At 34.4% G+C, this 72,089-nt stretch overlaps 1 protein-coding gene and 1 pseudogene across 3 annotated transcripts; both read left to right on the top strand.

Moving 5' to 3' along the window:
• The first annotated feature begins 25,057 nt into the window (after positions 1–25,057).
• LOC139706474 (UDP-glucuronosyltransferase 2B4-like) lies at positions 25,058–41,016 on the top strand (annotated as a pseudogene).
• A 4,399-nt stretch (positions 41,017–45,415) lies between these two features.
• Positions 45,416–65,757, top strand: LOC114080684 (UDP-glucuronosyltransferase 2B17-like). 3 transcript variants are annotated; one of them, XM_071614796.1, is made up of 6 exons: positions 45,416–45,887; positions 47,453–47,601; positions 57,343–57,474; positions 59,291–59,378; positions 60,275–60,494; positions 65,478–65,757. In XM_071614796.1, exons 1-6 carry the CDS (start codon positions 45,416–45,418, stop codon positions 65,755–65,757), a joined length of 1,341 nt encoding a protein of 446 aa, XP_071470897.1. The 3 variants fall into 3 exon arrangements, with proteins under 3 accessions (XP_071470897.1, XP_071470896.1, XP_071470898.1); XM_071614795.1 differs by having other exon boundaries at positions 45,416–46,139; XM_071614797.1 differs by lacking the exon at positions 60,275–60,494 and having other exon boundaries at positions 45,416–46,139; positions 65,478–65,497.
• Positions 65,758–72,089: the final 6,332 nt, after the last annotated feature.

Genomic DNA, 72,089 nt, shown 5'->3' with positions numbered 1-72,089 from the left:
AGGGAGATGGAGAATCTCAATGTACTATTGATTTGCATGTCCTTATGGCAAAATATGTTCAGGTAATTTGTTGTTGATTTGAACTTCTTTTTAGAAGTATCTGTTCAGATCTTTTGCACATTTGTTGTTTCTATGACCTGTTCTTTTGTTGAACACTTCTTTGACTTGTTTATATATTCTGTATATTAATTTTTCATCAGATGAATAGCTTAAAAAATTTTGTACTATTTTAAGGTGGCTCCTTTGCTCTCAATTGTTTCAATTGTTGTGCAGAAGCTTTCAGATTTGATGTAATCCAATTTGCCATTTCTTACATATACTTCCCAAGCTCTGTAGTTCTATTCAGAAAATTGTTGCCTGTATTCCTATGTTATGAAATGTTTCCACAATGTTTTCCACTAAGCTCCAAATTTTCAAGTCAAACATTAAATCACTTGATCAACTTTTTGGTAATTTTCTACAGAGTGAGAGAAGGAAATCTACAATTAATTGTCTACAAGTAGATATTCAGTTTTCCCAGTTTCCCAATTTTTGAATCTGTCTTTGCTCCAGTGTATATTTTTGGAACCTTGACCAGGAATCTGTTGATTTTAGATGTTCAAGTTTATTTCTGCATTTTCAATTATATTCCATTGACTACAGTCTGTTTTATACCAATATTATGCTATTTTGTTAACATGGCTCTCTAGTACATTTTTGATAAATTCAGCTTTGGCTCTTTGTCTCAGGATTTCCTTGGCCATACAGTCTTTCATATGCCTTACCTACTTCTGTGAAGAATATCATTGGCATGTTGATGGAGATTTCATTGAATCTTTGGATGTCTTTTGGTTATATGATCATTTTACCAATATTAGTTCTCCCAGTTAAGGAATATGGGCAGTCTTTCCAATCTCTGCGAACTTCTTCAATTTCTTTGTTTTACAACTTTTACTTCAGAGGCCTTTCGCAGATTTTGTTGGGTTAATTCCCAGATTTATTTTATTTTGAAGTTCTTGTGAATATGACTGCTCTGATTTCTTTCTAAATTAGTTCAACACAGGTTTATTTAAAAAGCTACTAGTTTTTTATGTTCATTTTATATCCACATACACTTCTAAGTTTATTATTTCTAAGAGTCTTATTGAAATGAGAAGTGTCTTCTAAGTATAGAATCAAATCATGTTAAGGAGAAATAATTGCTCTTGTACCTTTCCTATTTGTATACCCTCTCCTATTCCCAATAGCCTGAGTGACATGCCTCAATATTAAAGTACTATTCTGAATAAGAATGGTGACATTGGACAGCCATGATGTGTTCCTAATTTATAGAAAATACTTTCAGTTTTTCCTGATTTAGTATCTTGCTGGCTGTGGATTTAACACACCTAGCTTGTATTATGTTGAGATACAAGCATTCTATACCAACTTCCTACATGATTGTTTTAGGAAGAGATATCAAACTATGAAGGTTTTTTTTTTTTTTTTTTTGTATGAAGATGATCATTTGATTTTTGTCCTTAGTTGTACTCATGCGCTGTGTTACTTTTTTTGACTTGCATTTATTGAAGCATTCTTTCATTCCTTGATATGAAATGAAGCCAACTTGATCATGGTACATGATATTTTACTATGTTATTAGAGAGTTGGATCGGTGAGCATTTCATTGAGGATCTTACATCTATATTCAGGGAAGATTTTGGTTTATAATTTTCTCTGTATCATTATCAATTTTGATAGCAGCAAAATACGGATCTTTCAGAATGAGTTTGGAAGGATTTCTTCCCTATTTATTATGTGGAATGACCTCTTCAAATCTGGAAAAATTAGTAACAAATCTGTTCATTTTTAGGGATTTTTTTGTTGGCAAACGTTGTGGCTACTTTAGTCTCACTGCTCACTGTTGACTGCACAGAATTTGTAAGGCTTTGTCTCAAGAATGCTTGGTCATATGTGAGTCAGTATGTCCATTTATTTTACAATTTCCAATTGATTGGGATATAGTTTTTCAAATTATTCCCTAATGATCATCTGATTTTCAGTGGTTTGAGGTATAATATCCACCCTTTTGCATCTCATTTTACTCATGTGGCTCTTTCTCTTTCTTTGATCTCTTTATCAAATAACTCATCTCTCATCTTTTTGTTTCATTTTTCCACTTTCTACTGTTTGAATGTTTTCATAGTTCTAAGATCTTAAAAATGCATCTAATTAGATTTTGATCAGAACTGATTTTTTTAGCCTAGGCTCTCAAAGCTCAGATAGAATAGTATTTGCTCTTTTTTCACATTTTTTGTTACATTGTGTTTCTCTTTGCATTTAAATTGATATATACTTTTTTAAATACACCCTTGATTCCTTAATGATCCACAGTTGTACAATACTGTGTTGTTCAATCTCCATGCATTCATTCTCTCTCTCTCTCTCTCTCTCTCTCTCTCTCTCTCTCTCTCTCTCTCTCTTTCATTTTCTCTTGCTCTTGATTTTTACTTTGATTCCATTAAGGTCTGATAAATTAGAAAAAAAAGTTTCAAATTATTGAACAATTCATTCAATAATTTGCATTCTTTATGACCTAAATTCAACCAGTTTAGGGAAACATTTGACTGACTATATGTTACAAAGAATGTGTATTCTACAGCTAATGGATATAATACTCTATAGCTGTCTGTGAAGTTCAATTGGTCAATAGTGTGAATTAATTCTGAAGATTTTTATTTGCTTATTTGTGGGGTTATTGATCTATTGAAGAAAGAGAGGCTATGAAGGTGCCCACTACCCTTGTATTGGAGCCTATTTCTCCCTTTATGTCCTTCTAAGTTGCTTTAGTGCTGAATGTCCAGGGTGTAATGTTGAGCCCTCCTTAATCTCCAGTACTTGAGGCTGGGTCATGAACTAGAGGCCTTTTCATCTCCCCTGTTCCATAAGTGGAATTACCTGTCAGTGTTACAGCAGGACTAGAATACGACAGGAATAAATTTTTCTTGATATGGCTGTGCGCAATTTCACAGCAAGGTCTAAATCCAATGCCCTCATTTTGCTGGGAATGAACCCAAGCTCCAGCCAGAAAGAAGAAAACAAACCAGAGTAACAATCACAAAACAAAAAACAAACAAACAATAACAACAAAAAAAACAGATTTATAAATACATTATTAATGCAGTGAGAATGAAAACATGTCACAATGCAAATAAGGGAAAGGGCAGAAATATTGTAGAAAAAGCTAAATTTTAAAAATTTAAAAAAACAAAAATTTAAAAAAAGATTGGGAAATGAAAGAGTAAAATATATGTCTGCTGTGGAGTTCAGTTCATTTCCAGAATTAATACCCAGAACTACCATTAGTCCTGGTGAATTTCAGCATGATGTGTGCTGGGCAGATACTCAAGCAATGCAACTGGGGCTATTGCAAATTACCAAACTGTGGCATAGACCTGCATTGTGGGCAAAGCTAGGAGACCATTGAGTTCTTCACTCAAGGATAAAACATCACTGGGAACTAGTGATATGCCAATACTGGTCAGGATCCATTACGACCTGGTCCTTTAATATGAGTTTTTCATTGCTTAACAGTGAGAGTGGGGACACCAACCATAGTGATTTACACAGACCATGTTCCCCATTCATTAAATTCTCAGAACATTTGTAAAAAGATCCTCCCCTTTACCAAGACTGTCTCTTGTAACTGCCTCCCATCCTGTCATACAGCAAGTGTCCCCAGGGACCCAGTATTAGTAATGCTTCTTGTTTTCTGATCCAAGAGTAGTTACTTCATAACAATTGTGCCCTTTTAAAGATGGCTCCTGGTAACACCCTAAGAAATGATAAGATCTATATTAAAATCCTCTGTATAGCTAGTTTTTATGCAGAAAAAGGCATTTTCAAATCTAACTCTTGCATTGGATATAAAATTTATAAGAACTCTAAGTTTCCTCTGCAATTAGGATTACTAGATTGTGGTTATTATCTGTTTGCCTGCTATCTCCCAGTTTAACTGGTGCTTGCATGTCAGTTTTCCCTGCCCCTTCTTAGGAGCTGGGATTGCACTTGCAGATTGTTTTATACCTTTTTGTAAAATGCCTGCAGCTCCTAAGTGGTTGCTGTTTTCCCATCACAACTTCTTAGATTCCTGCTTGTCTCCTCATTATAGTCTCTCCTTTTGTTTATGTGAGTTTTCTCACTGATTGTCTTTACAAGTGAATATCTTATGAGGGCATCTGTGACATTATAAAAACTAAGTATTGTGTTTATAGTGTGGAAAACTCTGGCAAGGTAACTCACATCCTTAAAGATTAACATTCCAAAATAGAAGTTACGACTTTCCTGGCCTCCTCAGGGGAAAAACTTCTTATCTTGTGTACCTCTTAATCTAAAATTACTGGTTTCTATCATCATCATGATATTCATAGATATGTTTCAGATGCTACTACATTCTTTTGTATAAATCTCATTCTGGTACTCATGTCTTCTTGTTTCTCTCATAGAAGCACCCAACTCCCAGATGATTTTACAACCTATTCTTTCTTTTCTTTTTCTACCCTCCTCTTCGTCCTCCTCCTTCTCCTCCTCCTCTTCCTCCTCCTCCTCTACCTTCTCCTCCTCCTCCTCTTCTTCCTCCTCCTCCTCCTTATTATTTGGGTTCCACGGATTGAACTCAAGGGCACTCAACCCCTGAGCCACATCCCTAGCCCTATTTTGTATTTTATTAGAGACAGGGTCTCACTGAGTTGCTTAGCACTTCACTAAATTGCTGAGACTGGCTTTGAACTCGAAAACCTCCTGCCTCTGCCTCCCTGAATCACTGGGATTACAGATGTGCACCACCATGCCCAGCTAACAACCTGTTCTTTCTAAATTAGACTGTTACAGAAACCCAGCAACCTCCCTGAATCATTCCTAAAAGGGAAACCTGAACTTCTTGCCCCATGTTGCCTCTGAAAAGCCTGAAGCAGCCAGGGCAGTCATTGTCAATTTCCTGTTAAACCAGTAAGGGTTTCATTAATCAGACTGGGGGGAATGAAACAATGACAATGGGCAGATAGTGTAGATAATGTATGATTAGGTCAGGCAGATGAGGTTTAATTCAAAAGTAAACATAATGATGATATCTCCAGAACACTTCCCTCTCTTTACAACCTGTTCCCAAGAATACCTGGTCTCATAAGAATTGTTCCTCCCAGCAAGGAATTGTTAATGAATATCCCTGCCTCTGGTCATTTCCACCTTTTGGTCAACATATGGGCAAATTAAGAGGAAAAAGGGGCATGGGAAGGCAGAAAACCTAAAATCAACAAATGGGCAGAACACCCATACTCCATCTGGCACCAGTTCTGTCTGACCCCCCCCCCCCAAGGATCTCTCTCTCTCTCTCTCCCTCCCTCCCTCCCTCTCTTTCTTTGTCCCATTCTTTAAAGAAAACTTCTCCTTTCCTCGCCATTTCTCAGGTTTTTGATCTTTAACATGGGGGAACAAGAATGTGATCCTGATTTTTCAAGATTGGTTTCAAAAGCATGCAGTAAAAGGAAGCCATATTTTAAAGAAAAATTAAATCCCCCTTTAGCAGAAAACATAATCCTACATATAAAATGCTTTAGAAAATTTTGGAAAAAAACCTTGTTTAAAGAAGAAAAACAGCAAGTTTCCAGAATAAAGGATTACTACACAAAGACGAGTTATATTTTACCCTATTTGTAATGAAGAGTTTCACATGCATTTAAGGCAACCATCCCATTGAAAATACAACAGAAAGGAATAAAGTACTATCATGGTTTGTATGCAAGCTAGCCCCCAAAAGCTTACATGTGAGACAATATAAAAAGTTTCAGAGGAGAAATGATTGGGTTATAAGAGTCATAAACCAATCAATAAATTTATCCCCTGGTAGGGATTAACTTAATAGTAACTGAAGTTGCATGGTGTGGCTGGAGGAGGTGGGAGTAGGGGCATGGTTTTAGGTATGTATTTGTTTCTGTAGAGTAGAGACTCTCTGCCTTGTCATTATGATAAGAGCTTCTTCCCTTTGCCACACTCTGCCACCATGATGTTCAGCCTCACCTCAAGCCCCAAGAAATGGAGCCAGCCTTTTATGGACTTCTGAAAGTGTGAGCACTTAAATAAAGTTTTCCTCCTCTACAAATATTCTGGTCAGATCTTTTGAACTATGAAACTACAGAAATTAAGGGAGGTACAGTATGGATGTACAATAAGTAAGTATGGATGTACAATAGATTATAGAACCTAGAAACCACACAGATTTGGATTAAATGATTTTTAATTTGTTCTAATTATTTATACATGAGACTAGAATGCATTTTGACACATCATACATATGGTATATAATTTATCATTCTTCTGGTTGTACAATTTGTAGAATCATACTGCTTTTGTAATCATATATGTACACATGGTAGTAATATTGAGTTCATTATGCTATCTTTCTTATCCCCATGCCCCCTCTCACTCCTTTATTCCCCTCTGCCTATTCCAAAGTACCTCTATTTTTTTCCAAGCCCCCCCTATTGTGAATTAGCATCCACATAAGAAAGAAAACATTGCACATTTATTTGTTTGGTATTGGCTTATTGAAATTAGCACGATATTCTTCAGCTACATCCATTTATCTGTAAATGTCATAATTTCATTCTTCATTTAGGTTGAGTAATATTCCATTGTGCATCCATACCACATTTGCCTTAGCCATTCACTTGTTGAAGGACATCTAGCTGGGTTCCATATTTTGGCTATTGTGAATTGAGGTGCTAAAAATATTGATGCTACGGCATCTCTGTAGTATGCTGATTTTAGTTCCTTTGGGAATAGATCCAGAAGTGGGATAGCTGGGTCAAATGGTGATTCCATTCTAAGTTTTCTGAGTAAACGCCATACTGATTCCTATAATGGTTGCATCTATTTGCAGTCCCAATAGCAATATGTTAGGATATGCTTTCCCATATCCTTGCCAAAATTTATTGTTGCTTGGATTCTTTTTTTTTCTGCCTATGCTCTTTTTATTTATTTATTTTTAATTTGTTCAAATTAGTTATACATGACAATAGAATATTCTTTGATACATCATACATAAATGGAGTATAACTTCTCATTCTTCTGTTTGTGCATGCTGTGGAATCATACCAGTCATGTAGTCATATATGCACATAAGGTACTAATGTTTGATTCATTCTGCTCTCCTTTCTACTCCCACATCCCTTCCCTGCCCTTAACTCTTTCTGCCTAATATTAAAGGACACTATGAGATGAACAGAAAAATGAATAATATTTGCAAATCACACATTTGATAATGTATTTGCATCAAGAATACATAAAGTTAGCAACTAAAAATTAAGAATATCACTAAAGAAAAAAAAATGACCAAGTGATCTGAATAGACATAACTCCAAGAAAAATATTCAAATGGCCAATGGACACCTAAAAATAACATTGGAAGTATTAGAAGGAAATTCAGAACGGAACCATAATGAAGTATCTCCCTACACCACCAATAAAATGGTTATAATAAAAATAATAATAAAATGTTGGCAGCGATGTGAGATATTAAAATAGTCATGCAATGCTGGTTAGAATAGAAATTGGTTCAGTCACTAGAGTACAGTCATACATACTCTCAAAGGTAAAACATAAAATTTTCATAAGACCTCAAAATTTTACTTTGACCTATATACCAAATAAAAATGAAAACATATCCAAATAAAACTATTACATACATATTAATAAATACAATTAATTATAGTAGCCAAAGGCTGTGAAAAAACTAGTTTGCAAAAATTTAGGAATGAACAAACAAATGTAATATATTTTACTCCATGAATTGTTATTTGGCTTTGATAGAAAAAACACACAAATGTTAACATGAAGTTAAAGTAATAATTCTATGGAATAAGGCACTGGGCTGACTCCCACATGCTTTCTTTAAAAAAATAAATAATTACAACACTGCCTGGTTTAAATCAATACAGTATGTTACATTCCTCAGCAAAGAAGTTCTTATCTGCCAGAGAAATGCAAGCCCCAAAATGCCAATAATTGTACCAATTACTCTATGGGGAGTGACATGTTCTTTTATTTACCCTAAGAAAGACCTGATTACAAAACATAGGGAGATAAGGATATTTACCTGTAACCTGAAAATCTGTTTAGGAACAGGGTGTATTTAGAACAGGTCAACATGGTCCAAAGTGACCTAGAATTCCCTGGGAAGTTAAATTGCACAGTGAGAATTAAAAAGTCTGATATCATCCTGCTGTCTTTTAAAAGTCAAAGGTAGACCTGGGCAGACACTTCTGGAAAATTCCCTGGATGTCCTAAAAACTGGAGGGCAGGAAGGGCATGCTGTCTTTCTCTTGAAAGGACCACTCACTCCTTTGAGTGTGTCCTCTTTTCACTTTTCCAGTCCATTCAATTAAATCCTGCCTGCTACCTTAGCAACATGTCTAAAACACCCTGGCATTACCACAGAAATAGGATGAGAAGGACTTCTATGGCTGCCTCAGCTCAGTGGCATAGCTCATGCCTTGTCGCAGAATAAAAAGGAATGAAATCTTAACACATGCCACAATGTGGACGAACCTTTAAGACATAATTACAAGTATTGATATCAATCACCAAAACACATAACAATTATTTAAATGTGTTGAAATAAATCACAAAATCCAATATGTTATATAACAACTAATTTAAATGTCCCCAGCATAATCCTATCTTTAGAGAGAGGAAATTGATTAGAGATTAACTAGGAATGAGGGATGTGGAATGGTTACAGGTATAGGGAGAATTTGAATTGCTAAAATGCTTCAGCATGGAATATTAACTGAAGATTACAATTCTGAGATTCTCCTCTGAGATCAAACAATTGAAAGGTATACTTAAAATGGTGAGTACTTTCCTATGTGAATTATATGAAAACAAAAATTTTACTGAAAAAAAAAATCTGTTAAACCATGATACCTAAGAAATGTAGATACAACAATAATTTTACTTTAGTTCCAGTCAAGGACTCTATAGGCACAAATCACCTCACTTGCCATTGTTCCACACACTCTAAAATATGAATACACATGCAGAACTATCAATTCCTAACTTCAGGAAAGCATTTATGATCATGAAAGAATCATTACACATATGCAAAAATGAAATCACTTAACCTTTGATTTTTCTACTTGTCATCCAGATATCTGAACTGTTGACTTATGTATTTAATTTAATGTGTATAAGTTACATTTTAACTAACTAATGATTTCTTCTTGGACATCAGCAGAAGCAGAGATAATTCAATGTGAAAGGAAGAGTTGCATTTTACCAGGATGTCTACAAAAATGACTGTAGTTCTGCTGCTACAGCTGAGTACTCACTTTTGTTCTTGAAGTTGTGCAAAGGTGCTGGTGTGGGAAATGGAATACAGCCATTGAATCAACTTAAAGAGAATACTGGAGGAGTTCACACAGAGGAGGCATGTGGTAACTGTTTTGAAATCTTCAAAGTTCGTTTTTGTGGATGGTATAACTCATTTACCATTAAATCTGAGAGCTATCCATTATTGTCAAGAAAAGATGTAGAGAATCTTTACACTCAATTGCTTGATGTAGTGGTTTATAAATTGCCCCCCACACAAAATTTGAAAATATTACAAGAACCTGCAAGTCAACTTTCTGATTTTGTAGAGAATATATACAGAGATGTAGTTTTAACAAGAAACTATGAGAAAACTACAAGAATCAAAGTTTGGTATTGTCCTTACAGATGACATTTGTCCCTGTGGTGAGCTGCTGGCCCCAATTCTTCAGAAACTATTTGTGTACACTCTCCACTTCTCTCCTGGTTGCACATTAAAAATTACAGTTGGAGACTTCTCTTTTTTCTTTCCTATGTGCCCGTCTTATTTTCAGAATTAAGTGATCAAATGTCATTCATTGAGAGGGTAAAAAATATCTTTTATGTGTTTTGTTTTGATTTTTGGCTTGAATTGTTTAATACAAAAAATAGAATCAGTTTTACAGTGAGATCCTGGGTGAGTTATTTGTAGTATATAATCCTAACTTTCCTGAGCCTTTTTGAAGGTGATCTTACAAGAATATAAAGTCAGAGGAATGTCTTTTAATTATGTCATGTAATAAAAAAAAAAATCATCAATCAAACTCAGAGTACTATAGAAAAATGTACATTGAATTGTCAGAAATCTATAGCCATCACTTGTATAAACGTACCAGGAATGCGTATACTTTACACATAGAGCTCTAAGGACTTCTTTAGACAACTGCATACAGATTTTACCATTGCACTATTCATTTTATTTATATTTGAAAAATAAACTTAAACTTCACTAAATGTCTTGATGAACATAGAGAGACTGAGGACTTACATGTATATTTCTAGTACAACTATACATGTAACACTAAGAAAATTGTTTCCCTTTAGTTCAATTAGATTTCTCATTTAGAAGTCATCTTGTCATTTGCCTAATGAATTCCTTCTCAGTTGTATGACAGTGATTCCTTTACATATCAGGAGGCTCTTAATTGTGTTTTCTAACACTTTCACAGTCCTTTCACTACAGGTTTGCAATTCATTCCCTGGAATGCAAATTATTAGTCTCTTGTTTTAAACTATTCATCAATTTAAAAAAAAATGATTGAAAAAGAATTTAATTTCATATTTCAAACTACTTCCAGTTTGAAATGATTTATTTTGTTTTTACTTTTTTATTGATTTTTAAAAAAAATAAGTGACAGTGGAATGCATTACAATTCTTATTACACTTATACAGCACAATTTTTCTTATCTCTGGTTGTATATAAAGTATGCTGACACTAATTTGTGTCTTCACACATGGACTTTGGATAATTATCTCTATCAAATTCTACCATCCTTGCTAATCCCCTGCCCCCTCCCTTTCTCTCTCACTTCTCTACCCTATCTTGAATTCATCTATTCCTTCCATGCTCCCCCTCCTTATCCCACTATGAGTCAGCCTCCTTATATCAGAGAAAACATTTGGCATTAGTCTTTTGGGGATTGACTAACTTCACTTAGGATTACTTTCTCCAATGCCATGCATTTACCTGCAAATGCCATGATTTTATTCTCTTTTATTGCTGAGTAAATTTCCATTGTGTATATATGCCACACTATTTTTATCCATTCATCCATTGAAGGGCATCTAGGTTGGTTCCACAGTTTAGCTATTGTGAATTGTGCTGCTATAAACATTGATGTGGCTGTGTCCCTGTAGTATGCTGTTTTTAAGTTCTTTGGGTACAGTCCGAGGTGAAGGATAGTTGGGTCAAATAGTGGTTTCCTTCCCAGATTTCCAAGGAATCTCCATACTGCTTTCCATACTGGCTGTACCAGTTTACAATCCCACCAGCAATGTATGAGTGTACCTTTTTCCCCACATCCATGCCAACATTTATTGTTGGTTGTCCTAATAATAGCTGCCATTCTGACTGGAGTGAGATGATATCTTAGAGTAGTTCTGATTTGTATTTCTCTGATTGCTAGAGATGATGAGCATTTTTTCATATATTTGTTGACTGATTGTAAATCCTCTTCTGAGAAGTGACTGTTCATGTTCTTGGCCCATTTGTTGATTGAGTTGTTCATTTTTTAGGTGATTAGCTTTTTGAATTCTTTATACATCCTAGAGATTAGTGCTTTATCTGATATGTGAGGAGTGAAGATTTGCTCCCAAAATGTCTATTCACCTCACAGATTATTTCTTTTGATGAGAAGAAATTCTTAGCTTGATTTCATCCCATTTATTGATTCTTGGTTTTAATTCTTGTGCTATAGGGGTCTCATTTATGAAGATGGGGCCTAATTCCATATGATAAACATTAGGGCCTGCTTTTTCTTCTATTAGATGCAGGGTCTGTGTTTTAATTCCTATGTCCTTGATCCATTTTGAGTTGAGTTTTGTTAATGGTGAGAGATAGGAGTTTAATTTTAGTTTGTTTAATATGGATTTCTATTTGTTGAAGAGGTTATCTTTTCTCCAATGCATGTTTTTGGCACTTTTTTTGAATATAAGATAATTGTAATTTTATGGGTTGGTCTCTGTGTCCTCTATTCTGTAACATTGGTCTACCAGTCTGTTTGGTGGAAATCCCATGCTCTTTTTGTTACTATTGCTCTGTAGTACAGCCTTATATCTAGTATAGTGATGCCACCTGCTTTACTCTTCTTGCTAAGAACTGTTTTAGCTATTCTGAGTCTCTTATTTTTCCAGATATATTTCATGATTGCTTTTTCTATTTCTATGAGGAATGCTATGGGTTTTTTGATCAGAATTGCATTAAATCTGTGCAATTATTTGGTAGTATGGTCATTTTTATAATATTAGTTATGCCTATCCAAGAGCAAGATAGATCTTTCTAACTTCTAAGGTCTTCTTCGATTTTTCTCTTGAGGATTCTGTAGTTTTCCTTGTATACAACTTTCACCTCTTTTGTTAAGTTGATTCCCCAGTATCTTTTTTTTTTGTTGAGGTTATTGTGAATGGCATAGTTTTCCTCATTTCTTTCTCAGAGGCTTTGTCATTGATATATAGAAATGCCTTTGACTTATGGGTATTGATTTTATATCATGTCACTTTTCTGAATTCATTTACTAGTGCTAGAAATTTTCTGATTGAGCTTTTTGGGTCTTCTATGTCTAGAATTATATCATCACCAAATAGTTCTAATTTAAGTTCTTCCTTTCCTATTCATATCCATTTAATTTCTTTTGTCTGTGTAATTGCTCTGGCCAGTGTTTCAAAAACCATGTTGAATAGAAGTGGTGAAAGAGAGTATTCCTTTCTTGTTCCAGTTTCAACAGAGAATGTCTTTAATTTTTCTCCATTTAGAATGATGTTGGCCTGAGGCTTAGCGTAGGTAGCCTTTACAATTTTGAGATATCTTCCTGTTATCCTTAGTTTTTCTAGTGTTCTGAACATGAAAAGGAGTTGCATATTGTCAAATACTTTTTCTGCATCTACTTAGATGATCATATGATTCTTATCTTTGAGTTTTTGATGTGATTAATTATATATATTGATTTATGAATGTTGAACCAACCTTGCATGTCTGAGATGAATCCCACTTGATCATGGTGCATAATCTTCTGATATGTTTTTGTATTTGATTTGTGAGATTTTTATTGAGAATTTTTGCATCTATGTTTATTAGATATATTAGTCTGAAGGTTTCTTTCGTTGATGTGTCTTTGCATGGTTTGAGGATTAGGGTGATATTGGCAATAATAGAATGAGTTTGGAAGGATTACAGGACCCTAAATGTATAAAATTACAACAGACCCACAACAAGGTACATTACAATGAAAACGCCTAGCATACAGAATAAGGATTACATTTTAAAGGACACAACAAAAAAGTATCAGATTACATACAGGGGGAAACCAGTTTGGATCTTAGATGATTTCTCAACCCACATTCTCAAAGCTGGAAGGTGCTCAGTCAACATATATCAAGCTCTGAAAGAAAATGGATGCCAATCAAGAATTTTATAATCAGCAAAACTAAACTTTAGATTTGAAGATAAAGTAAAAACCTTATAAAATAAGAAATAATTAAAAGAATTCACAACTAGAAAGCCTGAACTACATTCTCAATAAAATGGGAAAGAAATTTAAAAAGTGAAAACCAGCAAAAGTAGGGACTACACCAAAAGGAAAGCCAATCAAAATTGAACAAAAGCTAAATTGAAACTAGAAATAATCCAAAATGAGTAAGAGTATACATCATATCTCAATGATAACACTGAATGTTAATGGATTAGTTGATTTTTATAAGTTTGACAAAACAAAGGGAAAGAATAGTCTTATTATGGAATAAATGTGGGTGCAAAAACTGATTATCCACTTGTAAATAAAACACAAATGGTTGGGATGTGGTTATAGCTAAGTGGTGTAGCACTTGCCTCCCACATATGAGGTATGGGGTTCAATCCTCAGCACTATATAAAAATAAATACAAAAATATTTTTTCCAGGGCTGGGATTGAGGCTCAGTGGTAGCATACTCATCTGGCATGTAGGAGGCACTGGGTTTGAGCCTCAGCACCACATCAAGATAAATTTTTAAAAAAGGTATTGTGTCCATCTACAATTAAAAAATGTTTTTTTAAAGCTATTGTTTCCATCTACAACTAAAAAATATTTTAAAATATATTTCCTTCTTCAACCTATGCCATGTATAAATATTAATAAGGTAGTTCAGAAATTTACATGAGAGAGGTTTTAGTATATAAGTGAATAACAAAAATGTATGAATATTTATGACCTTGAGGATGGTAACAGATTCTTATTTAGGGTACAAATGCATGGAAAAATTATAATGGAATAATTGAACTTCATCAAACTTAAAACATATCCTACATGAAAGAACACTGTCAGTAAAATCAAGAGGAAAAATTACAAATATTTGCAAATCACATATAAATGTTAATGGAATTATAGAAGGACTCTATAAAAAAGATAGGAACCAACTAATAAGAATAACACCAAATCAACAAAAGATCTTAAAAGACATAAAAGATCTTAATAGACATAATTGTTTTTTTTTTTTTTTAATTTTTATTGTGGGTTGTTCAAAACATTACAAATTTCTTGACATATCATATTCCACACTTTGATTCAAGTGGGTTATGAACTCCCACCTTCACCCCATACACAGATTGCAGAATCACATCAGTTACACATCCATTGATTTACAAATTGCCATACTAGTGTCTGTTGTGCTCCGCTGCCTTTCCCATCCTCCACCCTCCCCCCTCCCCACCTCTCCCCTCCCCTCCCCTCCTCTCTCTCTACCTCCTCCACAGTATAACCCTGAGGGTCTCCTTCCATTACCATGCAATTTCCCTTCTCTCTCCCTTTCCCTCCCACCTCTCATCCCTGTTTAATGTTAATCTTCTTCTCATGCTCTTCGACCCTACTCTGTTCTTAGTTACTCTCCTTATATCAAAGAAGACATTTGGCATTTGTTTTTTAGGGATTGGCTAGCTTCACTTAGAATAATCTGCTCTAATGCCATCCATTTCCCTGTAAATTCTATGATTTTGTCATTTTTTAATGCAGAGTAATACTCCATTGTGTATAAATGCCACATTTTTTTTATCCATTCGTCTATTGAAGGGCATCTAGGTTGGTTCCACAGTCTTGCTATTGTGAACTGTGCTGCTATGAACATCGATGTAGCAGTGTCCCTGTAGCATGCTCTTTTTAGGTCTTTAGGGAATAGACCAAGAAGGGGAATAGCTGGGTCAAATGGTGGCTCCATTCCCAGCTTTCCAAGAAATCTCCATACTGCTTTCCAAATTGGCTGCACCAATCTGCAGTCCCACCAGCAATGTACAAGTGTACCCTTTTCCCCACATCCTCGCCAGCACTTGTTGTTGTTTGACTTCCTAATGACTGCCAATCTAACTGGAGTGAGATGGTATCTTAGGGTGGTTTTGATTTGCATTTCTCTGACAGCTAGAGATGTTGAGCATTTTTTCATGTACTTGTTGATTGACTGTATGTCCTCCTCTGAGAAGTGTCTGTTCAGGTCCTTGGCCCATTTGTTGATTGGGTTGTTTGTTTTCTTATTGTCTAATTTTTTGAGTTCTTTGTATACTCTGGATATTAGGGCTCTATCTGAAGTGTGAGGAGTAAAGATTTGTTCCCAGGGTGTAGGCTCCCTATTTACCTCTCTTATTGTTTCTTTTGCTGAGAAAAAACTTTTTAGTTTGAGTAAGTCCCATTTGTTGATTCTAGTTATTAACTTTTGTGCTATGGGTGTCCTATTGAGGAATTTGGAGCCCGACCCCACAGTATGTAGATCGTAGCCAACTTTTTCTTCTATCAGACGCCGTGTCTCTGATTTGATATCAAGCTCCTTGATCCATTTTGAATTCACTTTTGTGCATGGCGAGAGAAAGGGATTCAGTTTCATTTTGTTGCATATGGATTTCCAGTTTTCCCAGCACCATTTGTTGAAGATGCTATCCTTCCTCCATTGCATGCTTTTAGACCCTTTATCAAATATAAGATAGTTGTAGTTTTGTGGATTGGTTTCTGTGTCCTCTATTCTGTACCATTGGTCCACCTGCCTGTTTTGGTACCAGTACCATGCTGTTTTTGTTACTATTGCTCTGTAGTATAGTTTGAAGTCTGGTATCGCTATACCGCCTGATTCACACTTCCTGCTTAGCATTGTTTTTGCTATTCTGGGTCTTTTATTTTTCCATATGAATTTCATGATTGCTTTCTCTATTTCTACAAGAAATGCCATTGGGATTTTGATTGGCATTGCATTAAACCTATAGAGAACTTTTGGTAATATCGCCATTTTGATGATGTTAGTTCTGCCTATCCATGAACAGGGTATATTTTTCCATCTTCTAAGATCTTCTTCTATTTCTCTCTTTAGGGTTCTGTAGTTTTCATTGTATAAGTCTTTCACCTCTTTTGTTAGGTTGATTCCCAAGTATTTTATTTTTTTTGAAGATATTTTGAATGGAGTGGTTGTCCTCATTTCCATTTCAGAGGATTTGTCGCTGATATACAGGAATGCCTTTGATTTATGCGTGTTGATTTTATATCCTGCCACTTTGCTGAATTCATTTATTAGCTCTAATAGTTTCTTTGTAGAGCCTTTTGGGTCTGCTAGGTATAGAATCATATCATCTGCAAATAGTGATAATTTAAGTTCTTCTTTTCCTATTTTTATGCCTTTAATTTCTTTCGTCTGTCTAATTGCTCTGGCCAGTGTTTCGAGAACTATGTTGAACAGAAGTGGTGAGAGAGGGCATCCCTGTCTTGTTCCAGATTTTAGAGGGAATGCCTTCAGTTTTTCTCCGTTCAGAATGATGCTAGCCTGAGGCTTAGCATAGATTGCTTTTACAATATTGAGGTATGTTCCTGTTATCCCTAGTTTTTCTAGAGTTTTGAACATAAAGGGATGCTGTACTTTGTCAAATGCTTTTTCCGCATCTATCGAGATGATCATATGGTTCTTATTTTTAAGTCTATTGATGTGGTGAATAACATTTATTGATTTCCGTATATTGAACCAGCCTTGCATCCCTGGGATGAATCCTACTTGATCATGGTGTACAATTTTTTTGATATGTTTTTGTATCCGATTCGCCAGAATTTTATTGAGGATTTTTGCATCTAGGTTCATTAGAGATATTGGTCTGTAGTTTTCTTTCTTTGAAGTGTCTTTGTCTGGTTTAGGTATCAGGGTGATGTTGGCCTCATAGAATGAATTTGGAAGTTCTCCCTCCTTTTCTATTTCCTGAAGTAGCTTGAAAAGTATTGGTATTAGTTCTTCTTTAAAGGTTTTGTAAAATTCTGCTGTATACCCATCTGGACCTGGGCTTTTCTTAGTTGGAAGTCTTTTTATGGTTTCTTCTATTTCCTCAATTGATATTGGTCTGTTTAGGTTTTCTATATCCTCCTGACTCAATCTGGGCAGATCATATGACTTAAGAAATTTATCTATGCCTTCACTATCTTCTAATTTGTTGGAGTATAAGGATTCAAAATAGTTTTTGATTATCTTCTGTATTTCTGAAGTGTCTGTTGTGATATTGCCTTTTTCATCCCGTATGCTAGTAATTTGAGTTCTCTCTCTTCTTCTCTTCGCTAGCATCGCTAAGGGTCTGTCGATTTTGTTTATTTTTTCAAAGAACCAACTTTTAGTTTTGTCAATTTTTTCAATTGTTTCTTTTGTTTCTATTTCATTAATTTCAGCTCTGATTTTAATTATTTCTTGCCTTCTACTTCTTTTGCTGTTGTTTTGCTCTTCTTTTTCAAGGATTTTGAGATGAAGTATGAGATCATTTATTTGTTGGTTTTTTCTTTTTTTAAGGAATGAACTCCAAGCAATGAATTTTCCTCTTAGAACTGCTTTCAATGTGTCCCATAGATTCCGATATGTTGTGTCTGTGTTTTCATTTATCTCTAAGAATTTTTTAATTTCCTTCTTGATGTCTTCTATAACCCATTGATCATTCAGTAACCTATTGTTCATTCTCCAAGTGATGTATGCTTTTTCCTTCCTTCTTTTATCGTTGATTTTCAGTTTCATTCCATTATGATCAGATAAGATGCATGGTATTATCTCTACTCCTTTATATTGTCTAAGAGTTGCCCTGTGACATAATATATGATCTATTTTTGAGAAGGATCCATGTGCTGCTGAGAAAAAAGTGTAACTGCTTGATGTTGGGTGGTATATTCTATATATGTCAATTAGGTCTAGGTTATTAATAGTGTTATTGAGTTCTATAGTTTCCTTATTCAACTTTTGTTTGGAAGATCTGTCCAGTGGCGAGAGAGGTGTGTTGAAGTCTCCCATGATTATGGTATGGTGATCTATTAGACTCTTGAACTTGAGAAGAGTTTGTTTGACGAACATAGCTGCACCATTGTTTGGGGCATAAATATTTATGATTGTTATGTCTTGTTGTTGTATGGTTCCCTTAAGCAGTATGTAGTGTCCCTCTTTATCTCTTTTGATTAACTTTGGCTTGAAATCTATTTTATTTGATATGAGTATGGACACTCCTGCTTGTTTCCGAAGTCCATATGAGTGATATGATTTTTCCCAACCTTTCACCTTCAGCCTATATATGTCTTTTCCTATCAAATGCGTCTCCTGCAGGCAGCATATTGTTGGGTCTTGTTTTGTGATCCATTCTACTAGCCTGTGTCTCTTAATTGGTGAGTTTAAGCCATTAACATTTAGGGTTATTATTGAGATATGGGTTGTTCTTCCAGCCATATTTGTTTATTTCTGTTACTAAACATGGTTTGTTTTCCTCTTTGATTATTCCCCCCCCCCTTTACTGTCCTACCTCCCACTGTTGGTTTTCATTGTTATTTTCCATTTCCTCTTCCTGTAATGCTTTGGCGAGGATGTTTTGAAGAGATGGTTTTCTAGCTGCAAATTCTTTTAACTTTTGTTTATCGTGGAAGGTTTTAATTTCATCCTCCATCCTGAAGCTTAATTTCGCTGGATACACAATTCTTGGTTGGAACCCATTTTCTTTCAGTGTTTGAAATATGTTATTCCAGGATCTTCTAGCTTTCAGAGTCTGTGTTGACAGATCAGCTGTTATCCTGATTGGCTTACCCCTAAATGTAATCTGCTTCCTTTCTCTTGTAGCTTTTAAAATTCTCTCCTTATTCTGTATGTTGGGCATCTTCATTATGATGTGTCTAGGTGTGGATCTCTTATGATTTTGCACATTCGGCGTCCTATAGGCTTCTAGGATTTGGGGTTCTGTCTCATTCTTCAAGTCTGGGAAGTTTTCTTGTATTATTTCATTGAATAGACTTCTCATTCCTTTGGTTTGGAGCTCTGTACCTTCCTGTATCCCAATGACTCTTAAGTTTGGTCTCTTAATGTTATCCCATATTTCTTGGATGTTCTGCTCATGGTTTCTTAACAGTCTTGCTGAGCTGTCTATGTTCTTTTCCAGTTGAAATACTTTGTCTTCATTGTCTGATGTTCTATCTTCTAAGTGTTCTACTCTGCTGGTAGTATTCTCCATTGAGTTTTTAAGTTGGTTTATTGCTTCCTGCATTTCTAGGATTTCTGTTTGTTTGTTTTTTATAACCTCTATCTCCCTGTATAGTTGATCCTTTGCTTCCTGGATTTGTTTGCGTAATTCGTTGTCGAAGTGATCTTTCATTGTCTGATTTTGCTGTTTAATGTCTTCCTTGATACTCCAGATCATCTGAAGCATGTAAATCCTGAATTCTTTATCTGACATTCCATCTGCTGCAGCTGTTACCTCTTCTAAAGTTGCGTTGACCTGCATTGCTTGTGGTCCTTTCTTTCCTTGTCTTTTCATACTGCTTGCGTATCTTTCCTGCAGGTGCGGGCGGCGGCTGTGCTCTCTCCTTATTCCAATTGGGGTGTCGTGGCTACCACGCCGGCAGGTCACTGGGCCTGTTCTGGGAGCTGGCGGCGGCTCTGTTCTGCCCCTACTCCAATTGGGGTGACGAGTGTACCACGCCGGCAGGCCACCGGGCCTGATCCGCCGGTCGGTTGCAGGTTTGCCTACCCTGCAGGCGCGGGAGGCGGCTCTACTCTGCCCCTACTGCAAATGGAGTGACGTGTCTGTCGTACCGGCAGGCCACTGGGCCTGTCCCGCTGGTCGGTCGCAGATCTGCCCACCTTTCGGGCACGGGTGGAGGCTCTGCTCTGCCCCTACTCCAATTAGGGTGTCATGGCTACCCCGCCTGCAGGACGCTGGGCCTGTTCCTGGCACGGGCAGCGACTCTGCTCTGCCACTACTCCAATTAGGGTGGTGTTTGTACCACGCCGGCAGGCTCCTGGGCCTGATCCGCCGGTCTGTTGTAGGTCTGCCTACCTTGGAGGCGCGGGCGGCGGATCTGCCCTGCCCCTCCTACCACGCCTGCGGACCCCTGGGCCTGATCTGCAGGTTGATCACTGATCTGCTCACCCTGCGGGCACGGGTGGCAGTTCCGCTCCGCCCCCACTCCAATTGGGGTCACGTGACCACCACACCGGCAGGGCCTGATCCGGGCGTGGGAGAAGGATCTGCTCTGCCCCTACTCCAGTTGGGGTGACGTGTGTACCACACTGGCAGGCCACTGGGCCTGACCCGCCAGGCTGACACAGGTCTGTTTACCTTGCAAGCGCGAACGGCGGCTCTGCCCTGCCCCTCCTACCACGCCCATGTACCACTGGGTCGCGGGTCTGCCCACCTTGCGGTTGCGGCTGGCGGCTCCGCTCCGCCCCCTCTCCAATTGGGGTCACGCGGTCACCACGCTGGCGAGCCGCTGGGCCTGCTCCGGGCGCTGGCGGCGGCCCGGCTCCTTCCCTCTGGCTCGACGACAAATTGAGGAGACTCGGGTGACTGTGCCTCACCCCCCCTACCAGGAGACCAACTGCTTATGTCACCACTGGTATTGATGAAGTTCCCTCCTCCGCCGCTTTCTGCAGACATCAGATCTCTGCCATGTTGGTATCCTATGCGAATGGCAGCATTTCGTTCCCCTTGCCGGGCAACCAAAGCACCGGGTGAGTCCTGACCGGCCCTCAGCAGGACCCGGACCGAGAAGCAGTTTCCGCGGGCTCCTAGCCCCGGGCCAGGGAAGTTCCGGGAGCCGGAACTCGGCCACTCCGTGCTCGGTGTAAGCTCCTATAAATGTAAGCTCCAAGAAGCAGTCCCCGCGGGCTCAGTTCCGGGAGCCGGAACTCGGCCGCCCCGCGCTCAGTATTCACTCTGATAAGATCAGGCTCAGATTGCGCTGAGCCCTAGCAATCTGTCTGCAAGCCGCAGGCGAATTGCAGCCTGAAATTACCTGTTCTATGGCTGAATGAGCTGCGGTCAGTCAAAAACAGGGGTGGTGACGTCAGTTTACCAACATGGTGGCTGCTGGCCTCCTCTGTGGTCTGACCGGTGTGGAGAACCGAGATGGACCGCTTCCTTCCCCCGTCTCGAACCCAGAATTCAGCCCTGAGTACGGTGCTTGCGCGGCTGGCAGAAACTGCAGCGCTGTAACCCTGCGTCTCTATCCCAGACTTTAGCCGCGGGGCGATTTGCTGAATAAGCAGTGATACCCTCCGTGCGACAAACCTCTCGCGTTTGAGTCCCCGTAGCCGATCCTCGTGCGATGGAAATCCTTCCTCCAGGTTCCGGAGTACCCCACTATTGCTGGAAATTCCTAACAAAATATCCTTTAGCCGTCCTGACTTGTCATACTCCCACACAGTGAAGCAGCACACGGGGACAATGCACTCCCCTCGCCGCCATCTTCCTCAAGATCAATAGACATAATTGTAAGAAAAATATGCAAATGGCCAATGGACAACTGAAAAAATAATTTTACAAATATGGAAAGGAAATTCAGAACAAAACCATATTGAGGTATCTCACTATATCACCAATGATGTTGTTATAATAAAAATAATAATACAGTGCTAGCAATGATTGAGATATTAATATTCTCAAGCAATGCTTATTAGATTAGAAAATTGCTTCAGTAAATAGAGTTAAGATTTATCCAGGTCCTCAATGTTAAATAGAGTTTTTGTAAGACCTAGAAATTTTATTTTTACTTATATGCCAAATAGAAATAAAAATATCCAAATAAAACTAGTACATAAACATTAATGATTAAGATTATTCCTAGTAGCCAAAGTTGGGAAAAACTAGTGTGCAAAAAACTTAGGAATGAATTAAAAAATGTGACCAAATGTGACCACCCTATCTGCCTTTGATAGGGAACACACAAATATTAAGAATGGGCACAAGAGGTTAAGGTAATAATTTTATAAAGTAGAACCACTTGTTATGGGCCAGGCTATATGGGCAATGACCAAATAGACTGCGTTTTACCCTGAGACTCCATATCAAGTAAGAAATACTTCTCCCATGAGAAAGTCCTACTTTTGAACCTATTAATAGTTGCCTAACATAATATACTTGGCAACACAAAATAGCAATATATAGTCAATACACAATGTAAAATTGTGCTCTTTGGTTTTCATTTTTCTTGGCAATGTACCTTGTCAGAGCTTGATTGCCTACACATTAGTAACAATTCTCTAACTTGTACTGAACTAGGGTCATTTTAATCCACTTTCCTTCTGCTTTCTTACTGCTATGCCAACTGAAAAATCTCATGGGAAATACTAATGTACCCATTGCACTGTCTCACTAACTGCCCAATTCAGCTTCTGTACATGCTTGCTTGCAGCTATGTCAACCCAGATATGGTTTTTGTGGTTTTTGCCTTTAAATATCCTATAATTCTCAGGCTTGGGGCTGTTCCTTGCAGAGACACTTATGAGTCCTGTGGGGAGCAGTCACTAGCCGGGCAGCTGAATAAAGACTCTTCAATTTGAACAAAACTGGGACTTGGTGTGTTTTTTGAGTGACCTGTGACCTGCCAAACAACACACTGAGCTGACTTACACAGGCTTTATTTTTATATAAAAATATTACTGCAGCCCTACCTGATTTAAATCAAAAGATTTTGTTACACTTCTTAGCAAAGAAGCTGTTATCTGCCACAGAAATGCAGACCCAAAATGCCAATAAAAATACAAGGTACCCTGAGGAGAGGGAGAGGAGGAATTTTATGACCCTTACAAAGACCTCCTTACAAAACAGGGATATAAGGATAAATAACCTTTCACCTTAAAATCTGTTTACCAATTAGAACAGGTCAGCATGGTACAAAGTGACCTAGAAGTTCCCTGGAAGTTACCATGCACAGTGGGAATTTAAAGATTGGATGGTAGCCTGCTGTTTTTCAAAAGTCAGAGGAACACCTGTGAAGACCCTCTGGAAAACTCCTTGGGTCCTCCCAAAAAAAAACTGGAGAGAAGGAAGGGCATGTCTTTCTCCTGAGTGAAACACTCCTTCTCTCAAAGTGTCCCCTTTTCCCTTATCCTGTACCTTCAATAAACATATGCCTGCTTCTCTTAGCAATGTGTCTGAAATACCTAATCAGAGGAGAAACCAAGTCATGTTAAATACCAAAAATAAACAAAAAAAGGCTGGGAATCCAAATCATGTCTTAATAATAACCCTGAATGTTAATGGCCTAAAGTCACCAATCAAAAGACATGGACTAGCAGATTGGATCAAAAAAGAGACCCAACAATATGTGGCCTCCAAGAGACTCATCTCATAGGAAAAGACATCCACAGGCTGAAGGTGAAGGGTTGGGAAAAGTCATACCACTTACATCGACTTTGGAAACAAGCAGGGGTTTTCATCCTTATATCAAATAAATAAGACTCCAAGGTCAAGTTAATAAAAAGGTATAAAGAAGGACACTACATACACCAACAAGACTTAACAATTATAAATATATATGCCCCAAACAATGGAGCATCTACGTTCATCAAACAAACTCTTCTAAAGTTCAAGAGTCAAATAGACCACAGCACAATAATTTTGGGTAATTTTAACACATCCCTTTCCCCACTGGATAGATCTTCAAAAAAAAAAAAAAAAAAAAAAAGCTGAACAAATAAATTATAGAACTCAATAATACAATCAATAACTTAGACTTAACTGACATATATAGAATATTTCATCCTTCTACAAGTGAGTACACTTTCTTTTCAGCAGCACAAGGGGCCTTCTCTAAAATTGACCATATATTGTGCCACAAAGCAACTCTTAAAAATATAAAAAAATATAGAGATACCACCCTGCATTCTATAAGATCAAAAATCAGGATGAGAAAGGATTTCCATGGCTGCCTTAGATCACTGACATAACTAATGCCCTGTCATAGCTTAAAGGAACGAAGGCCTGACACATACTACAACATTGATGAACCTTCAAGACATAATTGTATGTATTGATATCAATCACCAAAACCCATAACAATTATTTAAAAGTGTTGAAATCAATCACTAAATCCAATATATTATATAACAATTACTTGAAGTGTCTCCATAATAAACATATCTATAGAGAGATGAAATTGATTAGATATTACCTAGCAATGAGGCATATAGGATGATCAGAGGTACTAGGAGGGTTTGGATTTAAAACATTTCCACATTGAATATTAACGGAGGTTTCCAATTCTGAGATTCTTTTCTGAGATTGAACAACTAATATATACATTTAAAATGGTGGTTTGTATACTATATGAATTATATTCAAACAATTACTTTACTGCAAAAATATTTTAGATGATACCTAAAAAATGTTTTTTCAACTGTATATTTAGTTTAGTTGCAGTCAAGAAATCTATAAGCAAAAGTCACCTCATTTGCCATTGTTCCATCCATATTCTAAAAATCTGAACATAAGAGAGGTGATCACACATGCAGGATCATAAATTCTTAACTGTAGGAAAGCATTTATAATCATGAAAGAGTCATTAAAACACACAAGCATGAAGTCACCTAACCTTTGATTTTTCAACTTGGAATCTAGATATTCTAAATGTTCACTGTGTATTTACTTTGATGGATACAAGTTACCTTTTAACCAAATACTGATTTTTTTTCCTTAGATAGCAACAAGAATAGAGGGAATTCAATGTGAAAGGAAGCCTTGCATTTCCCCAGGATGTCTACGAAAATGACTGCAGTTCTGCTCCTGTTACTGCTGAGTATTCACTTTGGTTCTGCAAGTTGTGGAAAGGTGCTGGTGTGGGCAATGGAATACAACCATTGGATCAATATAAAGACAATATTGGAGGACTTCCCACAGAGGGGGGCATGAGGTGACTGTTTTGAAACCTTCAGGTTCCATTTTTGTGGATGGTTACAAATCATCTGCAATTAAATTTGAGAGCTATCCTTCATCATTGTAAAGAGGAGATATAGAGATTTTTCTTCTCAATCACTAAATGCATTGATTTATGAGATGCAATAAAAGATATTTTGGAAATATTATTTAAAATTTCATGAAATTTTGAGTCAATTTTCTGATTATGTAGAGAATGTATGTAGAGATGCAGTTTTGAACAAGAAACTCATGACAAAACTACAAGAGTCAAGGTTTGATGTCATTCTTTCAGATGCCATTTGTCCCTGTGGTGAGCTGCTGGCTGAAATTCTTCAAAAACCATTTGTGTACACTCTCTGTTTCTCTCCTGGTTACATAGTGGAAAAGTGTACTGGGGGACTTCTCTTTTTTCTTCCCATGTGCCTATAATATTTTCAGGATTAAGTGATGAAATGACATTCAATGAAATGAAAGATACTCTGTAATTCATTATTTTGATTTTTGGTTTGAATCATTTAATTTGAAGAGATGGAATCAGTTTTACAGTGAAATATTAGGTAAGTGACTTGTACCATAAGGTCCTAACTTTTCTGGACCTTTATAATTGTGAAATTATAACAATAGAAAATCAGAAAATTATTTTAGAAGTTTCATGTAATAAAATAAAATCATCTATGAAGCTCAGAGTGCTTCAGAAAAATATACATTGAAGTGTCAGAAACTTCTGGCCATCATTTGTATAAAACACACTAGAAAATCATATACCCACCCCATAGAGCCCAGAGGACTTCTCTAGGCAACTACATACAGTTTACCATTGCACTACTCATTTCATTTATCTTTGAAAACTAATTTTAAACTTTACTGTCTTCTTGAACCTAGACACAGAGATTGAGGACTTACACTCATATTTCTATTACAACGATCCATGTAGCACTAAGAAAATTGTTTCCCTTTAGTTCAATTAGATTCTTCATTTAGAAACTCTTTTGTCAGTTTGCCTAATAAATTCCTTCTCCATTGTGTGACATTGTTTCCATCCCATACCAGGAGGCTCTTAATTGTTTTTTTTTTTTTTTTTTTTTTTTTTTAGCACTTTCAAATTCCTTCACTAAGTGTTTACAAGTCATTCTTTTTAAGGCCTATAATGTTAAAGCACAAAAATGTAAATTATTAGTCTTGTGTTTTAAACTATCTGTCAAAGAAAAAAAAAGATGAAAATTAAAACTAAACAAAAATAATTCTATTTTATATTGTTACAATTTCCAGCACTTTTTTCAAAATATTTTTTGTGTAATAAATATTTACAAGCTCCTAACGTGAACCCAAAGGAGGTAGTAGGCACAAAGAACAGAATCATATTTAAACTCTTTTCAGTTCACTAGCAGAACAAGGGTTAGAGTTTTCTCTAAATTATACAAACTAGATGAAAGAATACTGAAATGTTCTTTTATTAGCATGGTATGAATAATGGGTTATGTAACTCTAATGTTTGCTTACATTTCTGTTATTTACTTTTTCCACTTTAGGTAAAAATCTAAATATTTGCATCTATACTGGCCAGCTTATTTTTGTGCAATTAACCTTGTAAAGAATTAAGAGATTACAGATAATGTCTACTCCAAAAGCATATATATATATATATATATATATATATATATATATATATATATATATAATTATAAGCATTATATATATATATATATATATATATATATATATATATATATATAATTATAAGCATTATATATATATATATATATATATATATATATATATATATACATATATAATATAGACTATGTATGCATATTTTCCATGCACATAGTAGCTTTATTAAACTACACATACCTTTTGAAAAACAAATTTTTCTAATGTGTTATACATGACAGTAGAATGCATTTGGATGTATTGTACACAAATGGAGCTCAGTTTCTTCCTCTAGCCAAATATGATTCAGAGTCACACCAATACTATAATAATACATGTACACAGAGTAATAATGACTACCTCATTCCATCAACTTTCCCATCCGCATAGCCGTTGCACTCCCTCATACCTCTCTGCAAAGTATAAAGTTCCTTCATTCTTCCCTTCCCATCATGGAGGATTAGCATTTGCTTATCAGAGAAAACATTTGGCATTTGTTTTTTTTGAGTTTGACTTATTTCCCTTAGCATCCATCAATGTACTTGCAAATGCCATAATTTTATTCTTCTTTTAGACTGATTAATATTCCATGTATATATGTACATTATTTTCTTTATTCATTTATCTACTGAAGGGAATCTAGGCTGGTTCCATAGTTTAGCTATTGTGAGTTGAGTGGCTATGAACATTGATGTGACTGCATCATTGTAGTATGCTGATTATAAGACTTTTGGGTATAAACTAAGGAGTGGGATAACTGAGTCAAATGGTGGTTCCATCCCAAAATTTCTGAGGAATCTTCATATTGCTTTTCATAAAGTTTGCACCAATTTGTAGTTTCACCAGCAATAAATGGATGTACATTTTTCCCCACATTCTCAACAACATTTATTGTTGCTTGTATTCTTGATAATCATCATTCTGATTGGGGTGAGATGAAATGTTACCGTAGTCTTGATTTGCATCTCTAGTTGCTAAAGATGATGAACATTTTTTCATATATCTGTTGATCAATTGTATTTCTTCTTCTGTGAAGTGTCTGTTCAGTTCCTTAGCACATTTATTGATTGGGTTATTTGGGGTTTTTTTGGTTTTCAGGTTTTTGAGTTCTTTATATATCCTGGAGATTAGTGCTTCATCTGAGGCACAAAACCAAACACACTTTTAAACATATATTTCTTCATTATTGAAAGTTCTTTCCAACATGAGGTGTATTCCTATCTGCACAAAAACTTCCCAGTGTTCTATAGATTTAGTCTTCTATTTCCTGTTCAGGATGACCCACTATATTGGCAGAGACAATGGCTAAAGCAGATATCTGGCTTATTTGCACCTACTGGGATTTGGGATTTTCTCACTCAACCCTACCAAATGTAGATATTGTTGGAGGACTCCACTGCAGACCTGCCAAATCTCTGCCTAAGGTAAACTTGTTTCCATTTAGTTGGTTCTGTCATCCTTTCATTTTCACCAGGAGTTATTCTCTCTTCCTCATTCAGAATGCTTAATCACATTTACAGAATTATAGAAAATGGAGCAAAGAGACCTATATATTGAAAACTTTCACATCTATACTATCACAAATATGTAAATTTTATCTTTGTTTCAGAAGAAGACCTTTCAAGGATAGGGTGAGTTAAATGTAGAAATTCATTATTCAACACATAAAAAAATACCAGTCATTCTCTGAAAGAATATTGAGAAGGGACTAGCATGTACCACAGGAAAGTGCTGAATATGCGGAGAAACAAAGTAGCACAGTCTCTGCCACAAACACCTTCCATTCCCCATTGAAATGTAGACTGTGCACAAGAAAGAGAAATTGTGTGGGAAATGTTATGATAAGGAAGACCAGAAGTGTTTCTTGTCTACCCCAAGTCTATAGGGTGCCTCAAGAATACTCCCTGAGAGATCATGGGTCTCCATAGCATAACTGCTGAACAACAATATTAGAAAAAATATATATTGCACAGGTAACATGGAGTGCAAATTGTGGATTTTTAATAATACTTGTTAATTTGTAAGACTTGAATTTGTAGGCTGCCCTGAGTTTATAATTATGAACAGATCTATAAGTTTATAGAATTATATATCTTAAAATGAAGCAAAAAATTAATGTTTTTTAATGAATATCACACCTTAATAACACAGTTGGAAAGCAAGCATTTTTTACTGCTTCATTATGTGATCATTTAAGAGACTTTTTGGCTACATCTTCAGTAGCAGCATAAAATCTGATCTTATTAAAAGTTTAAAATCCAATATGGTCACCCCTCATTCCACAAGCAGTGAAACAAACAGTCTGAACTGCCAAACACTTGGGTAAAATATTTCTCCATTTAGATAAAGGGATAATGACAGTGTCAATAGAAAAATTAAGATAACAGATAAAAGAGGACAAGAAAGAGGATGATTAGCAGACTAATCATAATATTTAAGAAAGGCTGTTGTGGTAATGAAGTTTCATAAATAAAATTCAAATCCACATCAGTGATTGTCAGACCTATATGAATATTTATAGCTCCAATGTGCGTTCTCACCATACACCATTAGATTCTCAGAAATTTCTATATATTTGGAAGAATAATATATTTGGAAAATATAGCAAAAATCAGAAAAAATGCACATTTTCTAAATTTTTGTATGGTTTAAATAGCTAGAAGAAAGGGTTTGAAATGTTCCCAGCAGAAAAAAAAATGATAAATGCTTAAGATGGCACAGGTACTAATTACTTTGATTTGATAATTTAGCTTTATATACATATGTTGAATTATCACACAAATCTCCAAAACCTGTATAACTGTTATGGGAAAGCAAAAAATTTACAAAGTATTACACAAAAATAAAAATGCCTAGCTCTATTTGCTTCATGACTTTGGAAATTACACAGACAAAAATGTTATGCTGTAATCATATTTATAGCATTTATTTATAAAAAAAAATTGGAAATCATTTAGATATACAACATGGAGGAATGATGTAAAATATATACTTTTTTCATGTTATACAATTACAATCATTTTATCCAAGAATACTCAACCTCATTTTCAGCCATTATGCAAATATATTTGGAAAATGAGGGATATATATTAAATAAGATTGATATTTTCTTGGAGGATGAATAGGCATATATAATATGTGCCTAAATATCTATAAATATGTGTCATATATATGCACTTAGTTGTAAGAATAGAAAACAAAACACAACAAAAACATGAAAATTTATATGTATTTGTTATCTAAGTATGGAACCCAGGTCCTCTTAATTACTAAGCAAATGCTGGAACACTGAATTCTATCTCTAGCCCTTAAAACACATAAAAGTTAAATAAATTTAAATTTGAAACAACAAGTAGTTTATTTTTAAGAAAATTTCTGTTTATTATATTATTCCAATTTTTATGATAAAATTTTAAAATTGAATTTTAAAGGTTGTTGTAGAATGAGAAGAACCAGTCTTCTCAGTGGTTAGTCTGTAATCTGAGGATATTTCAGTTAATCATATAAGTATGCACACAATTTAAAAAATGAATGAATAAATAAATAAATCAAAGACAATAGGCAAATTTCTCATAAAAGGGATGAAGAAGTATTTAAGCAGAGCATCAGTGAGAATAAATAGCAAATAAAATTGGCTACATTACTAAAAGTCATCTGAACACACGAACTATCTGGATGTATCATGTGAGTCACAGGAATAATGCATTCATCACGAAGAAGACATAATCAAGTTAAAATTATAATTTTAAACAATGTTGAAGACAATATGGGACCTGCAACAAATGTGAAGTTATTTCATGTTGTTGCTTAAGATATATATTTTTTTTTTCAAACAAAGCCTAACCAGTGGTTAGAGAATGAAATATACTATGTGGTTTTTGAGAATGTGAATATCATTTCACAGATGAAAACAGAAAAAAGTGACTTGAAAACAGAAACATTAAGAAAAGTGTGGAAATTGACAAGATTTCAAAAAAACTTTTGGATCTCTATTTCATTTTTGAATTAGGGACTTTATTGAACAAGGTACAATTATTCTTGTATAGAATATATAAGGCAAAGGATCAGAAACCACCTGTTAGGATAATTCCAGGACAATTTCAGGAAGCATTTTTTTCAGAAATTTCAAAACACTGAAGTGAGTTATTCAATAGTGTGACCAAATCTCTACTGGAGAAAGGCCTGGTGGAATTCTCCCACTTGTGTGAATTTCCTGCCAAACCCAGTAGGTGATATAAGAAATCTGTCACAGTCAGGTATACACAGGAAATTCTACAGGGACCTCAATTTTACAATATGATTTCATGTCATAATATGTACAGAAATACGTTCATCAAACATGTAGCTAAATATATAAACAATTAGGGAATAAACATGACTCTTAACAATAAAGAATGATTTAGAGGTACAATTTGCAATATTCTGATGAAATTAATCTAATAAGTGATTTTAGAGCAAAGAAAAAGATATGTAAGGATTTTCTTCAATTTATCCTAATTTTTCTTTATATGTGTAGAGAAATAAAGGAGCAATGAACACACCATACTTCACCACACAATCATCACCACTGCATTGTGGTACATCAAAAGTATTCGGTGAATCAGAATCTTGTACCAATTTAGTAATAAATGATATTAAGTAACATCAGAACAGTTTAACTAAAAAGTTTTACATAAAGTTCACACATCACTTTTAACAAAAATTTGTCTCCCTTGGCCTGGGAAGGAATTTCTAACCCTCAGATGTGTGGGCTGGCTGGACATAAAAAGCTAGAAAAGTAATATCAAGAAATAAATACAAAAGATGCAGGAAAAATATTTTTCAAAGGTGGGGCATTGACAAGTGAAAGAGACTTGATGGGTCTGATCCTAACAAAGGGAAAAGCCCGCAAATGTTTTATTTTTAGTGAAACACACCAAAGCAATTTATTTCTTCAGAGGCTTCTTCAAGGAAAAACAAGAAGCAAGAAGCTGTTCAAGTTGGCTCAGACATGCCCACGGTTCATTTGCAGAATATTTGGCACATGGTCTGCAATGATTATGCAGTGAAATTTGTCATTCAATTTTCAGTCCTTGGTGATGGCATAGACATCAACGTCACAACCACAGAAATAGAAGCATTCAGCTTCAGAAGGGGGGGGGGGATACTTTAGAGAGTCAGATAAGTATCTGGGAATTCAGGATATTATTCTCTATGGACCAAGTCAGGAGGACGGGGGCTAATATGGTAGTTTTGTTTGGTGAGTTGTAGCCACATAATGAGGGAAACCAGAATTAAAAAGTCATCGAGGATGAACACATGAACCAATCCAATTTACAGGTTAGAGTAATACAAAAAGATGTGCTATAACATTCTATTATAACAAAATCTACCTGCAATCTCTTAATCTTAATAAGAAAGTAAGTGAGTAAGGTTATTCTTGACAAAATGTGTCTCAACTGTTTTGGATTTATAGAATTGTTTACATCAGTACAAATGGAATGGGAATTGACTGCATAGTGCTTTGTGAAATTGCCTTCTGAATCTTTTTGCTAGGAGTATCAAATAAGAATTTTAATCTCCACTTAAGGCTGGGAAGTCAAATCAGGCATCAGAATTTACCTTTAATACTCAGATTTTGATAAATTCCTCTTTACCTATAGTCCCTAGGATAATTTAAGGTTCCTGGACCTGATAAGAAATACCTTGTTTTTCAATGCAGATAGGAGGGAATCCTAGAATTCATGACTATTTTGTCACCAAAGTATATCTTGTGTTTATTAACAAAACCAAATACATATGTTAGAGCCCCATGTCAAAATTACAAAAATGCATGGTTCCATTCTTTAATTAGTGTTTCAGTGGTTAATTTTAGTTTGAAATGGGCTAGTATGTAATTAATATATACCACATAATAGTATATATCAAGTTATCAAGACAAATGTTTTCAAACACTCTTTTTGGGAAGATACAATGACACCAGCAAAATCAGGTATCATCTCAAGGTATTTCCTTGTTAACACTATGTGACTGTTTAATACATACAGAAAGAAAATATAAGCTAATAAAATACTTAATGCTGGTTGTTCAGAAACAGTTTTTTTCATTAAACCAATGTCAATGCAATCTTTTTTTACCAAAGATTTATTCAAGTCATGTGCACATGAAGCCTGTTTGGATTTCTTTATTTCTCTGTATTCTAAATGTTTGGTTAGATCTAGTTTCTACATATGTTGATTTAACTCTAAGTCAATGTGAATAGAAATCTGTACAGAGATTTTATAAATTTAATAACGAATACCATCTTGTACTTAGGAAATATCATATAAACGTATCACATACTTACATAAATAAACAAACTGAATAACATATCTTTACAGACCCTATGAACTGCATTCTAAAATTTTGGCCATAAGTCAGGTAGCACTCTAATACAAAACTCAATGATTCTACTGTTTTTGATAAAAATACAACAATTTGAAATGACCTGCACAATACAAAGTTTTTTTTAACTAATGCTTATGAAGAAGGATTTTAACATTTTCTTTTCTCCTCACAAAGAGAGTCTCTCTTATGGAGGCTGAATAGGCTGAGGAGACAGATATCTTGTGGTGCTCAGAATGTCTTCTAAGCATAGCTGAGTGTACAATATAGTAATTTTAATTCTTTCTTCTATTTTTAAAGTTTTTCTCATTAGTTAAAGAAAAATAAAATTATTAAAAAGCATTTTGCCACATCATACATAAAAGGAGTGTAGCTTCTTATTATCACCTGTCACGTAATCACACATGTACACAGGGTAATAATATTTGATTCATTCTATTATTCTTCCTACCCACATACTGCCTCCTTTCCCTTCAATTCTCTATTTCTAATCCAAAGAAACTCTATTTTTCTCTACAATCCACCCTGTAATGTGAATTAGCTTCCGCATATCAGAGAAAACATCCACCTTTGGTTTTTTAGATGGGTTTATTTCACTTATCATGATATTCTCTAGCTCCATCCATATATGTGCAAATTCCATAATTTCATTTTTCTTTAGTGTTGAGTAACATTAGAGTGTATATATATACTATATTTTCTTTGTCTATTCATCTATTGAAGGGCATCTAGGTTAGTTCCATAGTTTGGCTATTGTGAATTGAGCTGCACTGATATGGCTTCATCACAGTAGTATGCTGATTTTAAGTTCTTTGGGTATATGCCAAGGAAAAGCATAGCTGGGTTAAATGGCAGTTGCATTCTAATTATTGTGAGGAATCTCCATATTGCTTTCCATAATGGTTGCACCAACTTGCAGTTCCACCAGTAATGTACCTGTTACCCCACATCTCTGCCAACATTAAATGTTGCTTGTATTCTTGATAATTGCCATTTTTTTTATTAAAGTGAGACTAAATGATTTTATTTCCAATAATATTTATTTTCTGTTAAATCTCCAGTAGTTGCCTTCGGGGATCCTGAGTTGCTTGAGAGCTCTCAGTTGGGTCAGAAGAACAAGTGACTAGAGGAACAGTGAGGCTGAAGCAGGAACTGAAAAGTGTGGCTTAGGACACAGAGTGAGAGAACTAGGTGGATCTTGAAAGGAAGCACATGAAAGGGAGTGAAGATACTAGGGGAACTATGAAGGTGTTAAAAACAATAAGAGGAGGGAGGGAGTGGTGATGAAAAGAAAGAGAAAGGTCTTATGGAAGCCAATTTGGGTGATTATAAGTTTTGAAGAGTAACTTGCACACACATAACCACAGCAACACTATTGCCAAAAGTGAAGTCTTGGAAGCAAAGTAAGTGTCTAAGAGGATACACAGATAGGCTATTTGTAATATATGTATATCTTATATAACTTACATTCCTGGGACATTACTTACCCTATAATACATAGGAAATAGTGAAACTGTGCCACAACCCAGATGAAACTTACTTAAACTACACTGTAAAAAAAAATCCAGTAAAGGGAGGCTGAGACTATAGCTCAGTGGTAGAGTGAGGCCCTGGGTTCGATCATCAGCACCACATACAAATGAATAAGTAGAATAAAGATATTTTTTTAAAAACCCCAGTAAAGGGGCTAGAGTTGTGGCTCAGTGGTAGAGCTCTTTCCTTGCATATCACATGTGATTCACTGGGTTCAATCCTCAGCACCATATGTAAATAAATAAAGGTATTGTGTCCATCTACAACTAAAAACAACAACAATATATTTAAGAAATAACAACAACAAAAACCTTCCATATGTATTAAGTATCTATACTACACAAATTTAGAGAAACAGAAAGTAGAAGTATTGGTAGTAAAAGATCAGAGTGAGAAAACAATAATTGTGTCCAATTTATATAATTTCTTGGTTTAACAAAGTAATAGTATTCTACAAATGTTGGCATTAGGATATGTGTATGTGTAGCATTATTGAACTATGTACCTCAAAAAAGGTTAAAATTATATATTTATGTTATGTACATATGAACTTAATTTTTTTTAAAAAGCCACTAATTTAGTATGTCCTGAAAATATTTTTTCTCTCCTTATTTGAATAAATCTTTGCTTTGTTGCTAGATTTGTGATAGAGCAAATTCTTTCCTTCACAGGAAATGGAAGACCTTGTCCAGAGCTCAGGAGAGAATGGTGTTGTGATTTTTTTCAGTGGGGTCAATGATTGGAAACTTGATGAAAGAAAGGGCCAAAATGATTGCATTAACTCTTGCCCAGATTCCTAAAAAGGTTAGATAATGGTATAGAACTGTGGAAAGAGTCTGTTTAACTCTGTAAAGGGTCTTATAAATGATTTTCCTTGCAAAAGATGCACACTTGTGGTATGTATAAATTTATCTCAGTATTCATTTTTAAAACCAAATATATATAGCAACTGTTAAAACAGTGTAGAGATAATTTCTGATTTTAAAAAGTCAGCATTAACATTATGCTAAAGCACAAATATATTCATAGGTTCAGTGTGAATATAATATTATATTAATATGACAGATATACCAAAATACCAAATTCTGCCCTGCCTTGTCCTCTTTTTTTCCATGCAGGACCCCTGAGAACGATGTAGATACCAAAGAAGTTAAGTTTGAATGAGCACCAACACAATGACAATAAGTAGGTCTTAAAAAGTCAAAATGCATCACAGATTGCCATCTTCCTACATAATCTTGGCCTCCATTCTTCTCCTAAATGATAAAAAGGGCCTATTCCTGGAGCTGTCCTTCATTCTATTCAGAGTAGGAAAACCAAGATAACTACCAAACCAACCAGACTTAGAGAAAAAGAAAAATCAACCTGCCCTAGTGACTTGCTCTGCTCCTTTCTCAAGATTGAAAATGTCTTGGACAGGAGACAGGAAGGAAACAGGAAGCTGCCCTTACCATGGACTCTCTGCCTTAGAGAAACATGATCACACAAGAGCAAACACTACCAGAAAAATTTATTCTCAGGAAATATGTTTGAGTAAATTTTCTCACACACCACTCAAAAGGAAAAAAAGTGGAGCTACACACAACAGCCTCTGTGGGGACCAGGCCCACAGCAGCCTAGGTCCACTGCTTTTGATACAGGGCAGACACTCACCAAAGCCTAGCCTCTGACCAGCAGACTACCACAGGAACCCAGATGCAGCCCAGACCACACATATCAGCCCAGGGGGATCCAGGATCTCAGTAGGCACAGTTCACCCCTCCCCCAGGGGGCAGACACTGCCAGAGCCTAGGCTTTGGGGGAAAGAAAGTCCCTTCCAACCAGCAGATTAGTGGGAGGTCAGGCACAAAGGCTCAGATCCACCCACAGCTGCCTTTGCAGGGCCCAGGCTTATAGCAAGCCTGGTCCAGCCCCTTCCCAGCAGGGCAGACTTTGCCAGAGCCTAGGCTGTGGTTCAGGACTGCCCCTTCTGACCAGCAGACTACCATGAGAGGTCAACCTCAGTGGCCCAGATCTACACACTCCAACTTATACAGTTCCCAGATCCAGGATGCAGTAGCACACATTGAGGGACACCAGCAGGGTCTGGAAGCCCAACATCAAGGTGAGATACAGACAATCTGCATGGGTACTACAAGAATTATTTCTCAATTAAATTCTGGCAAATTGAATACAAAAATATATCTCAATTAAATTCTGGCAAATTGAATACAAAAGTAATCAAGTAGGTTTCATCCCAGGGATGCAAGGTTAGTTCACCATATGGAAATCAAAAATGTAATTCATCACATCAATAGACTTAAAGATAAGAACCATATTATCATCTCAATAGATGCAGAAAAAGCATTTCACAAAATCCAATACTCCTTTATGTTCAAAACACTAGAAAAATTAGGGATAACAGGAACATGTCTCAACATCATAAAGGCTTTCTATGCTAAGTCTCAGGCCAACATCATTCTAAATGGAGAAAAATTAAAGGCATTCCCTCTAAAAACTGGAACAAGACAGGAGTGCCCTCTTTCACCACTTCTATTTAATGTAGTTCTTGAAACATTGGTGACAGAAATTAGACAAATGAAATAAATTAAATGGATACATATAGGAAAAGAAGAACGCAAATTGGCACTATTTGCTGATGATATGATTCTATAACTGGAAGACCCTAAAATTTCCACAAGAAAACTTCTAGAAATAGTAAATGAATTTGGAAAAGTGGCAGGATATAAAATCAACACCAGTAAATCAAACCCATTTGTATATCAGTGACAAAGCCTCAGAAAGGGAAATGAGAAAAACTATCCCATTCTCAATAACCTCAAAAAAAATGAAATACTTGGGAATCAACTTAGTAAAAGAGGTGAAAGATCTATATAATGAAGATTACAGAACTCTAAAGAAAGAAATCAAAAAAGACCCTAGAATATGGAAAGATCTACCTTGCTATTGGATAGGCAGAATTAATATTATCAAAATGACCATACTTCCAAAAGCACTATACAGATTTAATGCAATTGCAATTAAAGTTCCAAAGATGTTCCTCATAGAAATAGAAACAGCAATCTGAAATTCATCTGGAAAAATAAGAGACCCAGAATAGCTAAAGCAGTCCTTAGCAGAAAGAGTGAAGCTAGTGGCATGGCTATAGCAGAGCTTAAACTATACTACAGAGCAATAGTAACAAAAACAGCATGGTATTGGCACCAAAACAGACTGGTAGACCAATGGTACAGAATAGAGGACACAGAGACTAACCCACAAAACTACAATTATCTTATATTAGACAAAGTTGCCAAGAACATGCATTGGAGAAAAGATAGCCTCTTCAACAAATGGTGCTGGGGAAACTGAAAATTCATATGCAACAAAATGAAATTAAACCCATATCTCTCACCATGCATAAAACTCAACTCAAAATGGATCAAGGACTTAGGAATACAACCAGAGACCCTGTGTCTAATAGAAGAAGAAGGAGGCCCCAATCTCCATCATGTGGGATTAGGCCCCAACTTCCTTAATAAGATTCCCTGGGCACAAGAATTAAAATCAAGAATCAATAAATGGGATGGACTCAAACTAAAAGGTTTCTTCTCAGCAAAATAAACAATCTGTGAGGTGAATAGAGAGCCTACATCTTGGTGGCAAATCTTTACCCCTCACACATCAGATAGAGCACTAGTCATTAGGGTATATAAAGAACTCAAAAAGCTAGACACCAAAAAACAAAGCAAACAAACAAACAAACAAAAAAAAAAAAAAAAAAACCAAAATCCGAATAACCCAATCAATAAATGGGCCAAGGACCTGAAGGCACACTTCTCAGAAGATGATGTACTATCAATAGAAATACATTGGAAAAAATGTTCAGCATCACTAGCAATTAGAGAAATGCAAATCAAAACCACTATAAGATTTCATCTCACTCCAGTCAGAATAGCAGCTATTATGAAGACAAACAACAATAAGTGTTGGTGAGGATGTGGGGAAAAAGGTATACTCATACACTGCTGGTGGGACTGCAAATTGGTGCAGTCAATATGAAAAGCAGTATGGAGATTTCTTGGAAAATTGGGAATGGAACCACCATTTGATTCAGCTATCCCTCTCCTCTGTCTATACCCAAAGGACTTAAAAACAGCATACTACAGGGACACAGCCACATCAATGTTTATAGCAACAGAATTCACAATAGCTAAATTTTGGAACCAAGCTAGATGCCCTTCAATAGATAAATGGTTAAAAAAATGTGGGATATATGCCCAATGGAGTATTACTCAGCAATAAAAGAGAATAAAATCATGGCATTTGCAGGTAAATGGATGGAGTTAGAGAAGATAAGGCTAAGTGAAGTTAGCCAATCCCTAAAATCCAAATGCCAAATGTTTTCTTTTAGATAAGAAATCTGATTCATAGTAGAATAGGGAGAGGGAACATGGGAGGAATAGATGAACTCTAGATAGGGCAGAGAGGTGGGAGGGAAGGGAAGGGGGCATGGAGTAACTAATGAATGTTCAATGTGCTGATCATTATTATCCAAAGTACATGTATGAAGAAACCAATTGGTGTCAGTATACTATGTATACAACAAGAGATGAAAAATTGAACTTTATATATGTAATAAGAATTGTAATGCATTCCACTGTTATATATAAATATAAATAAAAAAAATAAATGTTTTAAAAAATAATAATAAAAATAAGAAATAAAAAACAAAAGAAAAAAGTGTAACATTAAATTTAAAAGTTGATAAGCACTATAAATATAGATTAATAAATGGGGGAGCCCATTAGAAATTTTTAATGATTTTTGTCCTACAATAGAATTATTATAACCATCAATATTTAAATACATGTATATCACATTGATAAAACCATTTAGCTTGTCAAATATTTATGAACCCTGGAGGTTGTATAGCAGCAAACATTGTTAAATATAAAAATATGTACATAAAAATGTCCTCTATTTAAATCACCATTTAAGTTGTTCACATTATCATATCTTTTTCTATTTTTCATTTCATTATCTGTTGTATCAGAAGCATTAGGCTATGAAATTTCATAATCTCTTCCATATTTTAACCTGCTATATTTTGAAGTTGTCTCAATGAATAAGAGGTCTGCTCTACCTTAACAGATTTTATGGAGATTTGATGGTAAGAAACCAGATATATTAGGACTCAACATTCGATTGTATAAGTGGATTCCCGAAGGTGACCTTCTTGGTAAGATTTGGGAAATGAATCATGAAAATATATTTTAAAAATCTTAATCATAAAGATAATAGTTGAGTCATTCATAATTGTATTAGAAATATTAATGAAAAAGTCATTAATTACCTAAGTTCTTTATATTTACTCTCTTTTCAGGGAAAATGGAGATTGATCAACTCTTCACATTTTATTATACATGGCATAATAAATTATCTATATTTCAGTTGTAATTACCTCTCTCAGTGAATTTTTTTTATCAATTTCTGCATTGTCTCTTTTTCTTCTATTTCTGCAATTTTACACCTATACTTTGACATACAACAGAGCTATTTGAAATGCCATAAAAAAAAAGATCCCTCTCCTTTCTCACAATGTTCTCTGAATTTTCCATTATAAAAACAATCTTTGATTATAATTGTGAAGTGTACTTCAATTCATGATGAAGTGTAGTCAGTCCTACCTCTGATTCCAGCACCACAACTACCCTACTTTCTGTTGCCTTGGATAATGCATAACTGACTCAAAGCTGTCACAATTTCTTTAATTGTACGCATTCTCATACTTCCACTTTTAAACTACACATGATATTGCTACTACGCAGAGTGTTCTCTTTCTTTTTATTTACATGGCAACCTTGCTTCCACTTTCAAGTCTCAATTCACATACTTCCATGTAGCCTTCATAATTTCAGTGCAGTTTCATGGTTATAATAATCTGATATCTAGAAAATAATTCATCTCCAATGGCTCATGTTGTGCATTTCTGATCTTATTTATGACTCAAAATTGGCAGAGTGCCTTAATTTCTTCTAATCATAGGTCATCCAAAAACCAGGGCTTCTATAACTCCTGGTGGAACCAATGGCATCTATGAGGCCATCTCTCATGGGATCCCTATGGTTGGCATTCCATTGTTTGTGGATCAACCTGATAACATTTCTCACATGAAGATCAAGAGAGCAGCTGTTAGATTGGATTTTAACACAAGGACAAGTACTGATTTGCTCAAAGCATTGAATATAGTCATCGAAGTCCCTTTGTGAATATAACATTTTTTTCACTTAGATATATGTATAGACAGATTCCCTTGACAGTGAAAATAGATTTGCTCCTATTTTTAGCCTAATTTTCAAACATTAATTGATTTATACAATGTGATGTGTGCTTTTACTAAATCAGGACTTTTAAAAGTGAAAATCAAACTGATGCAGTGACTATATGACTTCTTATTATTCAATCAATGTGATGCTAAAAATATATATTCTGTGTAGCTAAATGTAAACAGAACACATGGAAAAGTAAACTAATTTGAAGAAATATTAGATAATATTTCAAAACTTCAAATTTCTGAAATTATTAATCTTTTTATATTTTGTAACCATTATTATGCAGAGTAGAAAACTTGATACATGGATAATATATATAATGTCAAATCCAGTTCATTTTCATTTACTTCATTTAAATACTTATTTATAACTTCTATAATAACCAACTTTTAACCTCCTCTTTTCCATATCTTTATTAGATATACATGAAAAGTTGTACCCTACAGTCACCTGGCTTGGCACAGAACAATTGGACTTCTTCCTGCTAACTAACTGCGGTTTAGTACCTATTGTCCAACATCTCTATTCCCACACCCTCCTAACCTACCTAGATTCTGCTTAGCATAATGCTAAACCTACTTCCATGAAATCAACTTTTGTTAATTTTACACATGAAGGAGACACACAGTACTCTCTCTTATGGTCTAGTTTATATTATTTTACATGATGTTCACCAGTTCCTTTCTAACTCCTACAAGCATAGGATTTCATTCCATTTTTATGGCTGAATAATAATTCACTGCATATATATTTCACTTTTGTTATCTAAAAATGAATATGTTACTTGATTTCCTATCCTGGCTAATGTTGGGAGAGCTGCAATAACATGGGGGTACAGGAATCATTTTGATATACTACTGATGTCTTTTTCTTTAATTCTTTTTATTCCTTAGTGGAAAAGTTGAGCTCCAGGTGAGATGTATTTTTAGTTTCTCAAGAAACTTCTTTTCCAGGGTGGTTGTTCTAATTTACATTATAGTAGTGGTCTGTAAGAGTGCCTCTTACTCTGCACCCTTGCCAACATTTTTCTTTTTTTTTTTTTTTTTTTGTCTTTTTGAGTATAGCCCTTGTTATGTATATTTGATTATTTCTTGTGGTTGTTTTTATTTGCATTTTCTTCAGGATCAGTGATGGACAGGATCTTTGCATATATTTGTTGCCCATTTCTCTTTTGTTAAAAAATGGAAATTCAGATTATTTATTCATTTTTAAGCATTTTTTTCCTCTTGAGATTATAGAATTCCTCATAATATCAATATGATTTCTCAAATTTTCAAACTTCTTTAACTTTAGTTTGGAGAATTGTGTACATTTAACTTTCTTGGGAAAAACACTCAATAATTACAATCCTGTAAAAAGTCTAACAGTTCCCTTTGGTTCTGAGAGGCCATATTGCTGCTGTCTTTTAGTATAAATCCAGCCTCAGCATCACTTCTCTACTGAGCATCTGGAAAGACATTTGCCTTCTTCCAGCTAAGTCACTTTGCAGTAGAATGTCTCTGGCATTAGAAACATAATCATTCCTATCTGCTTTCTACAGTTAAGCTATGGAAGAAAATATTTAGTGTCATTAGCTTATTATTATTTCCTCTTAATCCTTCAAATGAATTCACCCAGTGGCCCACTCTCATAATTGAACACTGGATATAATGTGATTATCTTTTCTTGCTGAATTATTTAAAACCTTATCTGCATAAAGCATTATTACAAAAGATTTTATTCAAGAAGGTATAGTTTGCCTAAGTCAGCCTCACTATGAGTTTAGCTGGAAACTGAGGAGAAAGAAGAAATATAATAGATTACATGAAAAAGTAGAAAGTCAATCTTATTTCATTTTTTATACTTTTCCACAATTTTCTGAATTTTCTCAAATTGAGCTTGTACTATTTTCATAAGGATATAACAGAATGAGCAAAAACACATGTTTGCAATTAGTTCACCAACTGAGGTTGTATTACTCTATCTTTTTTGTGTAATGTCATCTACTGAATGAATAGCTTTGGACCACAAACCTGTGAGACAAAGATTGAACATAAATTAATGCTGCTATATTTTAATGGAATCACACAGAATACCTTGATGCCCCATGAGAGTCACAGAAATAACACAATGGTCTCCCTACAGAAAATAATTATACTTTGAAGAATGCTCTGGACAATGTACAGTCTGCATGGTCAATACTTAGAAAAATTTTAGCTTTTTTATCTTTTCTCTAAAAATTGTTTTAAATATAACCTCTCTATATTAGAAAATACACATTTTATGTTCAAAAGTTGCTCATTATTATACAGTGAGAAAAGAACAAATCATGCATATAAAATGCAATGAAGAAAAGAAAAGCAATATATGGTTTTAAAAACACAAGTAGTGAAACTTTGTCTCCTCCACATCTTCTTCCTTTTGTGGGGAGAAGAGTTTATAGTTTGAATATTGAATGTGTCCCAAAGGATTTGTCCCTGGCTCACGGCACCACTGGGAGGTGGTAGAATTTTTAGGTTGTTAGGCCCAGTGGAAGAAAGTTAGGTCATTTGGCATATGCCCTTGAAAGGAATTTTGGGATCTAAGCCCCTTCTCTTCCTCTCTCTATGTCTCTTTTTTAATTCCTAGTCACTTTCTCTGACATACTCTCCTACCGTGATGTACCCCCTCAAAATCAGCCCAAAGCAATGGTGCCAACAGACTGTGAAATGTCCCAAACTGTGAGCCAAAATAATATTTACTTCCTTATCAGTTCATTATCTCAGGAATTTTATTAGAATAACAATGCAAAGTTGACTAACACACAACAGAGATTAAATTGAATGATATGGGATTGCTGTTATGTTAGATAATAATTTAGCAGTTGGTATGTACTGATAATTTCAAATAAGAATAATTTTCAAAGAATCCCAAGAAAACATGTCTTTACCAGGAGCTTTCTAAAAGGTGAGGTGATTTGATCAAAAGGTTGACCAAATCTACACTGGAGAAATGCTGGCTGAACCACTTTGATTGTGGTATAAGTGCTCCCTGTGGGACACAGAAAGGTGAGAAGAAACACCAATCACATCCAGTTACATATAGCACATTCTACCAAAGTATCAACTGAATATCAGGACAAAAGTTCCACATGGAAATAATATCCTAAGAAGTACGATAATTTAAATGTGTAGCTATACATGTATACTCTTAGATTCTAAACAGGACTCTTGGAACCATTTCATTGAAATTCTAAAGCATATCTCAATAATCATAAAAATCTTAACCTTATTGAAGGAGTGTTTTAAGGGGTGGTGATTGGAAAAGTTCAACAAATTATAAGATAAGCTATACAGGAATACAGAGATGAGAGAAATTGAATAAAGTTTCATCTGTAACTTTCTTTTAGTACTCCTAAATTGAAAAACATAATATCTAAAATAAAATGATTCTTCAGATAAGTTGAATACAACACATTGCTTAGTAAAACAATAATGATAAATATCTAAAGGTGAGATAAATTCCTAGGTATTTTATTTTTTTAATTTTTTAGTTGTATATGAACATGATGACTTTATTCTATTTATTTTTATGTGGTGCTGAAGATCGAACCCAGGGCTTCACAATTGTCAGGGAAGTGCACTATAACTAAGCCACAACTCCTGCCCCAGTTCCTATGTATTGTCTGCTTCCAAGAACATAAAAAAACACAATAACATTAGATTAGATTAGAATGTTTTACACTACCCTTAAAAAATATTAACAATAACTCTTAAAAACAGTAAGGTAGACTTGATTCAAGTATCTGCATCACTGAAATCATATTTTCAGTAGGGGAGTCTTGTAATTTGAACATAGCTTGTCACCACCCATGTTTCTGTTGAGGTTTAGTTGTACAATATTGAGAAGTGTGATTACTTTGTCAACTTTTTCATCACTGTGGCCAAAATACCTAAGAACAACATAGAGGAGAAAAAGTTTATTTGGGGCTTAAGGTTTCAGAGGTCTCAGTCCATTGATGGCTAACTCCATTGCTCTGGGCCTAAGATGAAGTAGCACATCAGTGAGGGAAGTCCCAGCAAAGAAAAGCCCCTCAGCTCATGTCAGCTTCTGGAAGGAGAGAGGAAGAGAGAGAAAGAAAGAGAGAGAGGCACCAGAGGACAGATGAACCCTTCTAGGGCATACAAACTTTTATAACCTTGAGGTACTCTACTAGTGTTTGTCCTTCTATCATCCACATGATCAGCCTGTACAATTGTACTTTGAAGTGCAGGAGTTATATTTTAACTTTGGATTGATTTATACTTAGACATATCAGCCTGAGAAATTGAGGAAAAGAAGAGCTGCTAATGTAAAAGAAGCATTGCACTGCACCAATATGTCTGTGAAAAGGAACTCGGTTCTTCTGCTGATACAACTGATGTGTTACTTTAGCTCTGGAAGCTGTGGAAAAGTGCTGGTTTGGCCCACAGAATACAGCCATTGGATCAACATAAAGACAATCCTGGATGAACTTCTCCAGAGAGGTCATGAGGTGACGGTTCTGACATCAACAGCTTCCATTCTTATTAATCCCAACACAACATCTGCTATTAATTTTGAGGTTTACCCTCCACCTTCAAATAAACAAAATTTGGAAGAACATTTCTCCAAATGGATCCATGAATGGATTTATGATACTCATAAAGATGACTTCTGGGAATTTTTTTCATTAGTACAAAAAGTTTTTAAGGAATATTCTGATACAATTCAACAGCTCTGCAGAAATGTAGTTTTAAACAAGAAACTTATGATGAAACTACATGAATCACAATTTGATGTGGTTCTTGCAGATGCAGTTGGTCCCTGTGGTGAGCTGCTGGCTGAGCTACTTAAAGTACCATTTGTATACACTCTCCGCTTTACTCCTGGCTACACATATGAAAAATACAGTGGTGGACTTACATTCCCTCCTTCCTATGTGCCCATTATTATGTCTGAATTAAGTGCTCAAATGACATTCATGGATCGGATTAAAAACACAATGTATATGCTTTATTTTGATTTTTGGTTCCAGTCATTTGATGTGAAGAAATGGAATCAGTTTTACAGTGAAGTTCTAGGTAAGCTGGTTCTTTAATTTGTACTGTGAAACCTAAATTTTCTGTGACTTTGAAGCTGAGCTTGCATGAATATAAAATCAGAAGAATTTTCTTTTCTGTAAGTAAAAGAAAGGAATGAAAATATAAGATGAACAACTAGTTTCACCAGTAAAAAAGGGCCGTTATATTATAAGGCCAGTTAGAAGCCAGTGGCAATTACTTATTCAAAATGTTTCAGGAAATAATAACCTGCAAATTGAATCATGGAAGATTTCTCTGAGTAATTATATATGCATTTTACTATTCTTTTCATCTTTAAGGATACTCATTATTAATCTCACTAAATGTTTTATTGATGATAGTCATGTACATTAATAACATACACATGTATTACTTGCACAACCATATATATGTACCATGGATGAAATTGTTTACTTTTGAATAGCTTTTTTTCTCAGTTAGAAATTTTAAAAAATATTTATTTGCATTGCTGTGAAGATTACTTCACAGTTAACAGTGTCTCTATCTCAGGAACAGAAATTTATTAATTGTGATACCTTATATTTCATATTCCTTTGATAAAAACAAACTAATCATGTGTTAAGGCCTAAAACCTAGCTGTGGAGTAAAACCACACCTTATTAGTCTATGTTTTTTAAACTGCATATACCATTTAAGACAATATGAACTAAATTAAGAATGAGAACTAATGTCTATTTTAATATTTGTGTAAAACTTCTGGATTTAATTTCAAAAACAAATATTTTTACAAAGTTAATACTATTAATCTCTTAATATGAGGCAAATGCAGTAGAGGTCACTAGGAATTCAGGCATACACACTAAATCATTACAGTTCACTTGAAGAATCAAGGATCAAGGGAATGGTTTGCTCAATTATAAGAATTAGACTGAGTACTCCTTGAAAAGATATTTCCACAGTTATGGGAGCACTGATTGTTAATGGATCTCAAAAATTCTAAAAATTTAGGTTACTTTTGTAGTTTTAGAGAGAAAATAAAATAAAATGCATGTTTACTACTGTGGAGGCTTAGGTTAATAATTTAATTGTGATTGTAAATATACTAATGAAACACTAGAAAGTACCCACACAACTAGTTTATGTACAAATTAACATATGTAATATGTATCAATTATAGTATGCAAATTGTGTTCTAAAAAACATATCAATTGTAGTATGCAAACACAGGAACACACACATACACAAGTTCATTTGAACACCTTGCCTACACAAATCCAACTCATTTCAAGGCAATATATCAAGTATTCAAGGTACATGTCTCTCATTTTCTTTTTTCTCTTTTCTCCATTCAGGGAGACCCACTACAATATATGAGACAATGGGGAAAGCTGATTTTTGGCTCATTCGAACCTATTGGGATTTAGAATTTCCTCGTCCATTCTTACCAAATTTTGACTTTGTTGGAGGACTCCACTGTAAACCTGCCAAACCCCTGCCTCAGGTGAATATTCTCCTGTTCTTTTGTTCAGTTTGATTAACATTTTTGGTAGAAATGACTCTGCATTCTTAATTGAGAGTGTTTAACTCAGAGATATGAAAAGCAAGATAAAGAGTTCTGCCAATTATAGACCCAGGCATTCCTAAGCCATCATATGTAATGCTGTTTCATTATTGTCACAGAAGAAAGTAGGATATCGGGTATCCTTTGAGAATAGTCAGGGAAATTAAGACCTTCGTTATGTAATATATAAAATATATACATAAAAATAATACTTAAGAATCAATCATTTATTCTAATAAATACAAAGAATATTTATTAAGTAACTGTCATATACCAGAGATAAGTGCTGGATATAGAGAGTTATAAAGTTGACACAGTTTCTGCATCAACAAGACCTTATATTCCGTCTGGGTACAGAGACTGTAACAAGTAATAAATTTGTGTGTGTTATCATAAGGAAATTAAACAATACTAATGAAACATCCAGCGAAGATCATTAAAAAAAATTCTAAAAGCCTTAATAACTAAGGTGAATTCTAAAGAATCCACAGGATAGGAAAAGGGGTTGAGGGAGAGAGGAAGACACAAAAGGAAAAGCACATACAATAGTAAGGGAAACTCCCAAGAACTTCAAGAGTAGTTCAGCAGGAGAAGGCTCAGCAAAGAGGAGATGATGCTAGAGAGGTAAGTGAAAGCCAGATAATTAGTAGGAGATTAAAATATCTGTGAAGTACATTGGGTAGTCAATGAAAAGAGTTAAGCATAAGAGAAATGTGAATAAAGTTTCCATTTTGAAAAATCTCAAAATGCAGTCACCAAGTTGGATTTTAGAGGGAAAGACAATGCAGAGGAACCACTCAGGAAGTTGTTGCAAGACTGCAGATAACAAATGATGTAAACATGGATGAGGTTGTTCTTACATGTGACTATGCTTATTTATCTATTAATAGTCAAACTTCATATTGTGTTATCTGGAAAAAGTAGATAATACTGATACACAATGTCCTTGGTACAAACATAGGATCCAAAGCAATATTCACTATTGTAATTATTCATTTTTGTTTCTAAAAAACTATTTTTCCTTGAAAAACTGAACTTTGTTATCTACTTTTAAAGACCCTAACTATACCAAAAAGGTAGGATTAATACTTAGAAATAGTGACATTTGGGTATTTTTACATTTAATTCATTTTAGCATACCCTAAACACTGCTCTGTACGTGAATTTGGATTATATTCAAATTGAGAGATAGAAACTCATAATATGGCTTAAACAATCTACCATAGATTTTCTCTTGTAAATGTCGACAGCCCAGGTCTGGTATACAGCTTTATTACCAATAATATTAATTAGGTAATATGTGCCAGGCACAGTGGATATAATGTCACAGATAAAAGAAACTAGATTTCTGAAAAATCAACACTGTATTTTCAACCAAAGACCTAGAGAACAGATATTCCATCAATGTGCTTAAAGGTAAATGTGTGAGTTTTGGCAATCAAATGAGAAAGTGGAATTGCTAAAATGATATTTTAAGTATTCAAGCTCTTCACAACCTTTTAGCTTTAAAGTAATTGCTTTTCTCAGTGATATAAATGTGTGGCCTTTACTTGTCTTCACTCCAGCATTTGAACAAACTCACCTGAGAACTCAGACTACTACATCCTAGCCCATGCTAGGGATGTTTAGTTTGAGAGAGCTTTCTGCCATATGCCAATCTTAGAGGACACCTCAGGAAAACTCCCTTGGAAAACTCAGGTCTCAACATCACAGCTTCCTGACAGAATGAACAAAGAAAATGTATTTTGCAAACATAATGATGACCTAAGTTTTCTTGTCATTTATTTCTGAGCACAGCCCTTTAGTTTATAATTACAAATTCATTCTGTCAGCAAATAGGATAATATTTCATAGGAGGAAACAAGAGAGTCTAAAACATTTTTAATAAATACCATGCTTAGAAGCAAACATTACTTGCCATATTGCTATGTGATCTCTAAAGAGTGGCTTTTTCCCTACCCGTTAAAGGCACCAACACATTGAGATCTTACTCAAACCTCATTTTCAATAGAATTATTTTGTTGTTTTTGATAAGTTCCGTACAATACAAACAGAAAACCAAATTTAGTGAAAATTCTGACTAAAAACTGAGATAGAGTTATTGAATGTTTTAAACCATTAACCTCTGACCTTGAGAGATTACCCCATTCACAGTAGGAGAAAGAGACCTCGTCAATAAAAGGGGAAAGATGCAGAGAAAGGAGGAGGACGATGAGAAGGTAGATAGCAGTGTGATCATGATAAGGAATAATAGTAGCAGGTGTTATTTAATAGAATAAACAAGATTAGAATACAGGCCAATATTAGAAACACTGTCTTCTTGATCTTTATTATATAAAGTAATGCTCCCCTAAATTACTTGCTTTTCCATTAATAATTAGATTCTCAGATAATTTCTGTATTGTTTAAATACAGAAATTTGTCAAAATGACAAAGATCCAAACGTATCAATACTCTTAACAATGCAAATAGCCTTGGGTTTCACAGTATACCAATTGTAATAAAGAAACAAAAAATCAAATGAATGTAATCTGTGTTCATGGAAGTTACTTATAGAATACATATTGGAAAAAATGTCTTACATTAACTAATAAACACATTAAGTGATGTCATTTTAAAACTTATTCTGGTACATACCACACCATCACAATCACTTTATTTACTTATTATATTTATTTTTATCTCTCTTTTGGTACTATGGATTGAACTCATGTGCACTCAATTACTGAGACATATCCCTAGCCCTATTTTACATTTTATTGAGAGACGGGATCTCACTGAGTTGATTAGTGCTTCACTCTTGCTGAGGCTGGCTTTGAATTTGAGATCCTCCTGTCTTAATCTCCTGAGCTGCTGAGATTACAGGTGTGTACCACCTTGCCCAGTACAGTTACTTTACAAATAAATGCTTAATTACATTAAGTCATAACACAAGTTTAGTTGGAGATTGAAATGGAAAATACTGATTATAATAATATCATTATTTTTGTGAGAAGAAAAGATATACAAAAGAATTTTAATCTTCCATTTACATTACATATGTGCATGTATCTATTCATGTACTTACATTAACAGAAAAAAAAAGACCACATTGAAAAAATTCAAATTTTGACCCAACAGAATCTCTAAATGAACCAAAGATCATTTTGGCAAATCTTCTTAAACATTACATATTTTTTTGTTGCTCTTCCAAATTTTCGTATGATTAATTTATTTTCCTCTAAAAATAATGTTGCAGAAAGACTGGGACCTGTGTATGTCAGGGATTAATTGGTTTTAAAAAAAGGGTATATTTATAAAACAGTAGTACTGAGAAAATCTTTGTACAACACGAGATGAAGAACATTTTGAGCAGGGAGAAAATATATTGAATACATTGCTGTACACGTTGCTCTAGCTTACTGGAGTCACAAAATAACTGGATGTGTCACAAGTTCCAAGGAGTACTGCCATGTTCACGATATGTGAATGAGCTACTCAACAAGTTGACGTGTTCTGTAAAAAGGCCAAAGGAAGTCCCACTGTGGTGCAAGAGCTCCCATGGTTCATAATGAGGTGAAAATAAGGGTTCTTTCACAGCCACTGATACACAGTTCATTCTCATAGAAATTCAATATCATTAAAAAATTTCAGCACAAAAGATGAGACATATAAATAACCCAAAGTTATGATTACTCAATCCAATGCAGTGAAAATGCTGATTATGGATCAGTTTAGTTCTGGACATGTACAGGATTGTTAGGATCCTTAGAATTATGTAAAAGAAAGTCCAAACCATAATATTAATCTTCTCAATGCTAGTGTTTTTTAATCTCCAGTTTTTATGAGCTATTATAGAGGAAAACTTGGGAAACTCTCACAAATTATAAAGGAAGGAATGAAATACTATAGAGATGGGAAACATAAAAATGTACAAAAATCCTATGCACAGGTAACTTTACTTCTGGGCTCACAAGGACAGAAATAAGTACTAATAATTCCAAACTAAAAAATCATCCAGATAACCTGCCTGGAATAAAATCAATTGAAGTACTATAACAGTAAGAATTATAACCAAGTTCTAGCTATAGTGTTTAACAAAAAAATTAACATTACTAATGAATAAAATGATGAATAAGGAGTCTACATATAATAATTTCTAACATCATCTTTTGAATTACTATTTAATGGCTCTATGTCATTTCTTACACACACACAAACACTTATTTCTACAAGTAAGCCTAATGGTACCTAATGGTACCTTCTATGTCATAACACACATCTTTTTCCAAAGAAAGTGAGTGACTGGGTCAATTTAAAAATATCCATAACTCCAAAATCTAATAATACATGCTTTTCTCTTCTTAGTTTACATACCAATAATTTCTTTGCTTTTCCTACATTTTTATTGGTTCATTTGGTTGTACATAGTGATGAGATTTGATGTTACATATTCATACATGCACACAGTATAACAGAATAATTTGGCCAATAAAACTTCCCAGGAATTTCCCTTCCCTTCCCACCTCCCTCCTATTGGTCCCTTTCTCCGCTGATCTCCCTTTGATTTCCATGAGATCCACCCTCATTTTTTCCATTTTTCCTCTCTAGCTTGCAAATATGAGAGAAAATACACAACCCATGACTTTCTGAGTTTGACTTATTTCATGTAAGAGACTCTAATTCCATTCATTTTTTTTTTGTAAAATGACATAATTTTATTTATTATTTTGGCTGAATAAAACTCCAGTGTGTGTATATGTTACATTTTCTTTATTCAGTCATCCATTGGCAGACACCTAGGCTGGTTCCATGTGTATTATGAATTGTTTTGCTATAAAATGGGTATGCATGTATCACTGTTATAAGATGACTTTAATTCTTTAGGATAAATACTGAGAAATGGTATACTTGGGTGATATGATATTTACATGCTTAGTCTTTTGAAAAACTATCCATACTGATTTTCATAGTGGTTGTACTCATTTACAATTCCTCCAATGGTGTAAATTTTTTTTCTCCATATCCTCTCCATCATTTATTATTCTTTTTATTCTCAATGATTACTATTCTGATTGGTGAAAGATAAAATCTTAGTGTAGTTTTCATTTCCCTTGTTTCTAATGATGTTGAACATTTTTTTGTTTTTATATTTTTGTTGCCTATTTATATTTATTCTGCTGAGAAGCATCTTTTTAATTCATTTTCTCTTTGAATATTTGGGTTGATTTTTTGTTGTTGTTGTTGTAAAGTTTTGGGAATTCTTTATATATTCTAAATATTATTCATTTGGCAGAAGGTGTTTTGCAAAGATTTTCTTCCATTTCATAAGTTCTCTCTTCACAATTCTAATTGTTTCCTTTACTGTTCAGAAGCTTTTTAATTTGATGCCCTCCAATTTATCTACTCTTTGAATTATTTCCTGACCTTTAGGGGTTGTATTTGAGAAAGTCAATACCTGTGCCAATATGCTGGAATGTTGACCCTACATTTTCTCCTAAAAGTTGTATAGTATTGCATCTAATTTCTAGATTTTTGATCCATTTTGAGTTGATTTTTGTGCAGAGTAAGATATAAGAGTACAGTTTTATTTTTCTGCAATTTTCCCAGCATCATTTATTTAAAAGGCAATCTTTTCTCCAAAGTATGTTTTTGGCATGTGTGTGGTATTCTCTGTGTTTTCTATTCTATACTACTGGTTAATATGTCTGTTTTCATGTCAGTACCATTCAGTTTTTGTTACTATAGCTCTGTAGCATAATTTGACATCAGATATTATGATGCTTCCAGCATTACTTTTTGGTTTTAGAATTGCTTTGACTATTATGGATCTTTTATTCTTCCAGATAAATATTAGGATTATCTTTTTCTAGTTCTGTGAAGAATGTCATTGATATTTTCATGAGGATTACATTGAATCTGTATATAGCTTTGGATATTTGGTGATTTTAATAATATTAATTCTACCTATCCATGAACACGGGGGGTCTTTTCATCTTATTTTCTGTCTTCTATAATTTCAATCTTCAATTTTAGAGGTCATTTAACTCTTTTGTTATATTTATTCCTAGGTGTTTGTTGCTATTGTTGTTGTTTGTTTGAGGGTATTGTGAATGAAATAATTCTCTTGATTATTTTCTCTGCAGATTCATTGTTGGTATATAAGAAAGCTACTGAATTTTGTATGTTGATTTTGTACTTAGCTACTTTGTCAAATTTGTTTATTCGCACTACCAATCTTTTTTTTTTAATATTTATAATTGTTATATCTTCTTGTTGAATTATTTATTTTACAAGTATGCAGTGACCAGCTTTGTCTCTTCTGATTAATTTTGACTTGAAGTCTGTTTGTCAGAAGAGTAGATAATCCTGCTTATTTTCTGATTCCATTTCTATTATATATCAATTTTTATCTTGTTGCTTTCAGCCTATGGCTTCTTTCCCTGTAAGGTGTGTCTTTTATGAACAACATATCATTGGGTCTTGTTTTATAATCCATTCTTCCAGACAATATATTTTAATTAAAGAATTGAGATGATTTATATTCAATGTCATTACAAAGAGATGTTTATTGATTTCTGTCATTTTGATTCATTTATGTTTAATGTGGTTCTATTTCTTATTTTCTTAGCTACTCTTCCAATCAGACATGTTCATTTGTGAACTTCAGGGTTAGTTTTTTATTTCTTCTATATGGACTCTTTTGTTAAATAATTATTATCATCATGGGTGCTTAATTTTTTTTTTTTTTTTTTTTTTTTACTTTAGTACTGTCTGAATATTCAAAGCTGGCCACTTTTTCTTTTATATCTGATTTTCTGTTTTCAGTATTGTCTACTGTAGTATAAATATTTTCAACTGACCTTTTATTTGATTTATTTTATCTTTGACTTTCAAGATTTATGTTTGGTTCTTTTTCAACATTTCTAACTTGTTGAACTTTTCATTTATATTCTGTAATGATTTTTTTTTAATTCATTCAATTGTTTTTCTGTGTTCTCTTGGAATTCATTGATCATTTTTATAATTCATTGATCATTTTAAAATATGATCATTTCATTGATTATATTTTATAATTTACTTTTTGAATTATTTACCTGATTTTTTGAAAAATGTCAATATCTTTGGCATCATTTGTTGCTAAATTAGGAATTTTTCAGTGATTTCATGGTACCTTACATAATTCTCATACTCTTGTGTTGGATTTTATGCATATGTTAGGAGGGATTTCTCTTCCATGCTTTAAAAAAAAAAAAAAGTTACAGATGGAAACAATACCTTTATTTTATTTAGATTTTTTATTAGTACTGGGGATCAAACCCAGTGCCTCATGTGTGCTAGGCAAGCACTCTACCACTGAGTCACAACCCCAGCCCTCTTCCACTTTTTGAAACCGTATTATTTACTTTACAAAGTGTCCTGGAATGACCTGATTTAAGACTCCTTTATAAGGATGGTGTTCACAACCTTTGAATTAATTCTATTTGTTCTGTGCAGTGGATTTCCAGAGGTGGAAACCATGAACCCACCCCCAGCTATTTCTATTTGAGGTCTTATCATTAGTTTGAGTTTTTATCTCTACTATTCTCTGTATTAAAGTATAGTTAGTGACTGACTGCCCTTAGTTTTCATGTGGAGCAAAATGAACTATTTTGGTTGAATTTATTTCAGCAGTGGACTTCTCTACCCTGTAAACCTGTAGTGTCACTGTAGATTTCCAGATACTCACAGAATAAGGGGAAATAAACAATAACAACATCGGATACAAATAATATACAGCATTTCAATAAATTCCTGGATTGTATTATGACTTCTAAAATGTAAATTGCTACAAAAAAAAAAAAAAAAAAAAACAGAAAAAGTGGGTCAGCAATTGCCAACAAGGAAGCAGTGCATGAATATAAACTAAATCTGACATTAAAACAAGAAACAGGTGTCAACTATGTCTTCCACAGAAGTAATAATTACAACAACATTAATGGTGGGGTCAAGAGATATATAAACCAATTAGTTTAAAGATGGCAAAAATACCCTCAGTAAGAGGAAATAATGTGGGATAAGAAAATAGGAGGAAAAAGTTTGAAATTTTAAAAAGTGAAAAGAGAGAATGCAGAAGAGAGAACAGGTGATAGTTATAAGGATGGAGGAGAAAATAGGAGAAATAAATAAATGGAGAGAGAAATACAGAATAGATTTTCACTATAACCAGGAGAATAAAAGAGAGATACAGAAACAAACAACTAAAACAATACAAAACAAAACAAAATTACACAAACTAAAAACCTTGACGCTCAAAAGACAATGCAAGATAAAATAGCTACATTTAAATAATGCTAAGGCTGAAAAAAAGAAAGAAATGTATGTTAATATATGTCCATAAACCAATCAGTAATGGAAGAATACACAAACACTCAGAAAGAATAAGAAAATGTAAAAATATTCTTAATGATAAATGAAGGAATCATTTCCACTGAGGTGGCCAAAATTGTCAGAATGGATGGTTACTGATTATACTCAACTGTTTTTCATTCCATTTCTTTTTTAGCTATGTATTGAGAGTAAAAGCAAAGGTGGGATTTTGTTATCCCCTTCCTCTTTTTGTGTTTCTCTCTGAGCTACCACTTGGAATGGCCTAAGAATGAAAATGTTTGAAATAATTCTCAGCTTCCCTTCTTACCAGTATGACATAGGTTAGAATGGGAAGAAGTGTCAGTTGGAGCTTTGTGTGCACAGACCAGATCTATGCACTCCCGGGGTGGGGTTGCTGCAGTGTTCTATTAGATGAGTTCTGATGGAGGAAACTTAGGACTAATCAGACCTCAGGGGTTTTGTTTGGTATATACTCAGAAGAAATTGGATGGTCACACACCTAGGGCCTGGCAGTTCCTTATCTCTGTAGGGAGCCTGAATCTCAGAAGCCTCCTAAGAATTCTACTCAGGGGAGCTGATCTTCCACATATTCTGCTGTCCACCTGCACATCCTTCATAGGCTCATTCCCTTAGTATTTCCATAAGTTCCTTATTCAGATTCTCACCCACTTCAGCTGGTCACAAGAGCCATCAGCTCAAAGGAAAAGCAAGTTGTGCTCCCCCTTTGCTTTTCTGGTTTGAATCCCCTGGGGTAAAATCTTATCTATGCCTGTTTCACTCCCATTTAGCTAGGTACACTCTAGGCCACACAGTAGGCAGTACAGAAGTGTTTGCTCAGATCTCCTTTCTGGTAACAGAGACTGGAGCAAGGCCACCTCAAGATGAATCCACTTCATCTCTCCCCAGGCAGTAAATAAATAGCACTTTTCAATCACTAGTGCTCAGTGGAGCCTCTGGATCTGCTAAGTTCATGTTGCTTCTCTGATCTCAGGTTTTTTTCATACCAAATATGTCCACTGTGTTTGTCCCTGCGTTTTTCATTTCTCTGCGGTAGACAGTACCATTACTAGTGCTGTAGCTTCTTCCACAGTTTGGTTTCAATGTAATCTTCTTTGTTTAATGAACCCAAACTTCTGAATCTCTGAGACACTCTGATTGTCCAGTATTGAATTTTAGTGAAATCCTTCTTTCACCCATCTCACTAAGAAGCAGTATTCTCACTGCTTATATTTTGATCCTTGGAGCAACTAGAAAGGCAGCCTTCCTCTAATCTGACATCTTGTATTCCCTCCCTCTTCATCATTTTTGATGGAGCAAATGTTTTATTCACAGGAAATGGAAGAATTTGTACAGAGTTCTGGAGAAAATGGTATTGTGGTGTTTTCTCTGGGGTCGATGGTTTCTAACATGCCAGAAGAGAAAGCCAATATAATTGCATTTGCCCTTGCACAGATTCCACAAAAGGTAAGCAAAAGTGCCCTCTTAGTGGCCAAATATGTAAAAAGTCTGTTAAACCTTATAAAGGGTTTGCTTACAGAAGCATCCTTTGTGAAACATAACCTATTGTGATATCTCTAGTTGATCTCAGAAATCATGTTTTAAACAAAAATATGTGTGGTAATTCTAAACAGTAGAGAGTGTTGAATTCATGTTAATATTAACATTGTGATCATAAAAAATATATTTTACAGGTCCATTGTGAAATTTAATTGTAAGGATATCACAGACATTTATTTACACAGATACCACCTTTGTCCCTGCTATTTCTTCCTTTTCCTTGCAGGATCCCTGAGGGCACTATACACTGCCAATGTTATCACAAAGCTATAAAAAATTAACTCATAACTGGACCACCAAATAATGCTAAGCAGGTATTGAAGAAGGCTGAATTTTATCATGATTTTAGATACCCCAGGGAATCCCTTATTCCTTGCTTACCCTCATTTAAGAATAGGATTCTTGCCATGATATTTTACCTCATCTTTGATCCAGAACAATGGAGTCTGCCAAATATGGACTGAACTTCAAAATGTAAGTCCAAAATACTTCCCCTCCCCATTTAAAAAAAGTATAAATTTATTTAACAAACTGTTCCTGGAGTTTTGAAAAGAAAGTCTACCCAAACCATTGGGCCATATTCCCACTTAGTCACATATATTTGTAGAAAAAGAAAAAACAGCTTGCACTAGTGGACAGGATCCTGACAATGTCTGACAATTAGAGAAAGTGCAGAGATTAGTTCTGCCTTTGAAGTGGACCCTGTGCGTTATAAATGTACCTCAAAGGACTTTGCTTCTAAAACATCAGATTAATACCTTTTAAGAAGAAAGAAGAGAGTACAAGGAAGAGTCAAGCAGAAGCAAGCCTGTCATGGGCTGAAATTCAAAATTCCCACCTCCATAAAATGCTTTAATACCACAATTTCTAACATAACCACTCTTGTGGTCTTTGAGTGTTTTCCATCTGCTTTGCAGTTTCCTATCTGATATAGGCTTCTCCTAATCACCCAATTATTTTTCCTTCTGTAGACCTAAATTTACTTTGCTACTCCCATTGCATAGAGAAGATAAGCACTTAGAAATTATTCTCCAGTTCATGAAGATTGCTTTTAATTTCCAGAGTCAGCTCCTAGACATAAATATATCTTGGATATATATAAGACTAGTAGCAAGATTTGTACTGCATCATTAAATGATAACACACAGTTTTAAAACATTTAGCAACCTCACAATTTTGAACTTTATTTCAATATCCATGTAATTATTTGTAAGTCGCAAATGGGTTCTTCCTTTTAAAACTTAAAGAATTTCCAAATTCACCAATATTGGTAGAAGTGTGGGTTAAGGTCCATAAGTACAAGTAAAAGTTTCTTATAGGTAATATTTAATAAATTGAAGTCAAATGCAAGTTACATGTAATTCCTAGTTAGTATTAATTTATTTCTAACAGTAGCTGACTGCATTGGTTTGCTTTTATGTATAAAAAACAATGCAAACTGAAATAAGCATCTTAAACAATACATGTCCTGTCTAATCTCTGTCACTCACAAGAAATAAACATAATGATATTAATTTGGAAAATGAAATCTAGGATTAAAATGCATAAAACAAAATATTTATGGAGTTTTAGTTTGTATTTTCATAATTCTTATTACTTAAATTGTACTTGTTTCCTTATGTGTTAAATGTTGAACTAGATGATTTCTTAAATTTTTCGAATGCAAACATGCTATAACATTAATTTTTAAATCATAGAATAAAGTACATTCTTTACCAAACAGGTTATCTGGAGATATCAAGGCAAGAATCCAGATAAATTAGGACCCAACACTCGAATATACAACTGGATCCCCCAGAATGACCTTCTTGGTAAGACTCTGAGATAAGTCCTAAAAGCATGAGTACCATCAATCTGGATGCTTACAATTCAATAGGAAACATTTTATTCAATACTTGTTACTTAAAAAAAATCAAACACAATGTTCAACTTCTTTTTAATTATTTTCCAGCCCAGGGATGGTTTGAAAAAACAAAGCAAAAAGCTGCAATTTTAATATACACCGTCATTATATACAGAGTCCAAGTTATCTTTATTTCTGGTGCAATTATCTCTGCAAGAATTTTTCACCCAGTTCCTGGATTGTCTCTCTGTGTTGTTGTATGTTTTTCACTTATTCTTTCCTCTCCTGCAGGTGTATGTAAAACACCTTTCAAAATGGCAGCCAGAATTTTTTTTTTTTTTTTTTTATGAACAGTGACTCTTTATTTTCTCTAGAAATTAATGCACATTCTTCATTATGATGTGCAAACACATTTTATAATGAAGTCTAGTCTCTCTTTTCTCTGAATTCAGTACCATCACTTCCTATTCCGTGCTGCTTTGGACATGCTACATAGCAAACTTAGCAACTTCAGTCTTTTTTAATGTGATAATATGCTAATATGTCTTTCAGGATCTTATTTTCCATAAGTGCATGTTGATGTTTTTACTAAAAAATATTCTATTTTTTCTACCTATTAGTGTTGTATTCAATATTCAAGTCTCAAGTTATGTACCTTCTCTTTCATGTAGTTTTTGATTAGCCCTCTATTGGACTAAGGTGCTTGTTCCTCTGAGATATTAAAAAAAAATAATTAATGCAGGTTCTTATTTATAATAATTTGTCACCTAAAATACACACTGATTCCTTTAATGTCTTATAATACACATTTCTCATTTTCTAAGATTTAAATTAATATTTTTTCTGACATTAAATCAATCCTAGGTCATCCAAAAACAAAAGCTTTTATAACTCATGGTGGAACCAATGGTGTCTATGAGGGGATTTACCATGGTGTCCCTATGGTGGGCATTCCTTTGTTTGCGGATCAACCTGATAACATTGCTTATGTGAAGGCCAAGGGAGCAGCTATTAGATTGGAATACAGAACACTGTCAAGTGCAGATCTTCTCAAGGCCTTGAGGATGGTCATTAACAACCCTTTGTGAGTACAACAACTTTGATATTGGGTAGTATTTATAGAAGAATTGTCTTTTCATCGATGAGTATAAATTTTAGCCCATTTTGAGGAGGGTAATTTTTTAATTAATTAATTTATTTATTTATGACAGCAGAATTCATTACAATTCTTATTACACATATAGAGCAGAACTATTTATATCTCTGGTTGTATACATAGTGTATTCACACCAATTCATGTCTTCATACCTGTACTTTGGATAATAATGATCATCACATTCCACCATCACGAATAACCCCATGCCCCCTCCCTTCCCCTCCAACCTCTGCCCTATCTAGAGTTCCTCCCCTGCTTCCTCTCCCTATCACACTATGAATCATCCCCCATTATATCAAAGACAACATTTGGCATTTAGGTTTTTTTTGATTGGCAAACTTCCCTTAGCATTATCTTCTCTAACTCCATTGATTTCCCTGCAAGTGTCATGATTTTATTCTCTTTTATTGCAGAGTAATATTTCATTGTGTATATATGACACATTGTTTTTATCTTTTCATCTGTTGAAGGACATCTAGTTTGGTTCCACAGTTTAGCTATTGGGAATTGTGCTGTTATAAACATTGATGTGACTGTGGAGGAGGGTAATTTTGAAAGAATCTAAAGATTCAACCCATATTAAATCTATTTTCAACCAGTTTAACCATTACTATTTCAAGGTTATATACAACTTCAAATATCATAAGTATTTCAAAGTTGGGTTAATCTTATAAATTACATAGAAAAATGGTTACTGCACCATTTCTATACATACACAAAATGTTTGCCATATAGAGCCATTTGCAATGAGGATTTAATTTTTAAATATGACAGGATCTACACAAGAAAAGAATGATAAACTTATAGAGATATGACAGTACCTTAAATCCATACGTAAAATTTCTGCAACTGTAAATTATTTTACTCAAAAATTATTTCATCAGTATTAATATTTTCACAGATTTTAATGATGTATAACACACAATATACCATTTATATATTTAAAATGTGAATTAAAATTCAAATACATTTGATGTTTTCATAGTTATAAAACTCTTAAATACTGTAATTTTTGGAAATTTTATCACATCAAAAGAAATGTGACAATACATTGAAGTCATTTCTTATTGCCTCCTAGATTAGGTAAACTCCATTTATTTTTTGTCTCTATAGATCATCCTATTCTAAATATTTTACTTAAAAAGATAATAAAAATTATTTTCTTTTTCAATGGTTTCTTTCACTAGTGTTGTTAGTTTCATCATGCTTTGCCAAGGGTCAGCCTTTATTGGTTTTTATTGTTGAATAACATTGTGTGGTTGGAAATATTTAAAGTAATTTATCAATTCATCAGTTTATAAAGGTTTCTGTTTCCAATTTTGATTATTATGAACAACGTGTACAATTTGTATGAACATAAGTATTCATGTCTTCTGGTAATTTCTAGTTATAGAACTGTTAGGTCATATTATAATTATATATATATTAAGACCTGTCAAACTATTTTCCAAAGTATTTGCAAAATTTTTTGAAGCATAAAACAATATAAGAGAGTTCCAATTATTCCATATCATTTTAGCATTTATTATCACCTTTTCTTCTGTTGTAACCATCCTAGTGAAAAGGATTGTAGCTCACTGTGGTCTTGACTTGCATTCCATGATAGGTAAAGAGCATCATTTTATGTGCTTTTTGGTCATTCACTTACCTTCATGAGAGAAATGTCAGCTCAACCCTTTGCTCATTTTTAATCAGGTTATTTATGTTTCAGTTATTGATTTTAATATTTCTCCATCTTTTATGGATATAAGTCTCATCAGATATATGATTTGCAAATGTCTTTCTAACATTCCATATGGTTGATTTTTTTAACATTGTGATAAACTTAGAAGCACAATAAAATTTTCTTCATGATATTTGATAAAACAAAACTTCAGTAATTAACCTTTTCCATACTGCAAAAGGAAATGATATGGAGTTTATAGTTTCTAGGTAGAATGACTGTCTTCAATTCAACTCTCATTTCTCCTAATGATAGTATTACTGCTTAAGGAAGATATCACTTAAAGGACAAGTTCAAAACTACATTTCCAAGGAAAAAATAGTAGCAGAATAAATAATAAAATACTGTGAGAGAAGTAAAGAAAGAATGGAAAAAGAGACATAAAATAATGTATAAATCAAAAGAAAATACAGATTAAAACATTAGACTTAAATATGAATATATCAGTTTTACATTATGTCCTAAAAGACTTTTCATAACTCTAACAATCTCTCCTCCTTCTCCCCTGATCCCTATCTTCTTGTTTAATAGTTTTCTTGTTACTTTTATATCACCTACCCTGCCAGATTCCACATATGAGGGAAAAATGCAATATTTTGTATTTCTGATTATTTATTCATTTCACTTACTACTGAAATGTTTAATTCCATTTTGTGTTCATTCTTGTACAGGGTCAGAGTTAGGGATCAAGCTGCAATTTTCTATATATGGCTATCCAGTTTTACCAGCACCATATTTAGAAAAGGCTCTCTTTTCTCCAATGTGTATTTTTGGCAAGTTTCTCAAGAATCAGATGGATACAGCTGTACAGATTTATTTCTTGGACCTTTATTATATTTCATTGGCCTCTGTCTCTTTTTATCCCACACTATGTTATTTTTGTTCCTATGGCCCTGTAGTCTATTTTAAAATCGGAATTGTGTTAATTCCAGTATTTCTCCTTTTGTTCAGAATTGCTTTGGATATTTGAGGTCTTTTGGGCTTCCATATGAATTTTGTGATTTTTATTTTATTTCTGTGAAGAATTTCATTGGTATTTTGACAGGGATTTTATTAAATCTGTATATTGGTTTTAGCCAGATGGATATTTCAACAGTATTCTTTCTGCTGATTCCTGACTTTCCATTTTCCAATATCAATATTCAATATTCTATAAATTTCATTGTAGAAAACTTACACTTCCTTTATTATGTTTATTCCTACTGGTTTTTTTTGAAGGTATTGTTAAAAATGTTTTTCTGATTTCTTTCTCACTGAGTTTGCTATTTGTATATTTAAAAAGCTATTTTGTTTTTTGTGGCCTTTTGTATACTGTTATTTTTCTGAGTTTGCATTTCATTATCGAATTCAAGTCTTCTAGTGGATTCTTAAGGATCTTCTAAGTGGCAGAACATACAACCTGCAAATCCTATATCATGATCCAATTAGTGGGCACATTGGTGTCCTTACTACATCATCCATGCAAGTTAATTGTGATATTTCCTAGTGATCACTTAGGATATGGTGTTTTTCTTGTTACTATTAGGGCTTATTATAGAAAATGTATTGTATTTTAAATTATTAGGAAATACATTTTAAACAACATAAAGTAATAGGAGAAATCCCTAGGGCTACTATGCTAATAAGACCAAGAAAAGCACCTCTGAGGAGTGACATGATGGCCAAAACCTTAGCCATGAGATATAAGCAAGACTTATGATGTTGCATGAAAGGATGCTCAAGGAAAAGCCAGATGAGATTAAAAGTATGAAGGTTCCAAAGGGAGAACACATTTGGTGACACTGGGGAATAGGGAGAACACACATGTGCTCAAAACCACTAAAAACTAGGAATGGATCTACAATATAATTCACGTATCCCACTTCTCAGTATATATTCAAAACATCTAAAATCAGTACACTACAGGAATTCAACTACATTGATGTTTATAGTAGTACAATTCACTGTAGGCAAGCTATGAAACCAATGTAGGTGCCCTTCAACAGATGAATGGATAAAGAAATTGTAGTGTATACACATAATGGAGTATTGGTCCTAAAATATGAAATTATAACACTTGCCTGTGTATACATAGAACTGGAGACTATCATGCCAAGTGAAATAGGACAGGCTCAAAAAGTCAAAAGTCAAAATTTTTCTCTTATATGTGCAAGTTAATCCAAAATAACGGGGTGCATCTGGGGAGAAAGGATTAAAAAAAAGAAGAGAAAATTTTATAAAAATAGAGGAAAGGTCAATAGAGTGAACAAAGAAGATTGAGGAGGAATAAGCAGGAACAGGAAAAGGGAAGAAGACAGGAAAAAATCTGGTTAAAGTTCATGTGTACATTTGTGGATATATCACAGTGAATCCCAATATCAATTATATGCAAAAAAACCCCAATAATTAAAAAAAGTATACATAAATTTCAGAAAGATCAGTAGAGAGAGTGAAGGAAGGGGAGGGAGGGTATGGGAAGAGGGGAGTGCTAGGGGCTGAGTTAGAGTAAATTATAATCCTTGCTTTTGTGATTATGTTATAATGTGCCCTAATGTTACATATAATTAAAAATTCAATAAAAATAAAATTAGAAAGATACATATGCCTAGAGAGAATGAATGAGGAAAAATTATATCAGAAATCATGGCCAGTGTCTAACCCATCAGATTCTACTAGTACAAGAATAGACTTAAATTTTATTCTACTTATGATGAGAAGTCACATGAAAATTTTGAGCAGGATAGCTTCATAATTAGATGTGTATGTTTTAATAATCCCATCATGGCTGCTGAGTGAAAAATACAGTAGAGGGTAAAAAAGAACAGGAAAAACATCGAGAATAGTTAGGAAGCACTGCACACCATGATATGATTCCTCTTTAAAAGCTTCAAGGTGATCTTTTACAAATTACATGCTTTTTCTCTCACTTATTGGACTCAGAATGGTTCATAACTATTTTCTCTGATGGAAAGAATTTGACTCACCTTCTTGAAATTCCATGGGCACTTTTGAAACTTTTATACATCAGAACATAAGCTAAAACCAGACATTATATGGTGACAAAAGAAAAAACATACCATATGCATGGCAAGTCTCTGACAATTATTTTAAATCATCTATATGGCACTTGTGAAAAACTTTCATTGACTTCATGTGCTTAGACAGATTAACTTAATTTCAGTGTTGATCCTTTTATGTTTCACCTTTAGATATAAAGAGAATGCTATGAAGTTATCAAGAATTCAACATGATCAGCCAGTGAAGCCTCTGGACCGAGCTGTGTTCTGGATTGAGTTTGTCATGCGCCATAAAGGAGCTAAACACCTCCGGGTTGCTGCCCATGACCTCTCCTGGTTCCAGTACTACTCTTTGGATGTGATTGGGTTCCTGCTGGTCTGTGTGGCAACTGTGATGTTCATCATCACTAAATGCTGTCTGTTTTGTTGCCAGGTGTTTTTTAAAACTGGAAAGAAAAAGAAAAGGGAGTGATTTTATCTACGCCTGGCTCCTCCCTTTGCTCCCATTAGAGGAGGTTATATGGCCAGATTCCTACCTATCCTAACAACTTTTCACAAATCACTTTGTCAAGTCAAATTTTATCTTCATGAAATTCACTCCCTGTGTAAGAAACATAAATATTTCAGTTCAAGGAAAATTTATTTGAGAAAATAAAATAAAACCATATGCATTTATATTGCCATTTATGATTCTGTTTTGTAGCTTTAACCTCTTTGAAGATAGAGTTCACTAATTAGAGTTGTGATTTGGCTTTCCATTGGTTTTCCAGCCCCAGCATCCCTTCTTTCCTGAAAGATGCAGGAAAAAATTTCGTTTGTCAGTGGCTTTAGAAATGTAGTGATGCCTACCTGCTTTCTCTTATCAAATAGAAGTATGTGGAAAATATTTGGTTTCATGAGCTTATTCACTTTTGCTCTTAGCCCTTTAAAAATGTTCACCTAGATGTCCTCATTTTAATTCCTTCTTTGGGTGGATATATAAAATATCAATTGTTTTATTTTTGATTGAACAGACCAGAAGGGTCTGACTCTAACAAAGAAATAGCCTGAGCTTGCTTTAGATGTAGCAGTACAGACAAAAGGGGTTCAGTAGGTATAAGATTTTCAGTGTAGCAGGGGATCCTGTGGTAAACAGGTTGTTTTATGCTTAGCAGGTCACGACCATCTCTGCCCACTTCTGGCGAGCTGTTGTTTGATTAGGACTCTGAGCTAAGGCAGAGAACCAGCATGATCAGGGGTTTAGGTTTCATGCAGGAGTTCCCAGAAAAGCAGCTTCCCAGCATTAGGTTGGCTTAAAGGAACCCATAATTCATACACAGCTTCCAACAACCTTACAAAATTAAGAAGTCATAGTGTTAACAGAGCTAGGATCTTCTGAGACACTGAGGCAATGCGAAGGTTTGAACCCCTTCAAACCCTGAGTCTTGTTATCAGTTCAGAATAATTCCAGACATGACACTCAGAGTAACAGGAATGAGTTTACTGAAGGGATATAGCAAAAGGGAAAGGGGACACTCTCAAAGGAGAAAATTGTTCCTCTCAGAGAGAAGAAGGACAACATGTCTCTCCTGCACTCCAGTTTCATTGGGGATCCCAGAGAAGTTCCCAGCAAGTCCTGCCCAGGTCCACCTTGGGATTTTGACTGAGAGCAGGGTGACATCAGACTTTGAAGTACTGTCTGTCATGGCAACTCTAGGTCACCTTGGCCGATGCTGACTAGTTCTAATTGGATTTTGTTGTTGTTTTAGAACTTGGTACTGAACTCACTGCACTTGACCACTGAGCCCATATCCCTAGCCCTATTTTGTATTTTATTTACAGGCAGGGTCTCACTGAGTTACTTAGGGCCTTGCTAAGCTGTGGAGCCTGGCTTTGAACTCATGATCCTCCCGCCTCTGCCTCCTGAGTCCCTGGGATTCTAGGTGTGCACCATTGTGCTCAGCTTCTAATTGGATTCTTAACCACACATTCTTACAGATTTTACATTTAGGAAGAACTATTATTATCTTCCAGAGTTTCAGGATCTTAAGACAAGTGTCTCTTGGGTTCCTCCCATTAACATTATCTTGAGTCTGCATTTTTCCTAAGGTTAACAGGTAATTTGCTGAGGAATGTGAAATATCCTGTCCATTTAGTCCAGGCAGGGCTGCAGGCCAATTGCTTCTTGGAAAATAAAACATGTTGGGGGTTAGCACAGTGAGCCCATTTTAGAGAATTATTCCCTCAACTTTTGTTCCCATGATTCTCATATGTCTGTTCCCTAATGAGAAGAATTATTTTTAAAACTTTCACTTAATAAACTCAAAGTATCGAAGAAAAATGTACATTGAAGTGCCATAAAGCTTTAGCTATCACTTGTATAAGACATAACAGGAAGGCATATACCTAACACATGGAACTCTGAGTACTTCCTTAGGCAACTGCATATAGTTTACTATTGCAATGTTCATTTTCTTTATTTTTGAAAACTAATTTTAAACTTCAGAAAATATCTTGAAGAATATAAGCACAAAGATTGAGGACTTACACACATATTTCTAGTACACTTATCTACGTAGCACTGAGAAAATTGTTTCCCTTTAGTTCAATTAGATTCTTAATTTAGAAACAATTTTGTCATTTTGCCTAATGATTTCCTTTTCATTTGGGTGACAATGTTTTAATCTCAGACTAGGAGGCCTCTAACTGTGGTTGTTAGCACTTCCATATTTCTTCACTAAGGGTTTGCAATTCATTCTCTTTAAGGCATATAATGTTGAAGCATAGAAATGCAAATTATTAGTCTTGTGTTTAAATTGTCAAGTAAAAAAGTGAGTGAAAGTATTTCTATTATATATTCTTAACTACTTCCATCTCTTCTTTTAAATTATTTTTATATAATAAATATTTTCAAGCTCCTAACATGAACCCAAAATAGTAGGAGATATAAAGAGGAAAATTCATATTCAAACTTCTTTCAGTTGACTTGCAGAAACAAGGATCAGCATTGTTCCTCTGAATTGTACCAAAGAAATGGAAGAATGCTGGAAAGTCCTTTCCATTAGTGCCATACATTGAATGAATATATAACTCAAATATTTGTTTACATCTGTGTCTATCATCATTCCAGATTTAGAGGATAAACAAATACATGTTTACCTCTATACCATCTGGATTACTATGATGATATTTAAGATTTGGAATAAAGAAATGATTACACATATTGTGTTCTGTACATTTTCTCACATTGTGTCATATATATTTTTATGTATGACATAATATACATATATGTAAATATAAGCAATGTTTATGTAATAAACAGACTTAAATACATATTTCCCATGCACACATAGTAGGTTTATTAAACTACATGCACTTTTAAACATTTTCGCCTTCATTATTGAAAGTCCTTTCAGACACCAGGCATATGTGTATTTACATGACAATTTCCCAATAGCTGAAGGACTACAGCTTTAATCTTCATTTTCCTGTTCAGTATGAGCCACTACATTTTCAGTGACAGAGGCCAAACCAGATATCTGGCTCATTCACACCTACTGGATTCAGAGTTTTCTTTCCCAACCCTACCAAATGTTCATTTTATTAGAGGACTCCACTGCATACCAGCCAAACCTCTGCCCAAAGTAAACCTATTGCCATTTAGTTATTTCTATTTTTCTTACATTTTCATCAGGTATGATTCTCTCTTTTTGGCTCAAATAACTCACTCACAGTGACAGAATTACCTGAAATGGAGCAAAGATACCTGTAAGTTGGAATTCTTGCATGTCTATACCATCACAAGTATGTGAATTTTATTTTTGTCTACAGAAGAATAGGGACTTTTGAGGATAGGGTCAATAAAATTAAGATCTTTTTTATTCAACACGTAAGAAAATACCAGTCATTCTCTGAAAGAATATTGAGAAGGGACTAGCATGTACCACAACAAAGTGCTGAATATACAGAAAAACAATGTATCACAACCTCTACCCCAAACACCCTTTCATTCTGCATTGAAAGTTAGATTGTGAGCAAGAAAGAGAAATTGTGTGGGAAATGTTATAACAAGGAAAGGCAGGAAGTGTTTCCTGTTTACACCACTAATATAGGTGTTCTCAGGAAAACTCCCTGAGAGGACATGAGTCCCCATACCACAGCTGCCTGACAGAAAGAATAGAACAAAAATGTATGTTGCACACGTATCAAGGAATACAAATTGCATGTTTTTAATGAGTACCTATTAATTTGTACCACTTGTATTTGTAGGCTGCCCTGAGTTTATAATTATAAACAGATCTATAAGCATATAGAATTATATTTCTTTAAATAATCAGAGAATTAATGTATTTTTAATGAATATCATATCTTCTTAACATAATTTGAAAGCAAGCATTTTCTACCACATCATTACTTCATCTTTCAAAGAATACTTTTTGGTTACTTTCTTCTTAGTAGCAACAGAACATCTGATTTTATTCAAAGTTTAAAACCAAATATGCTAATTCTCCATTCCACAAGCAGAGAAATGAATATTCTGCAAAGTCCAACCCTTGGCTAAATGATTTCTCCATTCACAGTAAGGGATAATGACAGTGTCAATACAAAAGTTAAGAGAACAGGTAAAAGAAGAAAAGAAAAAGATGATTAGCAGGCTAACCATGACCAATAAGAAAGGCTATTATGGTAGTGCAGTTTTGTAAACAAGATTCAAATCCACATTGGTGATTGTCAGGTCTATTTGAATTCTAATTGCTCCAAAGTGCTTCCTTGCCAATCACTATTAGATTCCCATGAATTTCTGTAATTTACAAGGATTAGATATTTGGAAAATATAGCAAAAATCTGAAAAATACACATTATCTTATTTATTGTATATTTTAAAATAGCTAGATGTAAGGCTTTGGAAAGTTCTCATCATGAAGAATTGATAAATACCTGAGGTGATACAGGCATTATCATTATACATTATATATATATATATATATATATATATATATATATATATATATGTATTGTACTATCACATAAATCCCCTGAAATTACACAATATTATGGGAAAACCAAAATTTTAAAAATTGTAGTAAATGAGAAAAAATAAAAGTGCATTTTGCCATTTATTTTACAATAAAATTGATAAATTATGTAGAGACAAATAATTAAGGTGTACATAATATTTATAGTAGTTATTGATAAGACAAACACTGGAAGTTAATTACATACATAATATGGAAGAGTGATGTTAAAGCTTATACTTCTTTCATGTTATTACAATCATTTTATCAAAGAATACTCAATTCCACTGTCAGCCATTACACAAATACATGTGGAAAATGAGGATAAATAGTAAGTAAGGTTATTATTTTCTTGGAGCATGAAAAAATATATATAATAGGATTAGAGTTCTCTAAATATGTGCCTTATATATGCACTTAGTTGTATGAGTAGAAAACAATACAGAACAAAAACTCTCATATTTATATGTATTTGTTATCTAGGATGGAACCCAGGTCCTCATGCATATTAAGCAAATGTTGAGACACTAAGCTGTATCTCCAGCCCTTAAAAATTAATTAAGTCAATTTAAATTTTGTACAATAAGGAGATGACTAGTAACTAATTTCCTTTTTAATAATATTTCAATATTTATAATAAACTTTTAAATTTTACAACAGTGTTACAGAATGAGGATGTCTACTCATTAGAGTGGTTAATCTATAATAGAAAGATTTGTCACTCAATCATGTAAGTAATACACAAATTAAATTAATTAATTAATTAAATAATAAGAAAATATTTTCCACAACCTGGATATAGGAGGACTTAGCAGAGCATCAGTGAGATTAAATAGTGAATAAAATTGCCTACAGTATTAAGGTCTTCTGAATCGCATAATATTTCATCCAAACTGTGTTGTTGATTAAAAAAAAATGTAACAAGTTGAAATGACTTACTCAATATGAACTAATATTTTTGAAGAAGACTTTTAATATTTATTTTCTCTTTGCATAAAGGGCCTTTCTAATGGAGACTGAATATTAGGCTGAAGCGAGAGACATCTTTTGCCCTCTCGTGGATAACATATTTATTTTATTTCTAGTTAGGCTTTTTTTTTTTTTTTTCTTTTTCCTCATTCAAACTCAAGTAGTTGCCTCTAGAGGATCCTGAGTCTCTTAAATGCTCTCAGTTGAGCCAAAAGAATAGTGACTGGAAGAACCTGGAAGCTGAAGTGGGTGGCCAGGGGCACAGAGTGAAATAACTAGTATGACCTTGAAAGGCAACATATCAAAGGGTGTGAAGGAGCTGAGGAGAACTATGAGAACTATGAAGATAGAAAAAAGAGCAAGAGGAAGAAGTAATGATGGAAACGATGAGATTTTAGGGAAGCCAGTGTGGGGGATCATAAGTTTTGAAGAGAAACTTGCACACATATGACCTCAGTCTCAGTAGTGAAGTGTTAGATAAAAACTAAGTATCCAATATGGATTTATAGATAGGCTTTTTGTCATATACGTATATCTTCTATAACTTATGTTCCTGGAACTTTGCTTACCTATGAATCTTAGGAAATAGTGGTAAGTTGTCTAAACCAGATGAAATTTAAATATATTATACTGCTAAAAAGTCCATTAAAAAGACAAAACATTCCATGTATATTCAGTATCTATATGACTAAAATTCAGAGAAACAGAAAGTAGAAATATGGTAGACAGACAGAGCCTGGAGAAAAGAGGATTGTGTCCAATTTATATAGTTTCTTGATTTTGCAAAGTAGTATGTTCTGGAATTGTTGGCATTAAGGTATAAATATATGTAACATTACTG

The sequence above is a fragment of the Marmota flaviventris genome, chromosome 7 (genome assembly GCF_047511675.1).
Source record: "Marmota flaviventris isolate mMarFla1 chromosome 7, mMarFla1.hap1, whole genome shotgun sequence".
NCBI classification, from domain to species: domain Eukaryota; kingdom Metazoa; phylum Chordata; class Mammalia; order Rodentia; family Sciuridae; genus Marmota; species Marmota flaviventris.
This window is presented reverse-complemented; position numbering and strand designations above follow the sequence as displayed.

What these genes read in the sequence shown, in the direction of transcription:
- LOC114080684 (XM_071614795.1), top strand. Translation starts at nt 45,416, where the DNA reads ATGTCTGTGAAAAGGAACTCGGTTCTTCTGCTGATACAACTGATGTGT. An exon ending in GTTTTACAGTGAAGTTCTAG is followed by an intron (nt 46,140 to 47,452) that starts GTAAGCTGGTTC and finishes TTCTCCATTCAG; the next exon opens with GGAGACCCACTACAATATAT. An exon ending in ATGGTCATTAACAACCCTTT is followed by an intron (nt 60,495 to 65,477) that starts GTGAGTACAACA and finishes TTTCACCTTTAG; the next exon opens with ATATAAAGAGAATGCTATGA.